Source organism: Canis lupus, chromosome 34, assembly GCF_011100685.1.
Source record: "Canis lupus familiaris isolate Mischka breed German Shepherd chromosome 34, alternate assembly UU_Cfam_GSD_1.0, whole genome shotgun sequence".
NCBI classification, from domain to species: domain Eukaryota; kingdom Metazoa; phylum Chordata; class Mammalia; order Carnivora; family Canidae; genus Canis; species Canis lupus.
The window spans coordinates 7,266,625-7,324,030 of record NC_049255.1 but is presented as its reverse complement, the minus strand read 5'-3'; the positions used below and the strand labels follow the sequence as shown (position 1 = coordinate 7,324,030).

Below are 57,406 nucleotides of genomic sequence, written 5' to 3'. Positions count from 1 at the left end.
CAGGTGTAGTGGAGTCCTGAAGAAACACTGACCTTTTCAGCAGAGAAACAAGGCAGGCAGACCCCGTGCTGATGACATGAAACTCACGCCGAGGAGGCAGAACACATGCACGGGGCCGTGGCCTACGTTCTAGCGACAGCAACGGAGTAGCACCTCTCACGTATTCTCATCACACCCGTGTCGATCACGAGGACACAAAGCAGTCCACAAAGTCACCAACCTGCACCCCCCAGAAGCGACATGATCTCAGAAGCCTGACTAAGGACCGTTCGTCACCCATCCGAGCAGACACAGAGGGCCTGGCTGCTGACCACACGCGCCGCTGCTTCAGGTCCTGTGGCCCCCAAACCACTACTTGACCACCCTCCGCGTCAAAGATTCTTTTTGCTAGCTGAGAATGCTGGAACTCCAACATGTCCCTTTACCCAAAACTAAGTTTGTTCCTTCCGCCTCACAAAGAGTAAAACAAGTCCTACACATTGTCATTAATAATTTATTTATCCGTTCCAGGGACCCCAACCTCATTTAAAAACCAGAATTGCAAAGCACTCCATCAGCAAAAGCACATAAAACCCCAATTAGTATCATAAGACAGCTCTTACTCTGAGAAAAAGTTTATTTCACCTTTTGTTACAAAGGCACAGAAGTCATCTGAGACCACAGTACCGTGCACTGTGAATGTGCAACTCCATAGTCCTCGCAGTCTACGAGACCCATGAGTTATAGATTCTTTCTATAAATAATAATTAAAAGAAACACGGGACCATAAAACCAACATAGCCATAATAAAAGGGACCTGAAACTTCCCGCCAGGGCAGCTGTGTGTCTTGACAGGAATAAGACTGTAACAGTGACGGTCTATCACCAGCCACAGGCACAAGGGACCCAGCTTTGCCAAAGAAACAGGAAAATGAGCAACTTCTAACAAGCTAAAAAATATATATAAAAGCAGTACTGATATCATTCTATCCTCTCCAGTCTTCAAAAATCTGTACTTCACACAGATGAGAAGTTCTGGGTCTGGCTTTGGACACTGAGGTGGAGGCCCCTGCAGCCTGTGTGCATAGGTGCTGCCGGGGCATCCTTGTCGGCGCAGGATGGCCTCACCGGGGCAGGGAGGTCTCCGTCGGGGCAGGGTCTGAGGAACCCGTGCTGGCGTCCAAAGGGGCGTCCGAGGGGGTGTCCACGGTGGCATCTGCGCTGGCGTCCACACTGGCTGCTGGGTCTGCTCCGGGTTCAGCACTCACCTCGTCCTCTGGCGGCCCAGAGCTGCCCGTACTCTCCTGTGCCAGAGAAGTCCCCTCCTTCTTCTTTTCTGCCAACACCTCCAGCCCCATCATCCTGAGATAATGAAGCCGTTCGTTCTTGGGCACAAAAGTCCGAATGGAGGCCTTTCCCCGCCATCCACATAGCACAATGGGGCACTGGAGGGTGTCTGGTTTCCTACAAATGAAGTGGCCGAGCGTGAGTATCAAGCATCCTCTTGACACACCAAAGCAGGTATTAACAGGCAACCTTTCCAAAAACAATATGCCCCGAGCCCTTGGAGCCATTCTAGCCTGCGATCCTGCGGAGGGTTTTCTCAAAGGAAGATCAGCCCCTGTTTCACATCCTAAACACTCTCAACATGTTCATGTTGGCCAGTTTTTCCTTCTCAAAGCTCTAAAGGAATAACCCCCAAATCCAGAATTCACACACACTTTCAACATCAGAATTTCCAAATACTTCCATCTCCACAGGAGACCAACCTGTGAGGCCTCATGTCTGCAGAGCCAGACGGGGAGCCAGACCGCCCCTGCTGTCGCCACTCAGTGCTTTCCCTCCTGCCAGCTGGGTGACCCCAACTCTTCTCAGTTAACCCCCCACCACATCACACATCACAGGACAGGCCCCAGGACCCCATGCCTCCCGTTTCCAGCGTGCAGTGTTCTCAGGGCCCAAAGCACCCCCGCCTCCATGAGCCTGCTCCATCCTGCCACAGATGTGCCCACCTGCTTGCCAGGCGGCAGCAAGCCCCCTTTCTTGGCTGAGATGGCCGGCAGTTACCATGTGACTCATGTGCCCCTTACCAAGGGCCTTGCAAATCATTGTTTCCTTCCAGGTCTGCCACTGGTCTATCATTTTGGCTCCGAGAGCCCTGTTCAATGAACCCTACATCCCACACTCCGTGATGTGTAGGAGCGTTCCAATTATACTTAAAAATGCACACACCAGGAAAGAGAAGGGGCTGAACCAGGGAGAGAAATAAGCCATGACAAGGAGAGGGAAAGTCCTCAGCACCCTTCCACTTTCCCTGCGGAAAGCCTGGACAGCACGCGGAGAAAACACGTTAAGGGGAAAAGATAAGAGTCCCGACTCCCACCTTCAGTCTCTACCTAAGGGCTCCGCAGCCACCTCTGCACCAAGTGCCGGCGTCAGTTTGTTCGTCAGTTTGTGGAAGAGCACGTGGTTCCATACCTCTCAAACCCGTTTCTGGGTCCTGGTCTTAACGGTTCTGACACTGCCCCTTGTTCCCGGCACACCCAGAGCCCGTTTTCCTTTTCTTGGGTTTTCCTCCACGAGTAGAGAAGTGGGCTGAAGCCTCCTTGACTTACACCTTCTCCAACCCAGCCACTTGCACTCGATGCCCCGTTCACTGTTGCGTGCCGCAGACTCCTGGCAAGCACGGTCTACACCTTTACAGCGCGGCTCGCACGCAGGACACCTGTCTCTCCTACTCCTGCCCCCTCCCCTTGCTGCTCCCATCTCATGGACCTGGACCCCCCAATACTGCCAGGAGAGCCTGCAAGTCCTGGTTCCCTTCTACACTGCCCTTCGGAGCTCCAAGCATTAAGCCCGTGGTGACGCACCAACGTCAGCCCAAAGAACCACACCTGGAACTGCCTTTCAACTCCTGAAACTTCTGCACGGCAGCCTGCCCAGGTCTCCTGCGGCCTATCCCAGCATTTCCAAATTCAGCATGTCTGTTCTCCCGTCCTTCCCCTTGACTGGATGACACCTACACAGCTCAAGCCCAGAAGCCATCCCCGAGCACTCCTGCGCCTTTGCCACCCACAGCTCACCCCATCTGCCCTACCTCCAGACGCAGCCCTGTGGGAGCCCACGCCACCTGAGCTTTTCACCCTGCTTCTGGGCAGCGCGGACCATCGGGGCTAACTCTCAACAGACTCCCAAGGGCTGCGTGATCCTTGTGAACACCACGGGACAGTGGTCAGGCAGTGGCGCACCCCCACACCTGCCCTAGATTATACTGCCCGGTGCCTAACAGGGAACCCACAGATCCGGGCTGAACCCTCGGCAGAGACGGAAAGACCCCACCTGTCTTGACTATTTCCCCTTTATATTCCTTCTGTTCAGGATGGAAATCAGAACCAGATTTCTCAAGCACAGAAAGGTAGTACTAGACATTTCATTCTCTAAATGAAAATTTGTTTGGTCTGAGCTGAATGCTCCTGTAATAAAGTACTTTCACGGTGATACACAGTAACATTTGTCCTAGCACTTCTCCGTTGCCTTTAGGAGAAGGCTCCCACATAGAAGCATAGAAGGCTCCCACGACCACCCACAGCGCCCCCACCAGCAGGAACGCCCACACTTACGTAGGGTCCGGCTCGTACTTCAGGACGATGCTCCCCTTAGCTGGAAGAGAAACAGACATGTGTTGGCGAAGTCTGCCAGTTGTCCACACCGTTTATGTGTCCAGGTTGCAGAGAGAGCAGCAAATAATCTGCACTCTCAATCTCAAGGATCCCAGTGGAGAAAAAAGGACTTTCTAGAAACACAGAACCACCAGCAAGCCGAGCACCAAGTGGGACCATCCAGACAATCTGGCAGACGACGGAGTCAGACCACTCAGGGATTTAGGTAATACTACTCATACAGTCTCTCTCAGCAGCAGGGAGATAGGGATTAACTACTGGTTAATGCTCACATTCAAGATTAGGCAAATAATTGCTCCAACTTCCAGAAACAGCACAGCACACACATAAAAATTATCAAAAAGTACACCATGATCATCTAAATGTGGGATTAAGGAGAAGAAGAAAACAAGTACAAACAGTCCCTTTATCCTTTAAAATAATCTCCACTTTAAATGCAGTTCCTGCTCGGGACACCAGGAGACAGATTCCACCCAGCAAATGATTTATATCCTTCAGTTGCAAACATAGAATACATAACCGCAGTAACTTGATTTGCTCAATTTCTGTGCAAACTGAGCCAGAAGCTGTGGGCAAAGTTATAATAAATAACCAAGAAGACGGGTGTCTGGGGGGCCCATCAGTTAAGCGTCTGCCTTCAATTCGGGTCATGACCCCGGGGTCCTGAGGGATCGAGCCCCACATCAGGCTGGCTCCCTGCTTAGTGGGGAGCCTACATCTCCCTCTCTCTGTGTCAAATAACTGAATATAATCTCATTAAAGAAATAACAAAGAACAAAAAAATCAAAATTAGAATACTTGGTGAATTTTTTTTTTTTTTTAGGTGAAAATACCACCAGAACACCCTGAAGTGGAAGTTCATAAAATACCAAAACAATGATGTGACCAAGGATCTATTTTAGTGGACTGGTCAAGCCACGGGAGAAGCTGGCAATGCCTGCATCCTGCTGCAACCCACCTGCTGAAATGCCAAACAGCCCATGCTGGTTAGCATCCTGCCCTCGTGATGGATGAGGACAAGCCGGAGCACCAGGATATGCCCTCCTTCCCTGGTGGCAGGTGCTCGGGGCTCAGGCTCAAGGGACAGCCAGGGCCCCACACCTGTCGGCTGGTGCAACAAGGGCCCTCACCATGGCCTGCGGGAGCAGGACAACTTGAGGGGGGCCTCAAGCCCCAGGTATGCTGAGATTGGACGCTGTCTCCACAAAGCCCTCTGGAAGCTGACAGTAGTAGAAAAAAAGCTCTAACGAGCTTGAACAGCTCCGTCTTGTCTTTATGAGGACAAGCCAGGCCTCTATGCGAGTCCAACTGCTTACCCAAGTCCTTGGCTTGGCTGTATGTCTCACTGCTAAGTTTTCTAAAAAACGGATTTTCCTGGGTTAACAGAATTTTAACATCTTCCATCGACACAGTGATAATTCTTGAATTGATAAATGGATACAACGTGTATATTCCCTGAGGGAAGAGAGGCCACCATGATGAGTGTGAACAAGGCCCGCTGCCCCTGGGGCCCTTCCAACCCTCCCCTCCCGGCAGGCCCGCGAAGGGGGGCACCCCTGCAGGGGTGTGAAAGCAGACACACTCCTGCTCAGAGTCCGGAGGCTGGTAGGCACCAGCCCAGTCTCGCAGCAACTGCACCTGTGGGGTTACCACCACTGGCTGCTTCACGTAAACTCGAGGCTGGTGCTACCAACTCCATGTTCCCAATTACCTCCTGTGCCAGACGAAAAGCACAATCGAACTCTTCACCGCTGTTATTCCGACACCACACTTTTATCCCAGTGTTTATAACCTACAGGTGGAACACATAAACGAAGGCCAAAAAACTAAAATAATCCCCTTCTACCACAGGAGGCAGAGCTGTAAGCAGGTGCTGAAGGGAAGAACTGGAGACACTTTAGAAGTTGTCTGACTTAAAGTAGGGTTGCTGGCGGCCTCACTGATGCTCTGATGGCACTGGTTTCATGTGGCTGATGTCCACCAATCATCACCACAACATAAACCAAGAGAATCTGGGCCCCGCCACCACAACCGCCTGCTGTGTGCATGCAGAGCCAACACCAGAGCCAGCCCATGCACGAGCTAGGCCAGACCCCCACCCCAGCAGCCTGGGCTGCACTGTGCGCACCTTCATCCGCTCGCTGTTGTTTACCAGCACGTTCCTCAGCTCCTTAGACACCATGTACAGCTGCCTTTTCTTCCCTTCTGTAGTTCTAGTTAACAAATTCATCTTTGGGAATGAAGGATCCAACGCATAAAACTTCCTACAGATAAGACCAAGCTGCTTACAAGTCTGGTTCAAGCGTGACAAGGTGGCCTCAGGCATGGGCCCCGCCCCCAACAGAGTATGGTGTCTCATCTGTGGCTCAGGGGGCCCTGCTCACCCACCACCCACACTCAACAGAGTTTGCCCAAAACCCTGGGCCAGTTTTTCTTGCAGTACAACTAGATCTGGGACCTTCACTTTTAAGTACAACTTCTTTTTTTTTTTTTTTTTTTTTTTTTTAAGTACAACTTCTTGCTCTCACCTGCAACTCCAATGACCTGAGGACACCTAAGCCAAGTGACAAAGGTTCTAACGGAATCTTACAAACCTCTGTGGGGGACTCATCATCCACAAGGCAGCCAGGTGCCCATTGTGGTCAACGTGAACTGAGATTAACTAAGCAGGAAGAGCTGCATTGGAGCCCATAATCCTAAGCACCTCTCCTCTGTTTCACGGAGTTCTAGTTAGGGTACCTCCCACCCAGACCAGGTCTCCACTTCCCACAGGATCTGGGCAGGGCGGCTCCAGCCACTGATTTGGAAGCTCCGCTGGGTACCTGACATTCAGGGCCACAGCGCAGCCCCCGACCCCACCCCGGGCACTTTATTGCCTCTGGCTGCTCACCGAACACCAAAGCGCTTGGTGAACACGCTCTCTAAAGTGTCACCGGCTCTTCCAAACAGTTATAAGAGAAAAAACATGCCATAGGGAACTAAATAAAAATATGTGGCCAAATGTGACCAATTGCACATGTGTATCAAGAATTACAAGGTTGAATTAGTCCTTACTGGATAGGTGGAAATAACGGGTCATCTTCAGGAATAAACACAAACGGATCTTCTTTAAATCCAAACAACTTCATTTTCTTAGATGGAGGCGGCCTGAGGAGGGACTCAGACAAGCAGCACTCAGTCATCAGTCCTCGGGCTACCCGCCCACAGAAGCTCTCCCCTCCCGCCAGTCCTCTGCACGCACCCAACCCCCGTCCACAAACAGCAGCACCCCTGCAGTGGGGACGGCCCTGCAGCCCCTACGGGTGAACGCGAGGACTCGGAGGTGCAGACGGAACCCCTTCTCTTACCCACACACTCCGTCTCTCTTACTTCCGCTGTCGTCTACATTCTCAGGCCTTTCCATCGTGTCTGTGTCCTCCATCCCACCGACGGCTTTACTTCCCGGCTCAGTGGGGTCCGCAGCTGCTCCTCCTGTGGGATGCGCAGGGCTGGCCCGCACAGGCTCTCTGGGCTCCGCCGACTCCACCTGCAGCTGTACCGGGAGATGAGCACGTTTTCACTCCAAGCACGACCCACTTTACGCCACCCCAAGAAAACCAGCACTCACGACACAAAAACCATCCTACTTCTCTAGTGTTTCATATACAGAAGGCAGAGTTGTTGGGAAATATCTTAATCCATTTGCCGTTATAAGCAGAAGTCATGGGTGCCTTTTCTTCTGAAGTTAAAAAAGATTCTATCTTAATCCCGTAAAGAGCACGTACACGTAATTTCCCAGTAAAGGCCGACAACACAGCCAGCTCATCTTCGTTCAAAAATGCTACCGTGCACCTGCTCTGTGTCAGGCAGGCTGACGGCTATAAACGGGCCAAACACCATCCCTGGAACAGCAGGCAGGGTCAGGACACGTGTGTAAGTAACTGCAGCCCGGGAAGGCCGGTGCAATCGTCCTGGGGCACCTGGATACAAGCCCTCAGGCACGGGATACGGTGTGCCTCCAGGGACATGGAAACAACTGCGGCATAACAAAGGAACTGCGGAGCTGGGGCAACCCGTATCAACCTGGCTTTGAGAACGAGCCAAATGGCTGACTTACCAAAACTGCTTAATGTGCATTTTATACAAAATATTTATAAACAATTATTTAAAGTGTATCCTAACAAGTCGCACCATCGGTGACAGTGGTGATTTCCAGTCCCTATGAAGTAAGCTTACAAATTAGGACACCCGAACACAGGAAAGTGAAACACGCTCCCCAAGGAGCTCTGAAGTAGATGAGCTGGCGGGACTCTAAAGCAATCCGTGCTAGGCAACACTGCCTCCCAGAAAATACATTTCATTCAAAATTAAAAAACGAAAAGAGAAAAAAGAAAAAAGAGAAAACAGCCACCCAAAGGCCCTGCCCACCCCCCTCCAGCTCCTGGAAATGCCTCCTTGTCCTTCCCAGGCATCTCAAGTGTCCTTTTCCCACCACCCCTCAGTGGAAGGAATAAGGACCCAGGATAATAAAAGAAAAGGGGAGGAGGCTCACTATAGGAGCAAGTGAAGCCCCGCCATCCTACACAGTCCCACACTGCACGGAGCGGCAGGACTCAAGGGAAAGCCTGACACTTGTCTCTGGACATGGTCCCAGGACAGAAACGTCCACAAGGCCTGAGGCCGCTATAGTGAGCGGTGAGGGCACAACACGCTCTACCCAGAGCCGTGTGTGCTTTCTCACTGCGTCCACAGAGACCAGCACAAGGAAGAGGAATCTCAGATTGAATTCACACGATTCTAAAACCTTAGTATGAAAGCACAAATAACAACTTGTTAATAGCTTCTTATGTGATTACAACAAAATAAAATTATAAGTACACTTAACTCAATAGAAAATCATTAAAATGAATTTTATTTTTCTTTGTACTTCTATTTTTGTTATTTAAAGCTTTTATTTATTTATTTGCGCTAACACAAGTGAGCAAACATGAGCAGTGGGAGGAGAGGGAGAAGGCGACTCCTCCCTGGGTAGGGAGCCTGATGCAGGACTCAATCCCAGGACCCCAAGATCATGACCTGAGCTGAAAGCCAATGCTTAACCAACTGAGCCCCCCAGGCACCCTTGTGTGCACTTTTTAAAGGGACTGCTAGACCATGGAAGTTACACATGTAGTTCGTGCTCCCTGTCTGGGACAGCACTGCTCAGAGCTCCTGACTCTGGAGTCTGGGACCCAGGAGATTTGAGAACATCAGGAGTGAAACACTCTCTGGCCTCATGCAAGCAGCACGGCACCTGTCGGAAGCCCTGATGTGAGGCTGGCCACTCAAACATTAACATGCACTAGGCATATCCCAGGAACTTTTCCTTTCTGCCCCTCCAAAGTCTAAGCATTATTTGTCCTCCTTTGTAAGCATTCATGTGAAACACTGACCTTCAGAGTGTGATTTCAGCCATGTTCCGACATTATAGAAGGCTGAGATAGGAACTAGTGAAATAAATGTCATGTTGATAAAGAGGACAGCAGACATTACAGGGCAAGACTCAAAACGCTGCCCTTTTACTCAACCTGTTTCAGGGCCTCCAACAACAACGCAGGAGGCAGCTGATTCCTTAGGACAGCTCAGGCCTTCTCGGTCTCCTTTCCAGCCTGGCCTGGACAGTCTCTATCACTGCCCCCCACAGCCGGCGGGGAGACAGGCTGGCTTGAGGCTGGCAGAGTCCTGTCACTCTGCAATGGGCTCAACTGAACCAACCCCCAGGGAACAGAGCATAGCAGCCAGCTTGGGACTATGACCCTGAGTCGCACAAGAGTCATTATGTCTTCTCAATGTTTAACAACTGGATTTAAGAGGCAAAAAGAACATAATCCCCCAATCCTGCCTTTTCCATAGATCTATCCTTTTAAGACATTGCTGCTTTTTGGAAAACTCAAAATTTAAATGAATCCCTGCCCCTGCCACACACACGCTTATGCTCTGCAGCTTTCCACGTACAAAAAATGCTCCACTGACCACTGTCAACGTCTGCCCAGAATGCACAGAAAGCTCACATAATAAGCCACATTATTTCAGAAGACACTTACCTTTGGTGGACGTTTATTCCATGGCATTGAAGACTTTTTCACTAATACTGCCACAAAGAACCCTCCAGTATTCTGATGATGTGGTAATATCCTAAGACTGCAACAAAAACAAAAACAGGGATCCCTGGGTGGCGCAGCGGTTTGGCGCCTGCCTTTGGCCCAGGGCGCGATCCTGGAGACCCGGGATCGAATCCCACATCGGGCTCTCGGTGCATGGAGCCTGCTTCTCCCTCTGCCTGTGTCTCTGCCTCTCTCTCTCTCTCTCTGTGTGACTATCATAAATAAATAAAAATTAAAAAAAAAAAACAAAAAAAAAAACAAAAACAAACCACAATGCATACTTTTTTACCTGATTCAAAATATAATCTTTTCAGAAAAAAAACTGCAAAGATGATCTGTGACAGAAAAGTCACGTCTTCTGGTCAGTGTTCACACAACCCTTACTGGCAGACAGCCAGCGTCAGCTGTGTACACGTTTAAGGTAGCATCCTAAGTACAAGCGTTTAGGTCCTCACCACTTGCAGTGCTTACAAATGCTTAATGCCAGCAGCTAACAGGAAACGAGAACTTCTTTCTTGCTGGCAAATTCACATATCTAAAGTATGGCCCAGGCCTTGCAGGAACGCCACAGGGCCCGAACTCCCCACCTTCCCAAACCTCTGCAAGCCCCACAAACTCACCAACGTTCAAGGTGCATCGCCTGTAACTTTTCTGGGTCCTTTGGTGGGAACATGGTGGGCCGGATCTGGGTGTGTCTGCTGTGAGGAACATCTTCCCACTCTGCAAACCACTGTCCATCTTTCGTCATTACCTGCAAAAGGAGACAGCAGAACTCCAAATCACCGCACTACCTAATAAAAAGATCAGAGTGCTAACATAAATGTTCTCAAACATGATAAATGGCAACTCTCATTGCTCTTCAAAGCTGAGACTATGTGGGAAGAGAAAAATGAGGTAGATGCTCTTGTATTGCATTAGATAGAATAATCATTTTGTAAAAGTATTTTCCATGCAGGTTTGTTTTTGTTTTTGTTTTTTAACAAGCCTCAGATTGTTTCTGGTTTAAAATTGAGAAGTGAATTGTTTATACTGGAAACAAAGCTTGAATCCCAGCCAGTAATAAAAACACAACAGAGCTAGACTTATGGGGATGAGAATACACAAAGCTGATTTCTAATTACAGAATAAAGGTAGGGAAACGTTTCTGTTGCCAGAGAAAAATATTTGTATAATCATACCATTTGTCATTCAGTATTATTCTGAAATTAACTCTCACCCAAAACTCACAGTACAACCAAAAGTAGTATTTACTGAAGTTACTCCAATGTAGACACATTAAAATGCATGATTCAGACCTGCCTGACAAGATGTACCTGCTCTTATCAGTCAGTCCTCATAGCAAGATTACCTTCCAATGGGTGATTCCGGGCATCCACTTCAGCCCTGGCAACTCAGAAGACACATCAGCAAGTTCCAAAGCACCTATGTACAACAACAACAAAAAAATCCCCCCATGTTGTGCCCAGTGAATGAAAGCAGATGCAAAGGATCACATAGCATGTGGTTTTATTTACATGGCATGCCCAGGAAGGGCAAGTCCATACAGAAAGGACGGGAGTGGTTTCTGGGGCAGGGGCGGTGGGGAGGGGAGGACAGAAATGGCCTAAGCCTGGCTGGGAGAACAGCTGTGATCATAAACTCACTGTAAGTTACTTAGAGCGAGTGACAGTGCAGCACGTGACTTAAAACACCCCCTTATCCCCCCACGGAAATGTGCCCCAAGGCTAGGACTCTGAGCATTCGGCCAGCGCCGGACTTCTAGACACACACATCAGTCAGACAACATGGGTCTTCATGCCTGTAAGCAAACACCCCAGAGCCTAAAAGTAACATTTAAAGCAAACTGTGAAAATTTTAAATCTTTGTTTCAGGCCTGAGTTAGTCTCCTAACTAAGCCCAACAGGGCAATGGTCCAGCTTTAATAACATCCTGTCTACAGTAACAACATCGTAAGAAGCTGTAAGATGGGGCCATCACGGAAACCCCTTGTGGCTACAGATCACGGACACAGACTGGACAGCCTCTAAGAAGAGGGAAAGCCAACAAAGCTCCACGGAAGCTATGAAACACGTGGACGATTATAAAACAAAGCAAAAGTCCTCATGGCAGAGGTGTTATCGTAAGAAACCTCTGATTAAAGCACTGTCCTGACTCCTACTAGTCTACCTGAACATTCTTATTTTTAAAAGCAAACAGGGATAACAGCGCAGGTGGGCAGAACCTGGCTCTGTCCTCCAAACCCTGGCCAGGCAGGGCTCAGCAGTGACTCCCGACCAGCATGCGGGTCAGGAGATGCCGACGCTGGCCTAGTGTGTGCAGACCCAATGCCTGTCGGCCGCCCTGTCTACAGCCAAGTCTCAGCTCCCTCAGGGGGGGCCGCACCCCTCCCAAATCCTCAGTCACTGTCAAGTGCAAGGCTCAGCGAAGGACAACTCTTCCATGCAGCCCCATCTACACACGGTGCCTCTGACAGACCAAGGAGATGGGAGTCTACCCTGCAGTCTGAAACCACCACATGCAAAGAGATGGCTGCCCCACAAAACTGAGAATGGAAGGCCACCTGTCCCAGCAGAGGGACACCCACGATCACATCACTACTACCTGCCATGGAGACTATGTCCCTGCAAAGAACGTCATTCAGAATTCACAGGTAAGTACAGCCAAACAAAATAAACACGACATACTGAATTCGGATCTCAAGGACTCCGAAGGGGAGAACTACAGGGTAGACTACATAGCACAGGCCAGTCAGCCACTGCCACTGAGAGAACTGGAAGCTGAGGCAGCTGTGGATACCTGTCTCAGTATTTATGCTCCAACTTCCTTCATACACACATGTGGAGGCAATTTGGAAACAGTCTATTCTAGGAATCACAGTTTAAAATCCCTCTTTATTAGCTTTAAGACAAATATGAGGGGAAAAAGTAAAGTACCAGTAAGAACTTATAGAAGAAGTATTTTACATCAAACCATTATGGAAATTGTTGTTCAAAAACATTTCATACCATCTGTCTGCCCAGTTTCTCGTATATAAGAGTGTACTGAGACCTCACTTCCATTCGGATGGCTACTATCGAAAAGCAGAAAGGAACAAGAGCTGAGCCAGCCAGGATGTGGAGAAGTCAGAACCCTTAGGCACTGCTGCCAGGAATGTCTGCTGTGAAAAACAGTGTGGTCCAACCTCAAAAACGAACCACAGAATTCTATCATCCAGCAAGATCGACAAGATCCACAGCCTAGAAACTGGAGAGCAGGGTGTTGAGGAGCTAGCTGCACAGCCACATCAGAGCAGCACTTTCCGCAACAGCTAAAGTGGCGAATAAGCCCAGAGGCCCTGGACAGAATGTGGTATGCACACAGGGGGACGTCCTTAGCCTTTCCGGCAGAAAGAATGAGAACCCCACACGGGCTACGACACTAATGAACCTTGAGGACGGTGTGCAGTGACACCAGCCAGTCAAGAAGACAAGAAGACAATCCTACCTGATTCCACCCACAAGATCCCTAGAGTGATCACACTCACAGAAGAGGACCATGGGGTCGGGAAACGCAGAGTTGGGTAAGAGGCCCGTAACCGCAGTTCTGCAAGACGGGGAGCTCTGCAGATTGGCTATACAACCGTGTGAGTGTTCTTAACACGACCAAAATGCAGAGTTAGGAACAGTTACAATGGTCAACTTCAAGTGTTTTACCACAGCTAAGATTTTTGCAAAAAAACATGATGAGGACTGACCTAATCTTTCAAACTTAAGAGACACAAAACAGGCAATCCTCATAATTCCTTAAGTGTGACAAATCCGTTATAAAGGCATGTTTTTAAGTCAGGGTATCTCACTTCAGGGTTTATAGGCTTATCACACAAGCAAAGGCCCGGGAAGAGGTCTGGGTGAACATACGCTATAGCAATAAACAAGGTCTTTGAAAATCACATACTTAATGCACCCCACATGCTTACCTTCACTCTTTTCCAGCAAAGATGCTATAACTGCTTCATCTTCGATGGGGTTTAGTGAACAAGTAGAATACACCATCCTGCCGCCCTCCACCAGCTGCTCGGCACCCCGCGTTGCGATCCGCAGCTGTAAGCTGAGAGGCAGACGCTAGGTCACCCTGAGACCAAACCTACTCACGCAGCACACACCGCACAGGCACTCCTCGCATCACATATTCATCATGTTTTTATGACAGACATCAAATACAAAATAAACTATTCCCATAAAAAGAACTCTTTAAAGCTCCACACGAAGTTAGCACAAACCCACATAAGGTGTTCTGTGTTAACCAAAATAGTGTCTATCTACATAAACAATCTGTTTACTCTTCCCAACATGCCAACGACCAGAGCACAAAGCTGACTGATGACTCAAATCGGTATATTATGTGAGTCCCACCAGTAAGAACCCTCCATCCCTGCACAAATATCTGACTTTTGTATGAACAGCTTATGTGCCTTAGTACCTTCTAATCCTAACATCTATTTCACACACACACACACAAAGCTAAAACGTATTTAACAGAGAAACAAAATCTGCTGGAGTTATTTATGGTGAATATTCATTAGTATACTATAGACCACCCACAGTTCTACAATTGGGAGTGTGTAATTCTAACATTAAATGAAGAAAAGAATACACAGCTCTGTAGAGCATACAGAGACTGGCACGTTAACATCCATATGCACAGAGAAATGCTACAGTGTACTAAACATCACAGAAGTTATCTTTGAGTTATGAGACCTTCCTTTCCTTCTACTTTTAAGAATTTTCCAAATTGGGGCAGCCCTGGTGGCTCAGCGGTTTAGTGCCGCCTTCAGGCCAGGGTGTGATCCTGGAGACCCAGGATCAAGTCACACGTCAGGCTCCCTGCATAGAGGCTGCTTCTTCCTCTGCCTGTGTCTCTGCCTCTCTCTCTCTCTCTGCATCTCTCATAAATAAATAAATAAATAGATAGATAGATAGATAGATAGATAGATAGATAAAATCTTAAAAAGAATTTTCCAAATTGTCTTTAAAGACAATCAGTATCTTTACTGATTAATCAGTTTTGATTAACATCAAAATGTTAAGCAAAATAACACAGAAAAACAGAGCAGAGAGAAGAAAGCTGAGTAGGACAGTAAAAGGTAAGTGGTCATTTCATGGAAAACAGAGGTCTTGAAATGTTATAGGAAATTGTCATAAAGACATTTTTAATAAATGTGTACCTGAAATGCAATCAGTCTTCAGTTTACCCACTCTTGAAGAAGTTCTGAAAACTACTACCTCTGATTCATATGCAAACTCTCTCGAAGGCGACCATTTACTGGTGCTTATGGTCAGTCAACTCACACTCCGGACACTGTCACCACACTCAGGGTAACCCTGCCCTGATGTGGTGGGACTGCCTGCCAGGTGTAACCAAACTCACCCATGCAGCTGCAAGCTATTCAAGGTTGTCCACTTCTTCCAGACATCGATGTTTTTTCTCATAGTGCCATCTCCGCTAGAAAGGAAGATATTTAAGAACTTAAAACTCTGTTCAGGGAGACCAATCACAGTTTAACAAATACGTAATATCCAAGCTAAATTACAAAATGGGTATTTTTTATTATTATAAATGCCAATTAGAACCCCATCTAAAGGGACGCCTGGGTGGCTCGGTGGTTGAGCATCCACTTTTCGCTCAGGTCGTGATCCCGGGGTCCTGGGATTCAGTCCCACATCGGGCTCCCCACATGGAGCCTGCTTCTCCCTCTGCTGAGGTCTCTCTGCATCTCTTATAAATAAAATCTTAAAAAAAAAAAAAAAAAGAACCCCCATCTAAATTCTCACAAACCACAGTCAACTTTCTATTTCTGCTTTAGAGACATTAATGACACTAAACTTTATAAATTATACTTTAGGTTTCAATTAGGTAAGAAAAAACGGATTTGAACAGATATTCTCATTCAAGACTTAAGGAAATATCAGTTTGCTTTCATTTGAGAGAAATACTAGCAAAACTAATTTTCAGACCCAGGACACACAACCATCAAGACACTTGGATTCTCTTACATAACAACTTGGTTAATCAACAATCGTATTTTAATCAGATTTATGTGAATAATGACAAACTTACACTCATAAGGGATTTTCCACAGCAAATTCAATTAAGCCAATTTAATTTCATCAAGACTTTTCTATGCATCAAACACTTTTGATTTTCTACCTTTAATACAAATTGTTTCCATGTAAATGTTGTAATACAGACTTGATTGATTCATCTTTCTTCCACACCTAACTTTATCTACCCACTTTTTCCTGGGTGATTTCTGGATCTGGCTTTCTCGGTGTTTAGTCTCCCTTGGTGGTCTAGTTATCTGTCTTGAGGGGAAGGGGCTTGCAGGATGAAAATGTTCTAAGAGATATAATGGTTTTCAAATGACATCCCTTGCCAGTACAGCAGTGGCTTGAAATTCTACCACGATGCTTAGGATTTCCTCAGCTTACAACTCGGTGCTCAAACATCCCTGCATTCTCCAGGATGACACGAGAAGTGAGTTCTGGCTTTTGGATCAAAAGAACACAGGAATGGAAAACATCTGATCCAAAGGAAAAATCACATAACTGTGGCTCATGACCCATTTTCAGTATTTCACAGGGCCTTCTTGCAGGAATTTTAAAGTGAAATCCGATTCATTCTTCCGACTTACAGCTCTCATAATGCATCCTGCCACAGGCAGGCAATCTGCTATGGTTTAAACAAGGTGGAGCATGTTAGTGGCCACCTTATGTAACCATCACATTCCGAGCCAATAGAGTTTTGTGATGGTTTCCATGCTCCAGCATCGACAAATTCATGTGCTCACAAGGTGATCACGGCCTACGTTGCTGCCTCTGAGAACTTAAGAGAGGAGAGATCTGCAGTTTTATCCTTTTCTTTTTGGAAAAACTCAGTTATTCAGTTATGCCATAAAATTCTTTTATGGGTAAACTCTAAAAATCTAACAATACATAAAATTTGAAGAAATGTATGTACAAAAACAATAAATACAGGCACGAGTCTCTCAAAGGTCTGAACTCCTACACTGCACTGCACTGAATAATAGAAGACTTGTCAGGAAAACCAAATAGGATCACATATCACTCCGTGACAAGTGAAGTTGGGAGTGGGCTCGCTCTGGATGAACAGATCAATCCTCATGATCAGCTCCTGAGACCGACCACAGCAGAGCTTACAATGCTATTACCCTCGCTGGGATTTTCTTTACCTTTGTGAAGACTACAAAGCCTGCCCAGCTTGTGCCTGCTCTACTGCACTGGGTGGCACTGACACTCTGAGCGTCTGTCTGCTAACTTAGGGTCACAAGGTCTCTGTCTTGATACCAGCTGCCAGGAGAAGGACGTGTACATATCTGGGTGTGTTCATGTGCAAGGTCCTTCTAGTCTATATTTGATTTGACTTCCTTGGTGGATTTTAGGTTCTCTGGCCTCTTAATAGCATAAATACCTGCAAGGGACGTCACATAAGATGCGATCATAGAAGAGAATCTCTTTTCTCCCATTCACATCTATTTGGAGTCTAGGTATGCTGGATGCATCGTGGTTGACCACCATGATGCAGGGGCTGCTCAGCCTTTTGGCCTGATGAACGAGCAGATAGCAACGCTTGTTGTCCACATCATTTGCGATGACAAACCCCTCTGAGAACATAAGGTTATAGCGTCAGGTGAAATGTAGCATAAGTAGAATAATTTCCTGAAATATATAAGCTCCTGGTTGGCAGGTAAGAAGCAGCAATCCACCAAACTCAAGACCCAAGCATAAGATTTGCCAGAGAGGCTAAGTAGTCCAAAAAGGTGGCTCAGCACAGATTTTTATGATCACAAAAAACAAAACGGCAAGATTTTTCCAATCATTGAATTATTCACTTTATAACAATTAAGCCAAAAACATCTTTTCTATTATTTTTAATAACAAAATAGAGAATGAGGGGGGCACCTGGGTGGCTCAGGTGGTTAAGCATCTCCCTTTGGCTCAGGTCATGATCTCAGGGTCCTGGGATCAAGCCCCACATTGGGCTCCTGGTTCAGGGGGGAGTCTGCTTCTCCCTCTCCTTCTACCTCACTCCCCTGCTCATGCTGTATCTCAAATGAATAAATTTTTTTAAAAATCTTTTTAAAAAATGGCAATAGGGGAGGAAAAAGTGTGGAAAACAATAGAATCCACTTACAAGTGTTTAAAAGACTGCATGTGTGTGCTGGGCCTCCTATTCTAAACCCCGCGAATCCGGTTTCTAGGGTGGGGCCCAGGTTCCTGAAGGTTGCCTGGCAGTCTGGTCTGAACCCCTGGCTGAGACCCGGGTGCCACCTCTTCTCATTTCTGGTTCCACCACTAGCAAAAAGGCACATGTGCTTCATAACACTATAGAATCAAGATTGTTCTAAAAATAGGAAGTGTAAAACACTGATAATAGAAAGAGGCTCTTTACTACTAATTTGTAGAAAATAATTAAAAACAGAAAAGAATAAAGAAGCCTTTTTAATAGTTATGTCACAGGAAAGAACACTTTGAACAAACAAAGCTGAACTCATACAGGAAGAGGTCAGGTGGCTTAACAAGGAAGGAGGAGAGAGAAGCAGATAAAATGCTGAAAGAGTAACACCACAGACAGGATTCTTCGAAGGAGCACTAGTGACACTGTGATCGCTGCCATGGTCTGAGCACTTTACCAGCTCAGAACACCCCCAAGTCCAGGGCTGACGGCCATTTCACACAGACATCCAATACCGTCACCTACCGTGCTGGGATTTGAAGCTGATGAGCCTAACAGCAGCTCATAATTACACTCTACTGCCTCTCACATGGGCAGTGAGGAATCAGAAAACAAACCAACACAAAAACCCACTATGACAATGTTACCACTCAAGATTCAAACAGAAACTTACCTACTTATGGCTAAACAGCAAGAAAAAAACAAGAAACACTACTTGCTTTCACAGAACACACACTTAATTCTAAAGTGAAGCCACCCTCCCCCCACCCCTACCCTCAGGTACAAACCTGTGGGTTTGGGAACTAGTCACAGTGGTATGTGAAATATCCAGTCCTACTCAGAGACCAATCTGCTTGTCACAGAAGGCTCTGAGACCCAACCGACAGGCAAGGTTACCCTCTCTCCCTCATCTACACTCCACAAAGTGGCATTCTGACCCTCCACAAGGCAGTCCAATGCCTACCTGGGAAAGGCACATTCATGTCGGCATGTAACATTTCAATTAACTGTGTGGTCTTTGATCCAGGTGCTGCACACATATCTAAGATCTATTAAAAAGCAAGAAATGTTTGATGTTTTTGAGAAATCAAACATTCTACACTTAATTTAAAACAACTATAGGAGTCATTCTAGTATTTTGATTTCTAAGACTTAAATACATTGCTTTATGGAATGAATCCTCAACGTTATCTATTTAGCTGCCAGGGATCTCAGGAGGAAGATACTCTGCAGAGGAACAGAATGGCACTGGAGTCCAATGGGAGCCATACGCTCAGGGGATGGACGGGCAAGGACACTCACTGCAAGCAGCCCTGTAAGCAGCCTGCTAAGGGACAGAACCATGAGGACTCAAATCTCAGCCCAGCCACTTGCTGGCCCTGGAATGCTAAGCTGATGGTTCCAATTTTTCTTTGCCTCCTTTTCCCCATCTGGAAAAATGAGACAGTGACAGCATCTACCCTCACAGGGACATGTGGATAACAAAATGAATGAATTCAGGAGAAGAGCACAAAGCAATGCTCGTCATGTAACAAGTTCTCAGGATGCGTTCATCATGATTTTCAATCTGAGTGGCAAGACCACTGCAGTTCATCTGTGTACTAAATACATTTAGTGAGTGAACTTTAAAGAAGAAAATAATTATGGGTTGTAAAATTTAAGACAAAAATAAATAATAAATAAATAAACCTAAAATAAAATATATAGCATTCTCTATCAAAAATAAACAGAAGAAAAAAAGGGCAAAAAACAAGAATTATATTAAGAAAAAAGTTGTCAGCAAACAAAGCCACTTTCTTTTTAACACACAATACCTTATGGTGAGGGTGAGCATTGAGTAACAGTGGTGGAATCATGCTAACAGCTTCTTGACGACTGATATTTCCCTTAGAAGATAAAATTTAAAAAAAAAAGGAATATTTAAAAAGGCAGAAAATTTCAATACTAGGCATTATTTCATATGCAACTGAAAAAGACCACATAATCATCACACATGCCATCAGTTAATACTATCACATAGAACGGTATGTAAATGGGACAGGTTTTTACACTAGTGAGTTAACGGCTGCTATCTAAAAGCTAAGGAAAAATGACCATTAATGGCAAAACTTACTGCTAGAACACTAGAAATGCATGTTTAATAATACTGAACTTTACAAAAGAAAGGGGAATGTAAGCTTCCGCAGTCCCAACTTGCCCTCTTGAGAAAGAACGAAAGGTGGATGAGCAGTCTCGGAGGTGGACGCTGCCAGTGACACCCCCTCGGCAGCAGGAAGCAAATCCCCGCAGGCACAGAACAGAAAGCCGCTGCCAGCAAGGCTCTCCCTCTCTGCTTGAACAGTAAGCTCTCTCTTAGTCCTCGTCTGTTGCAGGAAAAGCCACTGTCTGCTTTCTACTCACAAGAGCTGCCCTGCACAGGGGTGAGAATCCCAAGCACCCCTCTGTCTCCCCCAACTCCCACTTGGCCAGCAGCCCCCCTAGGTCCCTGCCAGCAGGGCGGGGGCCCCTATGGACACGTATGACTGCTCACACATGTGGATGGAGCTAGCACTGGCCTCACTCACTCCTCTGGTTCAAGCCCCCAGACTGAATGCCTCCGAAATCATCAGTTAAAAAGCAGCAGGACGTCGGCTGCCAGGAGACTTCGGCCCCATGACAGCATGGCTCCCCTGAGCCTGAACGGCCAGCCAGGCAGCCGCTGCGCACCTCATCCTCGCGCAGCTGTCCAAACCTGAACACAGACTCCCAGACAAACCTGCGGAGTTGCACCTCAGGGCTGTCTGGCCCACAAGGAGTCTGTGCACTTCCATCAACTCACAAGGCACACGTATTCCACCAAGCAGGTTACTTATATGATCCTCCACCCCAAGTTTTCAATTAAAGCATCTGAGTGGTACGAGGACAGAGCACCTGGCTAGACAAGCTGGCAGTCAGTCACTCGCTTCATACACAAGTACTGAAGGGGCTCTGCAGCTCTCAGAGGGCATCTAACCCTGCCGACGTTCCATCAAAACCCTGCACTGGCTCCCTGTGGCCCAGGCTACCAACCCAACCCTCCCCGCCCTTCCCTCCACCTGACCCCAGTTCTGCAGAGGCTACCCACAAACCCTCTGCTCCTCCAGAGTAAACCTGAGTTGCCCTTACTTTGCCCCTCTCACCTGACCTTCCATTTGGACGGGAATTGGAGCCAGAGAATCCCCTCTTATACTGACCCAGGGACAGAATCAGGAATGCAGCAGCACCTAGCTGGGTTTTTCCTTCCAGGCCGGGAGTGGAGTGGGCTGGGGTGGGAGGGATGGAAAGCCTGGCCAGCAGAAGCCCTGTTTACCAAGTCACCAAAGTGGCAAGAGCCCCACCGTGGCCCTGGTAGGAGAGCTGTGGGTGCAGCAGAGGTCAGGTGGGGTTGGGGCAGAGGGCCTCCAGGGGAGCTGTGGGGGAAGTACGGGGATCCTGAGAGCACCCCTGGAAACTCAGAATGAAAAGAAATAAAATAAGCATCACTTGGGGAAACACAAAGCTTTCCACGACTGGTAAAAGAAGACTCAAGAACAGAAAGGGAGGATCTCGGATTTTGAATATGCGAGTGACAATTCCAGAAGACCAAAAAGAAGACCAAGAAATGCACAGGTGTCCACTTAATCACAGGGAGCAGGAGGGAACCACTACTTTAAAGGAAAGGTTTGAGCCTAAAGTAGCAAGTTCAGTGCCTGAGCCAAACCAAGGAATTTGGGATGGCAAAGAGACAGCCGGGAGGATGCGGTGCCATGGAAAACCAAAGTTGTTAAATTCAGGCTTCATGGGTTTTTCGCAACAAAGGTGAAGCAGAGACAGGAGCGAGGGAAGAACAGAAATGATGAGAAGAGAGCAGACCAAGTGGCCATCTCCTGAACGACACCCTAGCACTGCAGCCACCAAACCCAGGAGGAGCAAGGAAACAAGACATCAAGGGCACAAGAGAGTCTGAGATCCTCCCCAAATCCCATAATGGATGCACCAAAGAAGAGCTGTAGGAGTCATCAGAAATAAGAGTGACAAACACTTTTCTGTACACCCTATCTACCAAATCGCTTCCAGTGACACTTATGGACAAAATAAAACCATAATACTAAATAGCTTAAATTAACCACCATGTGTTTAAATGAGAGCTTTAGGAGAACCAACAAGTCTAAAAAAATCTACTCACAGACTCGGTTTCGCTAACCAGAAACTGGTGAAACTTCTCCAGTTGTGGAGACTTTCTCAAGATTTTTCGACTCAAATTTGTGTGCCAGGCAAGTTCTTCAGGATACCTGACCAAAAAGAAGGTAAAGCATCAATGGATTATATACATAAAAGTACTCTTGACAACTTCTGGCTTTTACAGATCGTATACCAATGAGTGTCAATGAGACACTCAGTTCTGTTCTACTTCCCCACATGCACGATCCTCTTATGTACAGACGGCCAGCACCACATGACGTCACTGGGACATAAGCATCACGGTTCTAACTGCATCATGGCCCGGGCAAAAACACGAGAGCCAGGCAGCTCAAAGAGATCTAGTATGATTATTACTATGAAATTGCAATGATGATGTTCAAGAACAGATGAGAAAGTGGAGACTCCTCTGGTCTTCACCATGTATGCTAATGATGGTACAGAGGCCATCAGAAAAGAAGAAGTCCATTAAGCAGCCAACTCTTGATTTCAGCTCGGGTTATGATCTCAGGGTCCTGGGATCAAGCCCCATGTTGGGCTCTGTGCTCAGCGAGGAGTCTACTTGAGATTCTCTCTCCCTCTGCCCCTCTCCCCATGTTGTGTATGTGTCTCAAAAAAATAAATCTTAAAAACAAAAAAAGACCTAAGAAATTTAAAAACTGCAGATCACAATCAAAATTACAGCTGAAGAACTACCAGAACGTTTGACATTTAATTGCAACCTTTTTTACAATATTTTTCACTACATCTAAAACAAAATAGCCCAATGACGTACTGAAACATTTTACACATCAAAAAAAACCCTAGGATCACTGCCGCACTGACTTGCACTCCTATATCATTATTTATATGGACCTAAGAATGAAGAAGCATCTCCTGCCATTTCTGTACTTAAACTTTCTGTAATGATGACACCACTGATTAGGAAACCTGGCTCACACATGATCCCTGAGCTCCAACTGCTCCAGTCAGCACACTGCTATGCCAGAGCCATGCTCACCCAACCTGGCACCAAGCTAGCACTACTTCCAACTCAGTGGTAAGTCTCACTGCAGTTTTAATACTTACTACTTAGTCTCAGGTGAATAACCAGCTCAACTTAACAATGCAGGATCACAGTATTTCCAAGTGTCAAATTGTAGCTAAGGCCACAGCCTTGAAAATGCAATCAGAACAGTTGCAAAACAATACATTTGACTGCTTTGAAACAGAGTAACTATTTGAAAGAAACAAACTCAGGCCTTAAGATTTTAAGACACTACTTGCCCATCAATGATATTAAGAGAGAAATCTGGGAAGTACTTTCCACCAAATAATGAAGATGAAACTGCCTAAAACTGTTCCTGACCACCCTCCAGCTATCCCAGCACTCTGCTCTATTCCCTATGCCTGGTTCCTTCTACAATATTTAACGTGCTTCAAAAATCTAAAACCAAAACACAATCACACTTAGCAAGCAATTAAAAAAGTTTAGTTTTCAAATATTCCCTTTGGCCTCCTCAGAGGTAAAATTGTAGGAATACACTCAGATTTGCCTTTTCCTATAGTCTTGTGGAAAATCTGCTATTTCAGAGCAAACTTTGCAAGACTGGGGAGACAAACACCTACTTCTATGAAATTTCTTGCAACCTTGAACTGTATGTGATCAATGACTTTCACATAATTTCTTGTAACCCTGAACTGTATGAGATTAATGACTGTGAATTATGCAAGTTACCACCTTACCAGATCACCAAAACATCTGAATGCCACATGCATTCAACCATGAATTTGTTCAATTCAGTTATTAATCATTAATAGCTGAATTTTCATTTTCAAATAAAGATAAGCAGTCTAAATACAACCTGCGCAAATATTTCCTCATGTACTTTTTAGATTAAATTTTGGTTAAAAAAATAGAAATTTATTAAGATGAAAATTCCACTGCACGTAATTAAATTGTGAAAGCTATTAATCTTTCAAAAAAAAAATACTTAACCTTCAAATAATTAAATACAAAAACTAATGATTAAAATGAAAAAGTATACATCTCGTACAGCTTTAGGAACCATGGTTTTGGAACAACAAACATCTTTGTAGCTTTTAACATCAAATAAGATACCTTAAAGAATTAAATTTGAATTTCTAGGTGTATAATTCAAATTTAGCTCCTGAGTCTTTAAAGTCCTACTTGGAAACTTAGCATGTCTTCTCAGGATGAGTTAAAAAAAAAACTAGTGTCATCTTTATACCTCAAAAATTCTTACAGAGAAAAAATTATCTGTAAAAATATACAATATTCATTATAAGTCATCTTTCAACCCATACATAAAAAGAATAACAATCAAGTTATTCTCAACAACTGATCATCAAAATAATACTTTTATAAGAACGCTTTGGTATAATACCTTACAGGTCTGAGTCCACAAAAAGGAACAAAATCTGCCAAAGCTATGAGTCCTGCACTTAATATTCCTTCTAGAAAACATGGTTTTCAAAGACACTTTCCTAAATTTAATTCCACTACATACCAAAATGTAGAGAATATCATTCGATTTATTTACAGAAAACCACCAGAAGTCTTGGTAAGTTTCTTCTCTGCTTGCTTGCCAAGAGACTCATGGGCAGCTCACACAGACAAGCAAATCTGACTGAATGTTTGTACAGTAAAATTTGTCATGCAATGGTCCCGGATAACGGAAAAGCTGGTTATCAGGAACACAAATAACACAGTATGTTGTTCACACCCTTCAGCTGTGTGCTCAGATTATAGCTAACAAAACGTGAAAAGCATCACCAGTGGTTATCAGAGAGTGATTCCTGGTGGTTATCAGAGAGTGATTCCCATTTGTTCTTCAACCAGACAACCCCTGGGATGTTTCTCAGGTGTTGAAGAATTGTCTATTCCTGGACCCACTGCTACTGTTCAATAATCAAGATGGAAACCATCTATTAAATGTTGCAAGGCTAGAGTTTAACTGCAGTTTGCAGAGAGGGAGAAAAATGGCAAGCCTAACTGTCATGGATCTGTTGGAACCTGCACAATGACCCACCCAGACGCACCTCTTTAAGCCTACAGGATGCATGCTTTTCAGCTCCTCCTACTGCCCACCAGACTTCCTCATCTGAAAAGCTACATTTCTATGCATGTTTAAGGACCAAAGGCTTTCAGTAATTATACGTAGCAGCCAACACACGCAAGACTATTAGAAATGTGCACAAAGGCAACCTAAAACCCACTTCTTTTCAAAGTGTCAGGTGGCCTCTGCTTCAAACACCAGTACCATCGGTTAAATCTCCAAACCAAGGCACTAGAGAGGAGGTAAGTATAGAACGTGGCTACTGGGAGAGAGGAAGACGCTTGGTAATGTGCAGGTTAGCTCGATCAGCAATGTCACACCTACAGCAGCTAGAAAAACATTTTCCTTTCCTAACGACTTCAGGATAGTGGGCATGCAGTGATCACCAGAGTCATTTTCCTGTATCAGAACCTGCAAGCTGTTAAAATCTGACCAGAACGTTTGACTTTAAAAAAAAAAAAAAAAAAAGATGACATGTTTTTGACTTAAAATTGTAGGTTTATTCTTGTATCCCCGAAGTGCTGCTTTACAATGGTGACATCTGCTTTTGAGCTCAGCTGAATACTGATTTTAGCTTTTGGCCCTCCAGCATTTACTCAAAATGTCTATGCCAAGCACATCAGGGATATGGCCACGGAAAATCCAAATGACCAATGGAAAAAAGCATTAAAAAAAAGCATATCTATAACCCTCGTTTGGAAAAACCTGATCTTGCTTTGGGACCTCATACACTTGGATGACCAAAACCTCAGAAGTTGTCAGAAGTGCTGGTTAAATTCACCTTTTTACAGGGATCATTTAAAATCCTTATCTGCGAGAACTCTCAATGCCTCAAAGTTGATCATCTGAAATGTGGAAGGGTAGAAACTACTTTAAAGACTTTAAGATTCCTAAATTGACCCAGGGCTTGTTGCTGCTATAGTTTGTGCGTGAGGACTCCAGGTGTTTTAGAAGCTGGAACTGCATTGACTGGAATGATACTTGAGCTGAGCCACGAGAAGCAAAGAACCCAAAGGACAAGTAGAGAGAGGGTTAGCATGGAGGGCAAGAGTCTGCTCGAGTGCCAAGGACACTGGAGATAGGGTCAGGGGCGCCTAGGTGTCTCTGTTGCTTCAGTGTCTGCGTCTTGGTTCTGGCTCAGGTCATGATCTCAGGGTTGTGGGATCGGGCCCCGTGTTGGGCTCCCTGCTCAGCGTTGTTTCTTTCCCTGTCCCTCTTCTTCCCACTCCACTCCGTGTGCACACACGTGCTCTCTTACTCTCAAAAAGAAATAAAACCTTAAAAAAAAAAAAAAAGGCAACAGAGAATCAGCTGGAACCTGTCTGTGGCAACCTTTGTGAGGTTGAGCCTCCTTTTGCTGATCATAGGAGAGCCACAGGGCAAGAGTTTGGACGAGAGGAAACAAGGGGTTTAAATGGAAATGGACACAAGTGGTACCATCATGGAAGACAACGGGCTGATGGACTTGGAAACACTGAGAGAACCAACTGACCCTTAGGGAGCCACAAATCATGCATGAAAAGCTGCACACTGATGTAAAATAATACAGGGGAAAAGCACTGAGTAAAAGAATGCATGGATGTCCGTAAAGTCGATTCAGATTCTCTCACACTAGCAGCAAACAGGTTGCCAAGAAAACAGGTTGTCATTTGACAAAGATTAAAATCCTCCCACAGGACGAAGGCTTGTCTGACCTACCAACTCAGGGGCTGTGGAACTTCAACTTTCTGACCATCCACCTCCAGGTCCTCCAATTCCTTGAAATACTTGTTCTTCAGGCAGTGAAGAATCTCCTTTGCGTGGCTATTAAAAAACAAGTAAGTTTTGATCCAATCTGGATGGCTAATACGATATGTTTCATCCTTTGTTGAACCCAAGGTGACAAGTGTCTTAAAACAAAACCCCCTTTGCACTGAAAGCTGCCTCTTTCATCCCTGTTTTCTTCCTCTACCCCTTCCAAGTTTAAATGACCGTCATGGCTTCACGTTAAGGGAGTATTGCATTCCTTCCCTCCCAAGTATTCCCACAGCTCATATTTACTTGCAACTCACCTGGGAAAGATGGTACCACAAAGACTTGAAGGGACAGAGAACTGGGGTTTCGCACAAACCGTGTGAGGACATCAATTCTCAGGTGTCCCCGGGGGAGGGGCACCCTCGGCTCTCGGATGCCCAGGGACCATCCTTGCCCGGACGGCACGCTCCCGGGTCGCGGTCTCGCGCCCTGCACGCCCCGGCCTACTGCGTGCGACCCCTGCGCTCCGCCCTCACCGCTTCCGGACCCTGGGGTCCACTGCGCCGGGGGGCGGCGGTCGGGGGCAGGGCGGGGGCAGGGCGGGGGCGGGGGCGGGGGCGGGAGCGCCCTGGCCCGGACCCACGGCGGCTCGACGGGCAGCCAAGCCTGGGCACGACCCCGTCCCTACCTTTTGTAGCCAGTGATCCGCAAAGTGGCCGGGAGGGGCTCCCTGAGCGCTCCCATGAACTGCTCCCACTCGCCCTCGGGCACGATCTTGAGCTCCCGGTAGTAGTGCTCGAAGAGCTTGTTCTCCTTGACGATCTCGGGATAGCCGCCTTCCCAGGCCTGCGGAACCAGACGCGGGTCCACCCAGGGCCGCGGGGCCGCCTCGCCCACGGGGCCGCCTCGCCCACGGTCGCCCACGGGGCCCCCGCCCCCGCCCGCCCGCGCGCGCCCCGGCTCCTACCCCCTCCGGGCGCTTGCCGCCGCCCTCGGCGCCGTCCTCCGCGCGCTGCGGCCGCTGCTGCTGCTGCTGCTGGAGCCGCCGGCCCCGCGCCCGCCGCCCCATGGCCCACGCGGCCGCGCACGCCGCCCGCACCCAGCTCCCCGCCACGGCCCGCGCAGAGGACTTCCGGGCTGGCGCGAGGACCCCGGCTCCGCGCCTGCGCCGTTCCGGGGCCCGCGGGCGCCGCGGGGAAGACGCCCAAGGCGCCGCGGCCCGTGCTCCCGGGGAGCAGCGAGCGAGGGGAAGCGCGGGCGGCGCCCGAGAGGGACGGGGGCCCCGGAGAGCAGCCCCGAGGTCGCCCGCGCGGACTCCGGCAGCTCCGCGGACAGCCCGCGGCCGCGCGTGCGCAGGGCGGCGAGGGGGCGGGGCTCCGGCCGCGGGGACTGGGCCCGCCCCCGCCCCGCCCCGCCCCGCCCCCGCCCCCTCGGCGCCCGCCCGCGTCCAATCCGACCGGCGGGAGCGCAGCGCACGCGCGCAGGGGCGTCCGGGGAGGGCCGGGTGCGACCGGCGCCGGGACGCCCGCGCCCGCGCCCGCGCCCGCGCCGCCTCAGGTAACCGCGCCCCCCGCGCGCCGGCCGCCGCCGCCCTATAAGTGGCCCGCCGCGGCCGCGGGGCCATGGGGCGTGCCCGCGCGTCCCCGCCATGGAGCCGGCCGAGGTCTCCCGGCTGCACGCGCTCGCCTACCTGCAGTGCGCGCTGGGCTTCCTGGGCTCCCTGCTGCTCCGCCAGGCGGCCTCGTCCTACGGGCGCTACGCGTCGCCGGGCGCCGCCTTCGGGGTGCCGGCGCGGGCCGCCTGGGCGCTGCAGGAGCTGCCCTCGCTGGCCGTGCCGCTGTGGGTGTGCGCCCGCACCGCCGCCGAGCGCCTCCGCCGCGCGCCCAACCGCATCCTCCTGGCCATGTTCCTCCTGCACTACGCGCAACGGTAACGGCCCGCGCCCCCCGCGCCCCCCGCGCCCCCGCCCCCGCCGAGGCGCCGCCCCCACCGCCCCCACCGCCCCCTCCTTCCTCGCCCCGCGCCCTCCCTCCCTGGCGCCCTGTCCTAATGACCTCTCCGCCCGTGCCGCCCTTGCCCTGTAACGGGCACCGTCCCCTTCCTCCCCTGGGGCAGACGGCTTAATACGCTTAGTTTGGGAAAGTGGGGCTGGGGGTGAGGACAGCGACGGGTGGTGAGAGAGGGCTGGAAAGGGACTGACCTGGCTACTGGGAGGGAGGAGGACGCTTGAGGATGTGCAGGTTAGCTCGCTCAGGAGTGTCACGCCTACAGCAGCTAGAAAAGCATTTTCCTTTGCTAAGGACCGTGCCATGCAGTGATCACCAGAGTCATTTTCCTGTATCAGAACCTGCAAGCTGTTAAAATCTGACCAGAATGTTTGACTTAAAAAAAAATGATGACATGTTTTTGACTTAAAATTGTAGGTTTATTCTTGTATCCCTGAAATGCTGCTTTACAATGGTGACATTTGCTTTTGAGCTCAGCTGAATACTGATTTTAGCTTTTGGCCCTCCAGCATTTACTCAAAATGTCTATGCCAAGCACATCAGGGATATGGCCACGGAAAATCCAAATGACCAATGGAAGGAAGAAAAGCATATCTATAACCCTCGTTTGGTAAAAACCTGATTTTGCTTTGGGACCACTGAAGGGTATCCAAAAAGGAAAGAGAACATCATACACTTGGATGACCAAAACCTCAGAAGTTGTCAGAAGTGCTGGTTAAATTCACCTTTTTACAGGGATCATTTAAAATCCTTGTCTGCGAGAACTCTCAATGCCTCAAAGTTGATCATCTGAAATGTGGAAGGGTAGAATCTACTTTAAAGACTTTAAGGTTCCTAAATTGACCCAGGGCTTGTTGCCACTATAGTTTGTGCGTGAGGACTCCAGGTGTTTTAGAAGCTGGAACTGCATTGACTGGAATGAAACTTGAGCTGAGCCACGAGAAGCAAAGAACCCAAAGGACAAGTAGAGAGAGGGTTAGCATGGAGAGCAAGAGTCTGCTCGAGTGCCAAGGACACTGGAGATAGGGTCAGGGGCGCCTAGGTGTCTCTGTTGCTTCAGTGTCTGCGTCTTGGTTCTGGCTCAGGTCATGATCTCAGAGTCATGGGATCGAGCCCTGAGTCAGGCTCCCTGCTCAGTGTTGATTCTTCCCTCTCCACTCCTGAGTCTACCTGCACTCTCTCTCTAAAATAAATCTTTAAAAAAAAAAGAGAGAGAGATACAGAATCAGCTGGAGCAGTTTGTAGGCACTTTAAACAGGAACAGATGTTCAACAAAGGTTTTCCACGTCCTATGTTCCTGACTCTTCAAGATTATTCCAGTGAGCAAAATTGTTGGCAGGCTGCTTGTTTTTTTGTAATGTGGTTTAGCGTTACTGCAATTTGAATGTCAGAATTTTCATATTGGTGTTCATGTCTCCAAAAATGTGCTGGAACCTGTTTCTCTCTGTTTCTCTAATGGCCACAAGTAAGCTCTGGAGTCAGACTACTGGGTGTTACCACAACTTTATCACTAGGGGCGTGGGATATATTATTAAGCAGGTTTCCCCGTCAATGGAAGAGGTGCCGTGATGGTGCCAGCCCATGCTATTGGCATGCATTTAAATAAAGGCAACTCCGTATAATGTGCGCACCATGCTGGCAAATGCAAATGCTTCATAGACAATTAACAAGACAGTTCCGTATTGTCATGCATGTGGGCATAGTCACATATGTACCCCATGTATTGCTCAGGCACACTGCTGCCAGTCTCAAGTCACATATGTACCCCATGTATTGCTCAGGCACACTGCTGCCAGTCTCAAGTGCCTTTAAGATACTTCTGAAGATGTGGCATTGGAAATTTGTAAAGGGAAAGGTTTACAGAACTTTGAAAGCCTGAGTTGAGCTTTTTAACTTACAACATTGTGTTTAATTGTATCCACTTACTGTAGTGTGAGGCTGGATGAATGCAGCATCCTGTGAGGCCACAGACACCTGTCGAGTACTGGAACCTGACTGTATCAGGCCACTGAGACACAGAATTCAGGTATTTTACCCAAGGCTATCAGACAAGAGGATGTTGGGACTGAAACCTCTGATTCCTAGAGCAGTGGCTTTAGAAACTACTCCAGAGGATTTGCTAGGTCAGGTGTAGCTTTTCAACTTGCTGGGCTATTCTGTTTCAAGTTGTACATGTGACAGCACATTTAGCCTGTGTGGTTTGGGACATTTACATTTTCCAAATAGAAAAGATAAACATTTTCCATTCTACCCAAGCAGCTAATTTATTAAACCGTCATTGGAGCCCTTTGGGGAGAACAGAAGCTCAAGCAGCATGTTAGCATCCAGCCAGCCCAGTCAGCATTTGTGCAGCCTTACCATTTGTCCAGGGTCCTGCAGGTGACACAGGAGACTATGTGAATGCAAGCCTGAGTCGGGCTGGTGGCAGGACAGACTCAGACCAGGGGATGTGCTAGGGAGATGCTGACAAGGCCAAGGGCATGGTTCTTTACAGAACCAGGACATGTCTGCAGGGGCCCTATGATAAGCTTCGAGGTTACCCAGGAGTGAGGCAGGGCCGTGCCCTAGGGGAGTTCTAGCTGTCTGAAGTGGTGAGGACCAAAGCCAGGTAAGGGTGCTTCACAGTCAATGGGAAGGGGTTTTTGCTTACAAAAGAGGGACAATCTGTGCATTTTTATGTCTCATTCGGCACACATTTCTGAAGATTGATTTGCATACCTGGCACTGTACTCATTATTGGAGATGTAGAGACAAGCACTCCCAGGATACCTAGGTAGCACAGTCAGTTAAGCATCCAACTTTTGGGTTTTGGCTCAGGTCATGATCTCAGGGTCGTGGGATCAAGCCCTGTATTGGGATCCTAGCTTAACACAGAGTCAGCTTGAGTTTCTCTCTTCCTCTCCATTTGACCCTCCCTGCAGAAATAAAGAAAAATCTTTAAAAAATAAAGATACTCCTTTAAGGAGTGCTGAATGCAGGACAAAAAATTACAGGAATTTTTTTTTTTTTTTTTTTTTTTTGCAGAAGAGTCAGAAATATAGGAAGTCCCTCCTGGAAGGGAAGAGGGAGTAGCTATAGGAAAGAACATCCTAGGGCCCCATGGGTGGCGAAGGACATTTATAGGAACATTTTTAATCCCTGACAGACAACATAATCTTCCCACAGCCTTTATTAGTTATTAGTGTTTGCCTGAATCCTTTCTGTACTTTGAATTTTTTTTTTTAATTTTTATTTATTTATGATAGTCACACAGAGAGAGAGAGAGAGAGAGAGAGAGAGGCAGAGACACAGGCAGAGGGAGAAGCAGGCTCCATGCACCGAGAGCCCGATGTGGGATTCGATCCCGGGTCTCCAGGATCGCGCCCTGGGCCAAAGGCAGGCGCCAAACCGCTGCGCCACCCAGGGATCCCCCTTTCTGTACTTTGATCTCATGCTGATTACAGGGCTTGTTGAGGGCTCGGGTGGTGTCTTCTCCCGCCGCCTTTTGTATTACAGTGCGTGGAGCAGATCTGAACTCCAGCAGGCAAGTGCATGCTAGCTGTTGGCAGCGGTTTCCTGTGGTCCCCAGTATCAGTGCAGAGTGGCTCTGCATTTGTCAGAGTCCCTCCAAATGGGCCTCTAGACTCAGACCTGAGTCTGCTTTTTTCTCCTGCCAAGCAGGTTTTTTCAGTATTCTCTGAGCTTGGGCTGCCTTTGCTCATGAATTTTTCTCTTCCCACTTGGCAAATTAGGGAATGAGTGGCTGGGTTTATTCGTTTGCTTATCCATTTAACAATGTTACAAAGTCCCACTTGAGTGTAGGACGAGGATTTCCACCCTAGCCCCAGTGACCACTTTACCCTGAGGCAGAGGGGGAGTGCTGCATGGCCCCCAGAGTGCAGACTTTCAAATGCCCACAAAGCCTCCTCTTCCTAACACCCTCCTCCCAAACTTCGTTCTTGGCTGGATCCTTGAGCCTGCAGGATCTCAATTCTGTTGCTCCTGATTATGATCCTCAAAGGATCACACCCACAATTCATGACGACTCCTGCTCTGTTCTCCTGGTGGCCCCGTGGGGAGAGCCTGACCCTAGCCCAGCCTCACTTTTAAATGTGGCATATGGCATGTGTAATATTAAAACACACCAGGGAGCTAGAGAAGGTGAAGTATACACTAAACCCTTGGCCCTTGCCTTGTGTATTCAAATAATTTGGGGGAAAAAAAAACTTTATGCAGAAGTATAGAATGACAGATAGTGAAATATTCATTGGGTTCATAACCTCACCTTAAAAGCGCACAGAACGTAAGTGTATGGCTCTACAGGGATCTGTGGCATTCGTTGCAGAAGTGTGTTACAGAGGGAAGAAACAAAACAGGAACTGATCCACATCTTGGAAGTGCTGTAGATTTCAAAGATGTCAAAATGTTGAAAAGTCATATAGTTATTAAAATGATATCAACCACTTTCAGTTTTAAGCATTTAAAAATAATTAAGCCTACTGTTAGATTTGCTGCCAAATCACCAAATTGGATGTTTCATTGTACCTGGGACACAATGTCCAGTTGCTTTCATTTTGGGAGTCAAATCATTTGCTGAATGAACACGCAGTTTCTCATTACGAAATAACTGGATGTTATCATTCCAGTTTGTTGGGAAAACATCTTAAGGGGTCATTCTTGTAGTTCAGTTTGTTAATTATACAGGTGTGGAATCTGTGCCTGGGGATTCCAAAACCTGAAAATCGTACTTTAAATGTTTTAAAGATCATTATTCCAAGGTGTTGCCCAAGTGTGCGTGTCTGTTAGGGATACTTTCACTCAGGTCTTTCTCCGTTGGAGCAGACCACATCCAGCAGATGGGCATGAAAGTTATTGACCAATTAGTAGGGTTTCATACAACATCAACCTCTCTGGCTTGAATAGTCCAAGAAAGCACTCCCAATACACTGCTCAGGAAGGTGAGAAGCCCGGAGCCCTGGCCACCGCTTTGCAGCAAGGACAGTCACATAGGGCTAGCTTTGGCGACCTTTGTTCATTTTGGCAATCCACGCCCCTCCCAAGGTGATTGTACTTGGGATCCTGCAAGAAAATACTTTTGTTTTTCCTTAAAACTCAAACTTCCCTGTGAATACTCTGTGTATTCGCTTGTTTATTAATTTTGCCTGATTCTCTCTGAGCCCTTCCAACAACGATTGCCCATCTTCAGCCTAGGAAACTGAATTTCTCTCTTTCATTCATCTGGTCTGTTCCAAATGTATCAGGGATCATCAGGGCTTACCATACACGCAGGGTATTGCATGCAAATGATCCTGTAGTTGAAGTATATGCTCCTTGTAGAAAACTTTGAAAATGCAGAGGAATTCAAGGAAGAAATTAAAACTACTTATAATTGCATCACTTAGAATGCTGACAGTATTTTGATAGATCTTTTCCCCATGCCTTTCATTGTTTTTAGTAGGTTTTGAATAATTTTTTCTAAGCAATGTGGATACACACATATATAAACACATAAAATCTTGTTATCCCACTTTATTACTCAGTATAATAACCAAAGTATCATTCTGGCTCACTAGAAACACTTAACAAAAATGTCATCTAGAGACTATTTCATGTGCCACAGAGTGACCAGGCAAGGTCAGCCCAGGTGCAGTCCTGGTTCTACCTGCATCCTCATGATGTGGTCAATGGGACAGCTGGGAAGGTGATGTCTTAGAGCTGCCACTTCTGAGTATCTACATCAGTCGCCCAAGTCACCATGTTCCTCTGAGCCTCTGGTTCCAATCTGTTAAATAGGTTAATAGTAACAGTTGTGAAGTCCTTAAAAAAAAAAAAAAAAAACACGTTGCATAGGATTAGGAATTCCTAGAAACATTTCATCAGGAACTGTGAGAAACACTTGTGTTTTGCTCTGCTCAAGCTTGTAAACTCACCCAGGCAGGAGGCAGCCAGCTGCTGCCCGGCCATCGAAGCTCCACAGAGATTCAATTCTGAAAGCTCTGAGGTCAGCCCCTCATCAAAGGTGTCCCACAGCCACAGAGATGTGCAAGTTTCCATGGGTAATAACAATTTGGTGAAAAGTAAGTACTGTTTCTTTATGCAGATCAGAAGGAAAATAAATGGGATATTGTAACATGGTCAAGAACAAAGTGTCAAATTCAATCCCACACTCCCTCTGTTGGGATAGAAAACAGAATCTCTTTGTAGCTCCCTGGGACCTGACTGTTTTCATGTCCTTTAGCTCATTACAGGAACAGAACATAGAGTTATATAACGTATTACCTAAATAAAGTACAGTTCCTATGGGGAAGGATGCTCCTCAGGGTAGATGAGACACCATGTGCAAAAGGCTTTTGAATACTCATGCGTGCGTCAGAACTGAGATGGCCTGGGTCCCTGAGCTTGGTCGGGGCAAGCACTGTGTAGGTTCAGCAGGTGTGTCTACCTTCCTCACAGAGCCTGGCCCCACATCCTGAAGTGGATCCTTTACTCTGATAAGCTGCCTGTGGTCCACTACAATCCTTGGGTTGCCCTTAGCCTGAGCTTATCTGAAGGCTCAGATAAAAGTCATGCCTAGAAGCCTCTCTCCCCTCCCATTTTGGTTCCTAATTGGCCCAATTCAAAGGAAACCCCTTCTAACAAATGCTGCATGGATTTCCAAGGAAAAGAAGTAAAGATAACCTAAAAGGAGAAAGACAAACTAAAAAATAGCAAGAGGGAGCAGAGTGTTCCCCTCTGGGAGGTGTGTCACATCTGGCCATTTGGTTTGAAGACGCCAGAGCCAGGATTGTTGGTCCCAGTCCTCGCAGAGGCTGGAGGAAGAAGATGTTATCTCCCTCCTCAAGGTCTGCAGGCATAGGCGGCATTGCCTGAGGCAGCTTACTCTCCTGACCTCAGTGGTTTTATGGCCAGGCCTGTGGACGTCAAGGTCACTGCTGTCCCTTCAAGGGCAGAGATAAGAGAGGAACAGAAGAGGTGTGCACCAGCTTTTATAAGCTTTTATATTTCCAGTCCTTCCCCCTTTCTGACGTTCATGTGAGACCAGAGAGAAGTGATCCTTCTCCCGGGTCCTCTCTACATGTCTTTTCCAGGCTCCCCCAGGGCACACAACGGAGTGGAACAGTAGGACCCTCTATCCATTTGGCAGCTGAGTCCCCACCTCACAGTCCCCACCTCACAGACTGTGACCAAAGAGGCTGTCTGCAATCCAAGTACTGGGGCCTTGAGCAAAAGCATTTTCTAAGAAAGTCAGAGCAAGGTTTCCAGAGTGTGACTCCTATCTTAATCTAGGTCAAGGGTCAAAACTGTTTTTGGAAAGGGCCAGATAGTGCTTTTCCTAAGTGTTGTGAGCCAAGGGACAAAATACAGGATGTTGTGAAAGAGATATTTCATAAGATTTCTATTGAGAAGATTCAAAGCCTAATAACCTTAGAGTAGTTTCTGTAGCAGGTGTTAACAAGAAGAGTAGAATTCTTTCTTTGGTGAGGAATAACATTCCCTTAATTGGACTTCAGTATTAGCATTCCCCATGATCAACATCCACAGTAAATGTTCACCCCTTAATGCTTGATGGGCAATCAGATGTTTTGGGTTTTTTTTATTATTATTATTTTTAAAGATTTTATTTGGGAGAGAGTGAGCACAAGCGAGAGGGAAAGGGAGAAGCAGCCTCCCCACTGAGTAGGGAGCCCCACATGGGGCTTGATCCCAAGACCTGAGATTATCAGGACCTGAGCCGAAGGCAGACGCTTTACTGACTGAGCCACCCAGGCGGCCTGAGATTTTCTCCTTGAAAATGTCTTTTCACTTGCATTGGTACTGCCAAATTTTGATTTCAATCCACAAATTTCTGATTGTAATTTAACATATTCATTGCTTGGAAGGCATTTATGGAATTCTATTCAACTCTTCTGTTGATACTTTAGTCTGTCACGACAATGTAGATGAATGTCTTCCAGTTGCCAGGTGGCAGCTCCTCAATGACAGTTAAATAGGTTTTGAAATGTTCAAAAACCACTGGTGGAACTCCACTTGGAGCTCAGACATCGTATCTGTTGCAGATTTATGTGAGAATGGAGATCTCACTGCTGCTTTTAATTTTAACAGTATGGAAAGCCCGGGAAGCAGTTTGCCATGACTTGTGGTTCAGACGACATCAGTTGGTGACTCATGCAAGTGTATGTTTTGCACACAGGTGATACTTTGCCTTATAATTTTAGGTTGAATTCACTGAGAAACCTAGTCTTCAGCAAATGCTAATTTTAAGAGCCCTTCAAAATTCAATAATAGTGGTTGAGGGCAGTTTTTTTCATAAAGAAAAATGTCAGTCTTGGCTCTGAACTCAAAATCGTGATTAAGTCTATGGAAGAAACGTCAAGTTCACTGTTGAAACTATTGGTTCAGTCACATGCGATAGATTGGTTTTGGTTTCATTTGGTTTGGCATTTTTGGCAAAGTATCTGCTGAATAGCTTTAAGTACCTTACATTTTCACAAGCTTTGTAAATCTGCCATGTGTTTGTTTTTACTGCCAGTGGTTACAACATCTTAACAGATCCCACTTCAGGTTGTTTGAACTAGTGTTTCCTCAATGTCCATGGAAATGCTGTCACCATTGGTTGTTGCATGGGGACCACTTAGAGCCAGATCCCTTGGTCACTTCAGACTCGGCCTTGGCTTCCGCAACTGAGTAGTGTCAGCAACATCCAAGACTCCCCAGGAACCACAAAGACTGCTCACTTAAACTTCGGCCTTGCTTTTTAACTGTTCACTGACCTCGCTTCTGGCATCCCGACTCCTCAAGCAGCCTGTCCTCACCAAATGTCAATCGTGTTAAACAAGTTCTATCATCTGGATGTGTTTCTTTGCTTCAGTGAGCTTAGCATTGGGCTGTGGCTTTCCTCGCTTGGTAACAGAAGGTGCCACTTGTTAACTTCCAGCGGCTCTAGCCTTGTTCTCACTTCGTTTGTAAAATTCTGTAACTAGATTCTGTTTTAAATTCCCAATTTCTTCTGACCATCGCTTTCCTGTGAGTCAGGGACGATGTCACAGTGACCGTTTAGTCTGGTAATGCCAACCTCTAGTGTAGTCTTCCGGCCAAGCCAAGGTGTCACTCCATGCCAGGACAGCTTTGCCATCTGACATGGTAACTCAATTAGCCACACTCCACTGTTTCTCCAGAGCATGAAGAGCCCACTATCCTTGTCTTCATGGAACAGGTGTGCACTGATAAGAGAATAAAGATGAATAGTTGAGTGACATGCACTCAGAATGCTGCTTCCCAGTGATGTGCAGCGCTCCGCGCAGGGACACAGACCCATGAGACCACCACACCACGCATCGTGTCGCACCTGCCTGGTCTGGAGCCATAGCTCATGAGTAGCCACAGAACGTACACAAACAGATGACCATGGCCGTGTTACAAAACTCTGTTAATGGACACTGAAATTTGCATTTCATGTAATTTTCATGTGTCCTGAAATGAAATTCTTACCCCTCCCATTTGAAAATGTAAACACCGTTCTCCATTTACAGGTTGTATGCAAACAGGTGGTGAACTGGACTTGGCTCAGGGGCTGTATTTGCTGACACCTGATCCTGACTCCTGTTGCTATCATAGGCATGGAACATTTGTGACAGATGAGGAGGGGGATGTGAATACAACACAAGACAGGTTTGGGTTTCACATCTGTAAGGTGCCAGCCACTATTTGCCAGATGTTCACAATCCAACCCTGAACCCAAAACAGAATTGGGAAAAATGAATCAGAAGTTTGCCATGCATGATTCTCATTTGGAAAGCCTACAGCTTTTTTGCATATGCTGGAGGGAAATGCCTACCACATTTGCAGACTGTTCGCTCAGAGTTGCTTCTGTGACACTTCATTCATCTATCATGTAGACATTTGTGACATCTCACCCAGAAGCCTTCCCACACCTTTATCTTTCAGTATAGATTCTATATGTAAGCTTCCACACTTTGTTCTTTCCCCTTTGTAACCCTGCATCCCTAATACCTGGTGCTGAATTTTACATGGGTTTTGTTCAGGTCACCAGTTTCAGGCTCTCGGGAGCTGAGCACTCGGGAGCTGAGATGCTTTCACAGGCATCTTTCTAACCAAGTCCAGCTTTTTTTTTTTTTTTTTTTAAGATTTTACATATTTTAGAAAGAGCAAGAGTGAGAGAGATCACAGAGGGGAAAGGGAGAGGGAGAAGCAGACTCCCCAGGAAGCCGGATGTGGAACTCGATCCCAGGACCCTGGGATCCTGACCTCAGCTGAAGGCAGATGCTTCACCGATGGAGCCACCCAGACACCCCTGATCGTGTCCAGCCTTGGCATCTCTCATGGTTCTTACTTCCTGATCTTTTTTCCATAGTTCTTCATGCTCATAATTCTAACCCTCTGTTGGCTTTGTCCTATACCTTGCCCCCCGCCCCAGAAAATCCCCTGAGACCATAAACCATCAGGAAATATTTCTCTAAATCTTTCATCCTTTGGCCTTTTTCTGCCTTCCCCTGGCCAGAGAATCAGTCTGCTAAGCCACCTTCAGCAACAAGGCTGCTTCCTCGACTTTCAGGGATACAATGAGAACTGTTCTGTCTTCTGCATCCTTCTGGCTCTCCTGGCCAAGGAACAGGGTGAGGAAAAAAGCACTGTAACCACAGTAGTGGATCGCAGTGAATCAGAATCTCCACCTGTTTTTAAAAGCAGCCACACTGGTCCAACACACACTACACACACACACACACACACACACACACACACACTTATCCTAGTCAGAACCACACCTGCCTCCTGTGGCATAGGCGTTTGCCATGTATCCCTGATGGCAGCTGACTGTCCCGACTCTGTCAGGTGTGAACCGTGCTTTCACGATGCAGGGAGAAATCTGAACAAGATGAGAACCTCGAAGACTGCCTTGATCGCCAGAATGTTCTGTCCAGGACCTGAGTGGGCATGTTGCAGGAGAATGCCTTGAGGATGCATAGCCAGGACGCCTTATGCTCTCAGGCTCTTACTATGACTGCTAAGAATCAGCTCTGTTTTCGCCCTGGAGTAGACGGTCAGAATGGAAACAAACAATAAGCTTTTATGTTTTCCTCGTTTTAAGATATAATTCACATAGGATAGAAGTCACTCGTTTTAAGTCTGTGCTTTGGTCAGTTCTGATGATTATGTACAGGGTGTACCCGTCACCATAATCAGGATGCAGAACGCTGGCGTCCCCTTAAATGTCCCTGTGCCTCTGTGCAGCTAGTCCCCTCTATGGCACTAGCTGAGTTTGTGTCCTGTGGTGACTAGCTGCACAGAGTCCCCTGACTCTCGTTGTGGCTGCTTCAGAATGTCACAAGTCGCACAAGTTCTTTCATTAGTAAAGGGCTATTCAAGTTGTCAGTTTCTTCCTGCGCTGTTTTTGGTGACCTGTGTCTTTTAAGGCTTTTGCATGTGATGTCCAGACAGTCACATTTATGGGCAGGAATCTGTAGATGGTAGCTCCTTACCATCCTCTTAAAGTCCAGGGATTTGTAGTGATAGCCCTCTCGCAGTGTGTTACACACTGACCTTACAGAGGAAATTCAGACTACAGTATTGCATCCTCCTTTCTTCCTAAGGAGTCACTTTCTTGTCCTTATATGTTCTTGCCCTAAACTTTCACTGGTGTGCTGGAACAGAAGAATGTGACCTTGACCTCCCCGAGTTTACACCGAAGCTCAGCCACTCACTTGCTCTGTGACCATGAACAGATTGCTTACCCACCCTGCACCCGTCTTGTGTTGCGTCCAGCATGTGTCATGGTGTCCCCCAGGTAGGTGTCCCTAGGTGCCACCAGTGGGGTGGCGAGTGCACAGTGAATATAGCCACTGTGCTGTCAATGACAGGATGGTGTCCCCCATGTCGTGTAGCTCAGATGAGAGTGAGGGAAGATAACACAAATGTTGAGAGCCTCTTGAAGCCTTCGGTTTTCTCTCTGTGTGTCTGTCTCATGATCCGTATAATTACAATCCTGAGTTTGTGCCCCGTGGTGAACATTACTGAAACATGGTTAATTCCTTATCTAGAAATTCTACTTTGAACAGATGTGCATTGCTGAGAATGGTTTCTGCACCAGGAAACAAGACAAAAAACTCAGGACTTCGAATTGCTGAAATGACATTCCTTATCGTTGGCCTGTTTTATTGAAATCTGTTTCTGTTTCATGTTTCCTAAGGTCCTTGATTTTCCCATTTCTGATTCGAGGAGGAAAGCCGATGCCCCTGTACACGTGTGTATTGGCGTTCACGTTCTGTGTCTACAATGGCTACTTGCAGAGCAGATACTTGAGCCAGTACGCCGTGTATGCTGACGACTGGGTCACAGATCCCCGGTTTCTAGTGGGTGAGTGGCCCCCCAGGGAAGCACTCTGTCATTCTGATCAGAACTTGGGTTTTTGTGTTCCATCGGTTTCTTGGTAAAAAGCCCACACTTCTTGAGAGAAAGGAATCTGCAATGATCCTTGACCTAGCAGTGGGGAGGCTGAGTGTGGCCCCAGCAGCCACAGAGGATGCAGGTGCCCGGCATTCACGCCAGCTTGGCATGGAAAGCACAAATACCTGTTCCTAAAGCAAACCTAAAAATAGCCACAGGCTCCAGCAGAGTGAGCAGCAGATGAAGATTGAGGAGCTCCAGCGCTAATTGGCCATGTAATCTAGACCGTCATTAAGCCTCCCACAGTGCCTTCTGGAACGTGAGAAACAGTCCAAACTGGGTCACCTTCCAACAAGGCAGTTAGAGTTTTCTGATTATGTTAACTTGAACAAACTTTTAGGTGTGTCAGGTGTTTAATTTTTTCAACTTTCTTACCGAGTTCTGATTATAGCCTTGTAAGTTCTGAGCAAAATGAAAATAAAACATCAGCAGTCAAAAACATATGCGAGAGTGTTAAAAAATACATCATCTTGAGGCTCTTGTTGATGAGCAAGTTTCTTCTAAGTTTCCGAATGTCCTGTGGCTCTTGGCTTTAGCGCTGTAACATGGCCTCCCGTGTCATTCAATGTCACTCTGTGCCCGAAGGTGTGATCATGGAGGGCCTAGCGCTGGAGGAGAATTTTGTTGTTGGCAAGGCATGTTCACATTTCTTGGTCGTATTTTTGTCCATGAATTAAAATTCTGTTCCCAGGGCAATGTCCTTGCTCATCATACGTGGGCATCGTAGCAGTGGGCCACATGCCCCCTCAGCCACCAGGTGGGGGATGATGAGAGTCCCAGGAGCCATGGTGGCTCCCCCAAGCCTGTGCCTCCCCACCAAATGCCAGACCCAAGTTATTTTGTTGGTGCCGTGCCCCCAAATACCTTCTTGACTTACCCACTTTTTTTTTTTAAGATTTTATTTATTTATTCATGAGAGACACACAGAGGGAGAGAGGCAAAGACACAGGCAGAGGGAGAAGCAGGCTCCAGGCAGGGAGCCTGATACGGAACTCGATCCCAGGACCCTGGGATGACACCCTGAGCCGAAGGCAGATGCTCAACCACTAAGCCACCCAGGTGTCCCCTTACCTGCTTTTTGGCTACCTGATTTTCTTCCACCCCAACCAGCAGGAGAAGGAGAAAGAGCAGGCTGTGTTGGCCCTGTGGAGAAGGCCACATCCTCTGCTGGGAGCCGTACACATGCCTTCTGGCACTCCAAGTTCCTGACAGGGCAGAAATTAGGAACCCTACACATGAGCAAGGGAGGCCTGATGGCTAAACACCCAGTCCCAGGTCTGACCTGAGTAAATAGCAGAGCCAGGGCTGCAACCATTGCACCCATGCTGGCTCCCCAAGAGGAGGCAGCTGAGGGCAAGGGGAATCAATTTTTAACTAAAGGACATAGGCATCACATGTTTGAGTCTCTCCCACAAATCATTTCTATGGTGAATTGTTTGGATACTTTTGATGAACAACAACAAAACAAAGAATCCTTTTGGTATATGGATTTAAATGTCCTTTGAAGCAGCTCTGCAGGTAGACCCCATCCCCTGCAGATGTCTTCGAAGCTGGTCTAAAATTATAGGCAGCACTAAATTGTATACAGACCTCTCATCTTCTCTACAAGTAAGCAGATGGAATCAAAAGTGGGAAAAAATGCCAACAGGGAAACACCGAGGTTACTTTTTTGGTGTTGTACTTATATTTCATAGAATTTATAGTTTTTGTAAGGAGACAAACACTAAATAACTTGAATAATTAATTACATTTATGCTACTTACCGAGAAGAGCTAAGCAAGTAGTAATAATAACATCCTAACAAAAAGTTTTCCAGAGCAGTAACAGTGATTAATCTAAAAGATTTTATACAAAGACTTTAAGATCCCAAAACCAGAATTAAATGTTTAGCTTAGATGAGCACAAATACTAGTTTTCTTACCAATCTGGTGCTTGTATCCTAGAAGAGAAATAAGGAAAACAATGGCATTTCAAGAACCTGATTCTTTCTGGAACTTCACATCAGGGGCCAAATTAGCTAGAGGTGACCTACCGAAATACAAAACAGGTCTTGCATCAACTGTACATTTATGGATCTAGTAAGTGACTTAAAAACACATATTACTAGCTTTGGTAGGAACTATTTAGAAAGAAAACTGTCTATGGTGGTGAAGGAAGAAGGAAGAAGTCTTGAAACCCTTGCTATGGGCCAGAATGCATCCTATGTCCCCGTTGTAGCCGGAAGAGGATTCCCTGCCACTGGGTGACTGAGGAATCAGTGGTGACAGCATTACTCCATGTATGTGTTTCTTTGATAGTGAATCAAGTCCCACCAATAAGCAGCATCTGCTAATTTTCTAATATCAGACTGCTAATTTTCTAATATTTTCTAATATCACAGGATGATCAAATTGTTGGCAATTTGATCAAATCAAGTTAGTCCTTTTATAAAACACTATTTGGGCATTTTACCTTTTCTTGTTGAAATTAATTCCTGTAGTAAATCTCCCTTTAAGTGTTAAAAAAACTTCCAAAGACTTATAAGTACGGGAGAGGAAACATCTGGGATGTTACAGGATATCTAGGGAAAGACATAGCCAGCAGTAGGAAATTCTGTTGGGAGCCGAAACAGAGGAGCAGACCCAGGAATGCAAATGGGGAGAGAGCAGGAAAGGAGTGGTGGGTGAAGCTGTGGGTGTGGTGAACTTGTGCCAAAGGGGCTTAAAAGAAAGAAGGGAAAAGTGCCAGGATGAGCCCCCAAGAGCTACCACCGCTGGGGCCTGTGCACTGCTAGCCCGACGTGGTGCAGCACCACCAGGGCTTCACCTCCTCCCGTGGGCCGACCCACAGATGGTGGTGCTGCCTCTTCCTGAAAGGGAGACCGTGCCACGGTCCTAAGTAGTATTTGCAAGCATGCCAGTCATCAGGTCAGAGTATTCTGAACAGACCGAATGATTTATTGGTCTTATTAGAAAAACAAAGCCCTATTTAGCAGACCTGAGGGTAGCACTTAACTTTCTAAATGAAGCATAATATTTATTATAATGATTTCTACTGTCAACTGTGGCCAACACGGCTTACTAATAATGATAATAGGACAGATTACAGTAATGCCTGTTCATCAGGCTTGGGTTTGTGGATTTCATAGTTTAGTGACCATAATACTCCTATGGATTGTCTTTCCTTTAGGTTTCTGCTTGTGGTTAATCGGTATGCTGATAAACATCCATTCAGACCATATTCTGAGGAATCTCCGAAAACCGGGGGAGACTGGATATAAGATTCCCAGGGGTATGTACTGAAAAATGGAGACTTGATTCCAAATTGCTTCACATGAGGCCTGGATGTTTTGCCGAATCCAGTAACTAGCTTGTAGTATTAGGCTCAAGTTTTCCATGTGAGTCACAAGTTACTGATAGCAATCACTAGGATTATTGTTTTAACAGAATGATAAAAGAGCCGATGCTGGCTAATGGAATGCTTATTAAGTGAAAAAGAAACTAGTTGTATCTGTGTTTGGAAAGAGAATAGGAGGAAGAATTTATAGTTTATCAGGGGTGCCCAATACCTCATTTTGAGCAGTAGCAAGAACAGACAACTGGTCCTCTGTCTGAAAACAGTTTAAAATGTTGGGTAATTTTTTTTTTTAATCTTTAAAAATGCATCCTTGTGGTCTCAAGGAAGGAAGCCATAACATCCTGGTTGAGTGCTTGAATCTAGGGCCCAACTCTTGAGAGTCTGTAACCACTAGCTGCCTGCATGCAGGTCTCTAGCCCGAATGTGCACCAAATGTGGATGGTCCAAAAACCTCAAGCCACAAGTTAGGATCCATGTGGTCCTGGGGAGGTGGTGCCCTCACACATCCAGCCTACACAAGCCCAGATCCCCAAGAGGACCTGCCTTCAACTCAGGCCTCAGAGAGCCCAACAGAAAGTAGAGCCACAAAACCTTTGAGGACATAAGGTGCCTCGAGTAAGAGCTAATTACACTGAAGAGATTCCAGATCTTGGAGTTAATAGAAGCAGATCATGAAGTGAATAGCTAATTGTGTAAATAATTAAAAGGGATTTAAAATATAAGAAAAGGAGTAATATGCTATAGAAAGAACTAAATAGGGGATCCCTGGGTTGCTCAGCGATTTAGCACCTGCTTTCGGCCCAGGGAGTGACCCTGGAGTCCTGGGATCGAGTCCCACATTGGGCTCCCTGCATGGAGCCTGCTTCTCCCTCTGCCTGTGAGTCTGCCTCTCTCTCTTTCTCTGTGTCTCTCATGAATAAATAAATAAAATATTTTTAAAAAAAAGAAAAGAAAAAAAAAGAACTAAATAGCTATAAGATAGAAAGCAAGACAGCTTCTGAAACTAAAACAACAACAACAACAACAAAATGTAAACTCAGTAGGTAAAACTAAAACATCAATGGAACTGGAAATCACATGGCCTGGCCTGGTTTGGAATCTCTATCTTCCTGGAAACCATACAAGGTGGAAAAGAACACAACAAACAAATGATGGAAAAACCCTACAGATCTCAAGTTACTTAAACTATAGACATCAGGCGGTGCTTGGAGCCTGCCACTCTGCTCTCTGGCCTAAACCTTTGCTGCCTAGAGCGCCCCAGTCCCCCACTGCAACCCCAAACCTCACCTGTCAGGGAGGCCCCTTCCCAGCCACAGGCCACAACCAGACCTCCCTCTGCCCCTAGCCTGACTCTTGGGCCCCTCTCACCGCGCTGCCCCGCAGCACTCCCCACCATATGCCGTGCTCTGTGCCTTCCCCTTGTGTTACACTGGGGTTTAGTGTCCCAGGAGGGAGTGTGGTCTATCCACGGCACACCCCCAGTGTGTAGGGCAGGGCCTGGCCTGAAATGCACACTTGGAAAGATCTGTGAAAATGGATGGCTGAAGGAATGAATCTATCCTCGAAAACAATTATTTTCTTCCGTTTTGGGTCCAGGGCTCTAGTATGGGTCCATTCAATTAGGCCGGTGCCTTAATTGTTACTCTTTGTTCTCTGTCTTTACTTAGGTTCCATCAGTGTGATTCCCTGAGTAGTAAAATGACCTACTTTAAGTACATGAAGACTGTAGTATTTTATATTCAGATGAACAGTCTAGGTATTGAGGTAGGGGTGTAGTTACTACCAGAAATTGTGATGAGAGATGGTAACACTAGTAATGGTGGGTGTGTCTCCTTGCTTACAATTCTGTAATGGTTTTCCAGGTAAGCACGCATGGCCATCTTGGGGGTCAGTGTTTTGCAGGGCATCATTCTGTAGGAAATGCACCACTTGCCTGTGTTTTCTTGCAGGAGGCTTATTTGAATATGTAACAGCAGCCAACTACTTTGGGGAGGTGGTTGAGTGGTGTGGCTACGGCCTGGCCAGCTGGTCCATTCAAGGCGGGGCCTTCGCTCTCTTCACCTTCTGCATTTTACTCACCCGGGCACAGCAGCATCACCGGTAAGTTCTCAAACACTTCTAGCAAGTTGAATTTGTCCTCTGGTCTTATTATAACAATTTTCAGGTGTGATATTTGAAACGTTCACATTCGTCCAAGCTGCTGAATCCCAGGGTATACCTTGCTTCAGCTAACCAAGTCCAAAACCATGTGAACGCCCAAAGGATAACCTGCTTTTAAGAATTGTCAGGTACAAAAAATAAAAAATAAAAAGTAAAAAAAACATTAAAAAAATAAAAGAATTGTCAGGTACATGTCTGCGTCATCATTTGCTCAGTATGACTGAGCCCCTTTGAACATGCTGCTGAAGCTGATGATCAAGTGAAATGTCCGGCAGGGGACTCGTGGTCTGAGCAGGAACACATGGTCTGCAGCACGGAATGCCGACCGCCAGCCACTGGGTCTGGAGGAGCACTGCACGTGGAGGAGCCCGGCTCAGCCACAGCCCCTGCATGCAGGTGCCCTGCAACCTGCAACCCTGCGCTTGCTGTCAGGCTCTGGGCTCTGTACACCCTCGAAATTACATTGTTTTCCAAAGTGCAGGGCCTCAGCCTTTATCAGATCCCCAAAAGGGCCTGTGATCCACCTGACCGACATACACTCATTAAAAGCAATCCCAGGCTGTCAAAGCTGCAGAGAGCCCGGGGAGCCCTTCCCAGCCCAACACATGAAGGGACTGAGGTGCAGGGAACCAAATCTCAGGCTTCTGAGGAGGGGGCAATCTCAGGTGTCCCCCGATGCCACAACGATGATGGAAACGGCGCAGGCAGTTCTTGCTGGAAGGCCACATTGATTGCTTGTGTCCCTGCGCTGGGAAGGGTGCTGCCCTGCTTCCCTGGCTTCATTCCCCCAAACACATTTCATGAAGATCTCTGATGCCACTGACATGGTAGGAGGCATGTGCAGATGTGGAACATTGTCGGACTCTCCAACGTCTGCTATCTCTTGGGAAGCGGGCAGAGGGAAGAAGCCCACAGAAGAACTGATTGATGTCGTGGCATAGTGGGAAGATACAGACTCTTCAGAGGCAAGGTTCCTTCTTTCCAGGCTCACCACATATTTAAAGATGCAGAGGATTATAACCAGAGACAACAAAGAGAATGGGCCGAGCTGGAATGTCTGTCTAGCTAATGTTTGTAGATGTTATGCCAAAAGCCTGTGAGTTACTGAGATCTTAGGAGAAGCACCCTCCAGCCCTCCACATTTTGAGGTGCCAGGCAGCAGGGGATCTTAGGGCCAGGACCTTGCTGCTGAGGACAGACATAGGGAAAGGCACATGCCAGGGAAGGCTCAGGAAAGGGGTTACGGCACCAACACTGGCAGGAAATGGGACAGTTTGCAATGATGGGCTCACTTGTGTCCCCCACCCCATGCCCGCCCAGAGACTATGCTGCAGTCCTAACCCCGAGAATGTGACCTTATTTGCCATAGGGGTCATCACAGATGTCATTTGCAGGGTCAGGTCATGATGGAGGAGGGCAGGCCCCTGAGCCAGGAGGACTGGTGACTTTATAAGTAGGGAAATGGCCCACATGCACAGGGAAGAGGCCATGTGAACACACACGCGCGCGCGTGCATGCACGCACACACATGCGCGCGCGCATGCACACACATGAGCGCGCACACGCACACACACACACAAGACGGCCGTGTGAGGACATAGGCAGAGCCCGCAGCAACGTGCCACACACCCAGGGCTTGCCACAGCTGCCAGAAGCTGCAAGAGGCAGATGAGGATCCTCCTTGAGAACTTGGGAGGGAGCATGGTCCTGCCGGCACCTCGTCAGACCTTTGGCCCTCAGAGCTGGGAGGGAATAAACTCCTGCTGTTGGAAGTGCTCTGGCGTGTGGTCCTGTGTTCCAGAAGCCCCAGTCTTTTAGCCTTTCAGAATGGCCTGGGCCTTAATTCACGAGAAAGGCCATGTATGTGAGTCCTGAAGCCCTCCGTTTTCCTCCTTGGCCAGGTGATGCCACACCAGGACGTCCCCACATCCCATGCTGTTCTAGGATGCATCTTTTTGGGTGTGAACAAAGCACTTTGTAGGAAAATAATAGTGATGATGACAACTTAGTGAATCTTGGCACAGCCTAATATGCTGTGTTCCCTGAGGACCCCTCCTCCCCTCTGTCCTCCTCCCTCCCAGCCTCTCCCCTCTGCCTCCTCCTCTTTTTTCTCCTCCTCTCCCTCCATCGCCCCTCCACCCCTTCCTCCTCTGCTCCCCTCCCCCCTCCTCCCCTCCCTTCTATCCTCCTCTCCTTCCCCATCCCTTCCCTCCTTTCTTCCTCCCCATCTTCCCCTCCCTCCTCCCCCTCCCTCCTCCTCTCCGCCTCCTCCATTCCTCCCTCCCCCCTCCCTCCTCTCCAGGCAGGGGCCCTCCCACCACCCCCCCCCCCCCCAGACCACCTTCTCATGGCTGACATCGCCCCTGGAGAACATACCATTCTTCTACATTAGTTACATTAGATAGTAAAAAGCGAACATTGGCTGGTTTCTAATAATAGGAAAAATGAGATGTTACTGATACTCTAAGAAGTTATATCAGAGGAAGATTGAACCAGAGCCTGCCATGTCAGTGGTAAATATGTTTTCTCAAATGAAAACGGGAAAATCTCTCTCAACATTTGAATAGGAAATATATAGAAATAGAAATAAATAATTTCATTTTTCAAATGAAAAATCTCTGTTAATGAAAACCCAAAGGTATTCTTTGTGGAAAGCTTCACAAGGTGGAAGGATTCTTTTGCATTCATTTGCTATTTATATTGATATCAGTACAAAACCAATTTTAATTGCTGAAAAACTAATCAATTCAGTTTAGTGGAAGTATGCTCAGAAATGTTGGATTTACAAGCTGAGGACAAAAGCTGTCCTTTTTTTTTTTTTTTTAAATAATCAAGTGAGCCCAGCTAATTAAAAGAAAACAATCCAGGGGGCTGTTCCAATCCCTGTATTTATTAAGAGGTTCTCAAAGCAATATCTGATTACACTGAGTTTATAATTGGATGTGAAATATTTAAATTCATAGAGAGTTATACTGATAATTAAGCACTAGGTTGGAGACATTGGGTCAGCTGTGCCAAGTTGCTAACAGATTCTGTGGTTTGAGGGCAAAATGTCAAGGAATGGGAAAGAAGAATGTTTCCGTACTCCTCTCCCCCACTGCCAGCCTTGAGCAGCTGCGCTTGCGTGGCTGGGACATGCTCCCACAGTGCCTGGTGACGTGGTGCTCTGAGGGCAGGTGCCTGCTTGTTCACAGCAAAAGCCTGCAGGTGGAAGGCCAGCCACTGAGGAGAGCCTGGGGCAGGGGGCTCTGTGGAAATCAATTATTGCAGCATTTACCTAGTAAGTGTAATGTCACTTAGAAAAATGAAGTCTGTACATCTTCAGGACACAATGACAGACGGCGTAATGACCTACACAGATAAGGTCGCAGCAGAGCATGTTTGTGAAGGACTTCCTTGTTCTCATGGCCCCCATCCCCAGACTTAGCCACGGAGAGCACGGTCCCGGAGCGCTCGGAATGGGTTTTCTGTGTCCACCAGAGGAAGGCTTCCAGGACAGGAGCATGGGGTACTTAGGCTGCTGGCGAGCCAGAAAGAGGATTGATGCTTTAAAGAATATGAAGAATTCTCTTCAGTGTAGTGTAAGCCGATGCCCCGAAGTGGGCATCCCTCAGTGAGGGATTATCTTACTCTCAAGCTTTGCTCGGGCTCCATAGTAATAAAATCAGGACAAAAAATTTGTATCCAGCTCTGGTCAGTATCACGGAAGTGACAGCTTTGGTTCTAGGGTTAGAATAGTAAGAAAAATCATACACTGCTCGCCTTTTTAAAAATATTTACAAACATATATATACACACATATTTATAAATTTTAAGGTGTGATTTCTTGAGCTGGATTTACAGATCTCAGTGGTGTAAAAGAATGTGAAAAGTCGAATCATGTTAACAAAGCAAATTTTATTCCTATAGAATAGCTTCTTTGAAATGAATTTAACGTATTTGACAAACCTCCCTTTATTGAGTGAGCAGAGTCCAAGCTAAGAACGGTTCCTTTTTTTTTTTTTTTCCAATTTTTATTTATTTGAGAGAGAGAGCACAAGCTGAGGGAGAGGGGAAAGCAGGCTCCCCTGCCGAGTGAGTGGGGAGCCTGACATGGGGCTCACTCCCAGGACCCCGGGATCATGACCCAAGCTAACAGCAGACGTTCAACCATCTGAGCCACCCAGGCACCCTAATAACGGTTCTGACATCACAGTTCTTCCAGCCATGCTGCCCAGCCCTCCCTCTGACTGTCTCATAGGCGAGCATGGGCATTGCTGTCCTGTTTTTACTGACTAGAAGCTGTCATCTCCTTCCGTGTGCAGTGCCTGGTTCTCTGAGAAGCCTGCTCACTGTCCAGGTCCTACGTCCTAGCCGGCTGAGTCCGTTCAGGCGGCTGTAAGAAAAACACCATAGATTGGGGGACGGGGGTGCTTAGAGCCAATAGACATTTATTCCTCGCAGGTGGAGAGGCCAGAAGTCCAAGGTCAGGGTGCCAGTCTGGTCGAGCTCTGGTGAAGGCCCCCTCTGGGCTGCGGATGGGACCCTCCTGCTGGTGCCTGCACATGATGAAGGGCCACAGAGCTCTCGGGAACTTCCCTCATCAGGACACTGATCCCATTCCTGAAGGCTCCGCCCTGATGACCTAATCACCTCCCAGAGCCCTGGCCTCCTAATCCACCACTGGCATTAGGTTTTTAGCCCATGAATTGGGGTGGGGGGGGGGCAGTACCCAGGCAGAGGGTAATGCAGGCCTTCGAGAACCTTCTGGAACCAGAGAGGAATTGTGTATCACATCCTCTCCCGTAGTTCGTGCTCCTCTTGTGGCAGCCACCTTCTGACATGGGCACTCGTGTCACAGTCTGGAAGAGAAGAGCTATCACTGGTGGCCTCATGTCACAAGTGATGCTTGATGCAGAGGTCCACAGAGCAACTTCTCAATGCGTGCCTTTGTGGGTGTACAGGACCGTGCGTGCACACGCACCTGGTGGTCTGATAGGCCTAGTTACCTGTTCACAGGTAACTCACCATGGTGTGAGTCTTAGTGGAAACCATCAGATTTTGCTGACTCCCTGTCACTTTGCTTTTGTCACACATTCTTGCACAGAGTCATGTTCTAGCATGATTTTTCTCCTGGGTATCCTTTGTGCTAACAGAAATTCCTTTTTTTCTGCCTATTTCTCCATCTCATCAAGTTCTTTTTTAAGTTTTCACTCTATCTACCTAGCTGCCGCCCTCCCAACCAGGCACCACCCCAAAATGAATGAGGTGCCTCATTGATGTCATCAATATCAAAACCGAAAGTGCCTGTCATTCTGAGCGCAGGGCCCCACTGTGTCTTCCCAGATCTGAGAGCGCCCTGTACGCAGCTGGGTGCCTATTCCACAGACCCTGGGGCTGGGCCGCAGCTCTCTCTGGGAGGCTGCTGAAAACCGTCAAGAGTCACCAGAAGGAGAAGATGCTCAAGACTCACCTCCTGAGCTCCCCCCTGGGGGCTGGAGAGATGGCTCTCCGCTGTGCCCATCAGCTTCACCACATGTCCCTAACTTTCCTTGCCAACATCAAGGTGAATTACGTGGGTTGCTTTTTATGAATCATGCTTTAGAATCAGACATATTTAATGATTCATGATAGAGACAAAATCCAACTACAGGTGTCCGAAATGCCAAAGTTTTTAGTATTACTTTTTAAGAAGTCTCCGTATTCCTGCACAATGAAATGTGTTTTCCCTTTTGTCATTATCTGTTAAATGTTTAGGCAACAAAATTATTTTTTTTCTTAGTGTTCTTTTTTTGTCTTCTTTTAGGTGGTACCTTGAGAAATTTGAAGATTACCCAAAATTCAGAAAAATTATAATCCCATTTTTGTTTTAAGTTCATTGTTAGTGGAATGATGTTGGACTTGAAACATTCCATGCTATTTCTCTAAGGATTATGGAAATGAATCCTGTCTCTGTCATTTTCCTGCTACTTCACCTTTTTCAAGATTTGCCATAGGAATTTTTTTCTTAGTGAATTTGTAAGCTACTGAATAATACACTAATCAGACTCAAATGCAAGTTGATATATCAGGCTGCATACTAGGTCGAGAATCTGGAACTCTGGGGCATTCCAGCTGACCATTTCTCTGATTTTGGAGTCTCCTCTTTTGACTGCTTGCAGCTAAGTGTGCAAGACCAGGATTACAAGCCATCTCTGGTGGCTTCTGTGGACTGAAACATCTCACTGCCCCTCGTACAACCTGTTCTAGCCACAAGTTCAAGGCCAAAGGCGATATTGCTCCCTCCCCTGATAAAGCCAGGACCCCGCTGGGCCAGGGGCACCCACAGTGTGGTCACAGCCCCAGGAAAGTGCCCAGGTTCTCGCTGTGGGGCAGAGAACTCGGGGCGAGGAAGGAGAGACCCAGGAGGCCCAGCCAAGTCCTGGAGAAAAGGCATCTGGAACTTTGAAAGTCACCTGGCTCCCCAGGTGACTCCACTGCAGGGTGGGGTGCTGGGTGCACTCATAAGGGGTAAGCTGCTCTGTCCCCCACTGAAAGATTTCTTAGAGGTCCCCAGTGCAGTGGGGAGCCCCATTATTGCTGATTGCCATGGACATCAGTAGTCTCTGGTTTAAGGATGATTATTCTTCCTTCTAGGTGGAACTAGGATGTCATAAGGCATTTTTTTTTAAGTACCCTCAATATTGCAAAAACAATATTTTGGAACAATTTCTTACTCTAGATGCGCTTGAAAGGTCCACAGAGATGAATGGCAGTAATAACAATGTACCATGTATTGCCAGATATTTAAAAGGAATCTCCATCCAGGAGGCTGTTAAATCTTGGCCGCTCAATGAAGCTCTGATGGACGCACAGCGGAGGTCCCCTCCTGTCCTGGGACAGTGCTGCCTGGGTGACCACCACCTCCGCAAAGTGGGGGGACCGCAGGAGCAGGCAAAGGAGCAGACTGGTCACCCTGGCCCCCAGACGCTGCTCAGTGGGTGGTGGGGGGCATCTAGAGCACCCCAGGAGCTCCCTTCCTCACAAGGTTTTATGTAGAAGCCGTGTTCTCGGTGTTAGTGATCTTTAGAGTCTCCTGTGATTTCGGAAATCACAGAAAACTTGTCCGATACAGCTATGCTTCATTTTACCTGGACACACCATGTTTTTGAAGAGAAATTTTGTTATTGAATGACCCTTTTTCAACTGCTTGAAAACACAAAGCAATAAATATTCTGGATCTCCTCAGGAATACTCAGAATGCCGAGCACGTCACGATCGATCAGGGCTGCTGTGCTCTCTGGAAGGTGCACAGGTGGGAGCAGGATGTTGGGCTGAGAGCCGGGATCGCTTGCCTGGAATGTTCCTTCTGTGTGTGAGCAGCACAGGCCCCTGCCCTTTGCGTTCCCCCGGGCTTTGCTGCGCCCTTCCTGCTTTGCCGGCCACGCTGCGTGCACAGTTGATAGGAAGACCCCCTGTTCTATCTTGTCTTCCTGCCCTCTGTTTCCTAAAACCTGTAGCTTAGCAAACTGCCACCAATTACTGCGTTAATTACTATACGGAGATTAATAAACTTACATAAAGTCCATTTGTTTTGTCCTCCGCTTGAGACTCCCCTCTCCACATCCTCCCTCAGGAAGTCCAGGCAGGAGCATGGTCTTGAGCCCCCACACCTGCTTCCCTCCAGTGTTAGCAGTCTCGCAGTGTCCTGTCCTGTCGGGTTCTCAGCAGGGCTGCGCAACGAACACTCTCCATGTGGATCTCGTGCATTTCTGTTATTCCTAGATGTTTGACGTTTTGTTCATCATGACTGACACTGCGTCCCCAAATGCATTTTATAACTAGGATAAATCAGAACTATTGATGTTTGCGTGTTTGGCCCATCTAGCCATGCTGCTGGAAGTTATTCTGTGAATTCCTACCATTTTCTTTGGTGGTTCTCCAGTTTCCTAGCTTCGTGGTCCTACCATTTGCAAACATGTCGAGTTCTTGTTTGGCAATATTTGAAGCTGTTGCTTTCGTTTTTGTTTGCTTCTTATGTTAGCAAGAAATTCGAGAACAATACTGAAAAAAGAGATGACTGTCAGGATTCTTGTGTGATTTTAACAGGAATGCCTCTCTTTGAGATTGCTGTTTGGAGTTTTTTTTCTTTTGTTTTGTTTTGTTTTTTTCTGGGCATACTTATTGGTCTGTTTTCTACTTTGGCCAATGGGATTGGTTGTTTTGTTTTGTTTTGTTTTTGTTTTTGTTTTTGTTTTTGTTTTTGTTTTTGTTTTGCCTTAAAAGCTATGGTATTTCTTTTGAGATTTACACAGGTACTCCATACAGATCAGAAATGAGAAGAGGGTTTGACAGCAGGTGCAGAGAGGGTGGCAACCTGAGAACACACCACCTGGACACTTTGATCTTATGGGTTGTTTTCTTCATTAGATAGTCTCAGTTTATCTTGTTTTACTCTAATTTTTGTTAGGGTGATTTCCTCTGTATCTTCTAACTTCATATCTGCTTTTATCTTATTTTCGCTCTTCTCATTTAGGGGAGATCTTTTCATTGTACTCCTAACTGCTTAGGAGGAGTGCCTCATTCAGCTGCTTTCTTAACAGGTATATTTTCAGCTTTTAAGGTTGTATGCTTCTGCTAAGGGACACTGACTGCATTTCCTGGAGTTTAATGACCTTCCTCAAATTATGATCCTAAGCGGTCTCTAGCTGTTCTTCCCAGGTTTGCTTTGATCTCAGTGTTCTAGGATATTACTTTTTACTTGGGTGCTTTTTACTTTTCAACCATTTGGGGGATTTCATTGAAAAGCTTTTTAGTTCTTTTTCACACCTGTGAATATAAGTAGAGCCTGTCTGCTGTGAAGTCTCTCCTCCATGGATTTGCAGTTGCCTTCTGTAGCCTCAAGCCTTTTATGATGATGACAAGGCCATTTTCTAAAGTTGCTGCTGTTTGTTCTGTGGTTTGTTAGTTCAGGGATAGTGATCATATTGTTAAAACTCTCTGCAACCTTATTTTTCTTCCATGTCAAATTTTCCTTGTATTTCTAAGAGTTTCTGCTTTGTGTTTTGAGGCTTGCATTCTGCAAAACTTTCTATGTATCCCTTACCAATATAAGATCATCTTCCTGCTGAATGCTGCTCGCCTGGGCTCCGAATTTGATGAGAATACCACCACACTGCTGCTATCATTGGCAAATCCATCCAGCATTTCCCAGCCCTCTCGAGGATTCAGGTGTCATTTGTTTGGTTGTCTTTAACAACATGATAAACAGACTTTGCCATTGAATAAGTGGGCTGCAGTTCCCCCAATAGCTGCTATATTGAGCTGTTCTTTTATCTTTTTTCCTGTTTTTATTATTTGTTTGCAACTTCCTTTTTTTCTTATGTTTCCTATAGTGATTTAGAAAGGTATTTCCTTAAAAAAATTAGGAATGGTTTTTATAGTTTTTAGAAATATACTTAAAAGCTTGCAATTTAATACGATAAACTGAACATGTGTTTTTTACTCCCGCTCCCGATCCTGACGCGTTCCAATCACTGTGAAGGAATTGGAAGGCACAGGAGCTGATAAGGCAGGGCAGGAGCTGTGGCGATGGAGAGCCCACAGTGTGCCCTACTGAAGTGGCAGGTCCTAATGCCACAGATGACGTAAGGAGATGAAATGCACACCTCGAAATGGCCAACTGGACACCGTTCTCTGCTCTGAGTACAGAGCACTCCTCAAATAGCACATAAAACCCAGAAGATATATGTGTATACACACACACACACACACACACACACACACACACACCTGTTTCAGGGAAAACATAGGAGTGAGGTTGGAGTAGGAGCAAGGGACCTTTCATGCATAAAAATTAGCTATTTGGGGAGAACCAGGTTATCTAGCTATTGACATCCCAGAAAAAAACATTCTCCACATTTTGGTCTTTAGGGATCCACCAGTGGTAGTAGGCAGAAGGGATCCACCTTCTGCCTTTGTGTTGTGTGAGAGTCTGAGGAGGCGTGGTCTCCTCAGGTGCGTGGTCTCCTTGGGTACAGGCTCCCTCTCAGCTTTTCTGGGGCTTTTTCAGAAATGTTCACCAATGACCAAGAATCACCAGATACTTAGAAAAATCTGCGTCATGAAAGAAAAGTAAATGCCTCTGGAGAGAACATCATTCCATAAGCGAAAGGGAAATGTTTTAGAAAAAAACCGTAACATCAGGGGCATTGGACATGAGCAGGTGAGTGGACGGAGAGACACAGTGCCCTGGAATACGACCCAGCAATGGACAGGAATGGACCACTGGCATGATGGACAAATTGCATATCTGATAAGAGTTCCACATCCAAGTACATAAAGAATTCTCTGATTCTAACAATAAAAATTTTAGAGCACACACACACTGCTAGTGGGAATGTACAATGGCAGTTCGATGAAAATATTTCATTCCCAGGTAATTACCCAAGAGAAATGAAAGCATGTATCTACACAAAGACTTCTGCATGAATGTTCATAGC

General features: G+C 46.8%; 2 protein-coding genes and 1 long non-coding RNA gene across 4 annotated transcripts; 1 reads left to right on the top strand and 2 right to left on the bottom strand.

Annotated features, from left to right (window-relative positions):
* Positions 1 to 475: 475 nt before the first annotated feature.
* On the bottom strand, positions 476 to 28,072 carry NSUN2 (NOP2/Sun RNA methyltransferase 2). Of its 2 annotated transcripts, XM_038583341.1 has the most exons (19): positions 27,971 to 28,072; positions 27,692 to 27,849; positions 26,968 to 27,072; positions 22,197 to 22,302; positions 19,828 to 19,899; positions 18,978 to 19,062; positions 17,249 to 17,441; positions 15,188 to 15,262; positions 13,737 to 13,867; positions 11,130 to 11,203; positions 10,402 to 10,532; positions 9,722 to 9,818; positions 7,007 to 7,191; positions 6,714 to 6,806; positions 5,788 to 5,923; positions 5,371 to 5,451; positions 4,976 to 5,114; positions 3,600 to 3,639; positions 476 to 1,443 (listed from the first exon to the last, which is right to left on the bottom strand). In XM_038583341.1, exons 1-19 carry the CDS (start codon positions 28,070 to 28,072, stop codon positions 1,104 to 1,106), a joined length of 2,343 nt encoding a protein of 780 aa, XP_038439269.1. In that variant the 3' UTR covers positions 476 to 1,103. The 2 variants fall into 2 exon arrangements, with proteins under 2 accessions (XP_038439269.1, XP_038439270.1); XM_038583342.1 differs by lacking the exons at positions 17,249 to 17,441; positions 18,978 to 19,062; positions 19,828 to 19,899; positions 22,197 to 22,302.
* A 393-nt stretch (positions 28,073 to 28,465) lies between these two features.
* Positions 28,466 to 54,492, top strand: SRD5A1 (steroid 5 alpha-reductase 1). The gene is given in 5 exon segments (NM_001287100.1): positions 28,466 to 28,932; positions 41,194 to 41,360; positions 44,619 to 44,720; positions 46,736 to 46,886; positions 52,732 to 54,492. Coding segments are annotated over 5 exon segments (768 nt in total). The 5' UTR covers positions 28,466 to 28,651; the 3' UTR covers positions 52,799 to 54,492.
* LOC111093921 lies at positions 31,481 to 35,117 on the bottom strand. The gene is made up of 4 exons (XR_005383683.1): positions 34,919 to 35,117; positions 34,651 to 34,805; positions 33,274 to 33,388; positions 31,481 to 31,924 (listed from the first exon to the last, which is right to left on the bottom strand). It is a non-coding gene; the product is annotated as an uncharacterized LOC111093921 (long non-coding RNA).
* Positions 54,493 to 57,406: the final 2,914 nt, after the last annotated feature.

Bases quoted from the DNA above. Each gene is read 5' to 3' on its own strand.
- NSUN2 (XM_038583341.1), bottom strand. From the start codon at position 28,072: ATGGGGCGGCGGGCGCGGGGCCGGCGGCTCCAGCAGCAGCAGCAGCAG. The intron at 7,192-9,721 runs GTAAGTGTCTTC...CTCCCGGTACAG, and splicing joins GGAATAAACGTCCACCAAAG to CTGCAGGTGGAGTCGGCGGA. The intron at 5,115-5,370 runs GTAATTGGGAAC...CTCTTCCCTCAG, and splicing joins CTTTTCGTCTGGCACAGGAG to GGAATATACACGTTGTATCC.